At 33.6% G+C, this 51,350-nt stretch overlaps 3 protein-coding genes and 1 long non-coding RNA gene across 4 annotated transcripts; 2 read left to right on the top strand and 2 right to left on the bottom strand.

The window, feature by feature from the left end:
• The first annotated feature begins 15,345 nt into the window (after positions 1-15,345).
• Positions 15,346-18,896, top strand: LOC121266567 (protein RGF1 INDUCIBLE TRANSCRIPTION FACTOR 1-like). The gene is made up of 4 exons (XM_041170436.1): positions 15,346-16,016; positions 17,460-17,534; positions 17,650-17,790; positions 18,233-18,896. Exons 1-4 carry the CDS (start codon positions 15,798-15,800, stop codon positions 18,563-18,565), a joined length of 768 nt encoding a protein of 255 aa, XP_041026370.1. The 5' UTR covers positions 15,346-15,797; the 3' UTR covers positions 18,566-18,896.
• Positions 18,897-36,050: 17,154 nt separating this feature from the next.
• LOC121265574 (phenylalanine--tRNA ligase, chloroplastic/mitochondrial) lies at positions 36,051-42,591 on the bottom strand. The gene is made up of 10 exons (XM_041169252.1): positions 42,303-42,591; positions 41,518-41,708; positions 40,927-41,133; positions 40,721-40,838; positions 40,148-40,224; positions 37,514-37,693; positions 37,301-37,345; positions 36,921-37,025; positions 36,437-36,550; positions 36,051-36,324 (listed from the first exon to the last, which is right to left on the bottom strand). The coding sequence occupies exons 1-10, from the start codon at positions 42,502-42,504 to the stop codon at positions 36,274-36,276; spliced, it is 1,290 nt and encodes a 429-aa protein (XP_041025186.1). The 5' UTR covers positions 42,505-42,591; the 3' UTR covers positions 36,051-36,273.
• LOC121265575 lies at positions 38,975-39,149 on the top strand. Its single transcript, XR_005940696.1, has 2 exons — positions 38,975-39,055; positions 39,091-39,149. It is a non-coding gene; the product is annotated as an uncharacterized LOC121265575 (long non-coding RNA).
• A 735-nt stretch (positions 42,592-43,326) lies between the features above and the next one.
• LOC121264829 (thioredoxin O2, mitochondrial-like) lies at positions 43,327-48,490 on the bottom strand. Its single transcript, XM_041168133.1, has 8 exons — positions 48,397-48,490; positions 48,227-48,325; positions 46,906-46,971; positions 46,670-46,720; positions 46,445-46,524; positions 45,362-45,406; positions 44,076-44,170; positions 43,327-43,553 (listed from the first exon to the last, which is right to left on the bottom strand). Exons 1-8 carry the CDS (start codon positions 48,488-48,490, stop codon positions 43,544-43,546), a joined length of 540 nt encoding a protein of 179 aa, XP_041024067.1. The 3' UTR covers positions 43,327-43,543.
• Between the last annotated feature and the right edge of the window lie 2,860 nt (positions 48,491-51,350).

The raw sequence follows: 51,350 nt of genomic DNA, 5'->3' as shown, positions 1-51,350 counted from the left end.
AGTACAACTGGTATTCTTATTGTCTCTCTTTTTGTTGATGATTTGGTGTTTACCAGTAGTGATGAAAAAATTATTAATGATTTTAAATTGGAAATGATGAAAAAATATGAAATGAGTGATTTGGGTTTATTACATTACTTATTGGGCATTGAAATTTATCAAAAAGAAGAAGGTGTTTTTATATGCAAAAACTCTACTTTTTTTTCTTAAGAAAATGACGGTACTCCAAGTTTATTGATAGCTCTCACTTGTGGTGGAAGAAAACCGTGATTACATACAGATGCCTGGGGGATACAAATAAGCAAAAAAACCCAAAAGCGAGGCCTCAAAAATCGTAAAGCAACTAGACAAAGTACAAGAAAAACTAGAAGGCAAAGCAAGTGACATAAGCAATATAAGAACCCGCAAAAAGGACACAAGCAAGTGAGATTATCAAAACAAAAAGGAGCACGAACAACCTACCAGGAACGACATTCAGAGATCCGTAGATAAGTAAGGCCAATTTTGTCCATGCGAAGAAGGCCTCTTAAACTGGTAGGTAACATGCAGCTATCTACAGACCGGTCCATTTCTGAACCCTCAACTCCACTCTTGGCAAGGGAATCAGCTACGGCGTTTCCTTCCGTAAAAGTATGTTTTACGCTCTACTTCGTAGACTCCAAATAAACAATTAGCTCATCCCAGAAATCCTCTAAATACCAAATATTACATTCACCCCTAGTGACCCAATCCATAAGAACTTGGGAATCAGTCTCAATTTCAACCCTGTGAAAGCCAAGTTAATAGCACCTCTGAACCCATACTAATAAACTCCTCATTTCATCAAAATTATTAGAGTCCTGATCCAAGAAGACAAAATAAGCCGCACACAAATTTCCATTTTCGTCCCGAATAACACCCCTGCCCCTGACAGCCCAGGGTTACTAAAACTACTCTCATCCGTGTTAAGTTTTACCCAACCCTATTGGGGCTTATGTCATCTTACCACACGAACCTTCTTAGGTTTGGGAATTAAAATCGAGATCTCTAACTAATTTAAAATAGCCACATCCTGTTGGGTAGCCTCAACACTTTCATGATCATTTGCATAATCTGGCAAAGCCACAATTTTATAATATGCCAAACAGACTCAATCGTGTCAACCTTATCTTCAAACCTGGCTTTGCAGCGCCTCTGCCAAAGCTTCCAAGATACTAGTTTATAATTGAGAATACTTACCAGCATGACAAAACCAAAAATTTATTTGCTCCTGCCAATTTCGAAAAATACCCATATGCACCCTTAAATGAGTCGCAGCCAGACACCAAATTTGTCGAGCAAAGTCACCGGTGCAAAGAATATGATTAAGATCTTCAATGTGACCTGTGGCACAATAGTTACATTTAGAGGTAATGGGAGTATCCACCATTTTAATCTTCTCATCAACACTCAAACAGTTTTTAGAGGCCTTCCACATCATGATGGAGATTTTCTTAGGAAAGTTATTGTGCCAAATCCACTAAGCCAAGGTAAATGCGGAGCTCGGACAGTGATGCAATCCCAGGCACTTTTCGTGGTAAACTTACCATGAGAATCCTTCAACCAAACTAACACATTCTGCCCTCCCTTTCGACTAGCCAAGAAATTAACCAGGTTAGGAGCTTTGTGGTGACCCACTAGGCATTCCAAAATAGGAATATCCCACCCATTTTCAATGTAACACTCTTTAATCTAAAGCAAAGGGTTCTCAATCTTCGGGTAATGACCATGCAGAGGGCCCCCCTCCTCCCAATTGTCAAACCAGAAAGAAATATCACTCTCTCTCACAATTCACTTTGAACTATTCAAAACAATAGGAATGCTACGAGCAATAGACTTCTAAACCCAAGTACCTTTTTAAGCACCAAGAGGGATAAATGATTACCCTTAACATACTTAGCTCTAAAGAAATTCGCCCATGAGGAGTGACCCTTAATGAGACGCCAAGCAAGCTTTAAATGCGAAGCTCGTTGGATGTCTCCAAAATCTCGAATCCCCAGCCCCCCGTTCATCAGTGGGTCGATGTATATGTTTTCAAGCCACTCATATTCTCTTACATTTTCCATCAGACTCATCCCAAAAAAAAGAACTCAAGATCTTATTAAGAGTAGTGAGCACAACCTTAGGAACATGTAAAATAGCCAGGAGATGAATGGCCATACTGGACAATATGTGCCTTAACAAAATAATTCTATCACTAGCAGAAAGCATTTTCATTTTCCATCCCGCTATTTTCTTTTTAACTTTTCCGAGTAGCTCACAAAAGTCAGAGGCCTTAAGTCTCCCAACCACAATAGGCACGCCCAAATATTTAAAAGGAAAATGACCTTCAGTAACTCCTTGGCAACTTTACAAACAATATGGCACGCCAGTTAATTGCAAATCGGTTGCAACTCATTTGGTTGTGAATGAAAAATTGATAAAAGAAGATGGAAGTAAAGAAGTTGATGTATCTATTTATAAAAGCTTGGTTGGAAGCCTATTGTATTTGACGGCTACAAGACGAGATATTATGTATGCTACAAGCTTATTGTCTCGATTCATGCACAAGCCAAGCCAAATGCATCTTGGGGCAGCCAAGAGGGTGTTGAGATATATTCAAGGTACACTAGATTTTGGTATTTTTTTTATGAGAGGACTATTGATGCAAAGTTGATTGGGTTTTGTGATAATGATTAGGCCAGGTGTATTGATGATATGAGAAGCACTTCCAGATATGCATTTTCATTTCGTTCCGATGTATTTTCATGGGCGTCTAAGAATCAACAAAGCGTGGCACAATCTTCCGCCGAGGCCGAATATATTTCAGCATCATTGGCAACTTTACAACCAATATGGCTAAGGAGAATTTTGGAAGATATTGATGAGAAGCAAAGAGAAGCTAGTCCACTTTTGTGTGATAACAAATCCGCTATTACTATGACAAAGAATCCCGTCTACCATAGTCGAACAAAGTATATTGCAATCAAGCATCATTTTATTAGAGAGGCTATAAAAGATGAAGAGATTCAACTCAAGTATTGCAAGACCGATGACCAAGTTGCGAATATTTTCACTAAGACTCTTCCAAAAGATAAATTTCATTATTTAAGAGAAAGGTTGGGTGTCACACAAGGCAATAAGGGGAAGTGTTAAAAATAGATTAATGTCATTGTGAGATGCACAAAGACTTTTGTGCATTCTACGAAGAAGTCTTTTCCGTTTTTCAAGAGTGTCTTTTAGTTTTTGAAAGTTATCTTTTAGTTTCTCAAGAGTAATTCTATGGTCATCAAGTACCATGAGTCTTATGTGCCTATATATAGGTTGATGCGTTGTAATTTATTTTCAAGACAGTGATAAACAAAATTTTCCTTAGACAAAAATCTCTCTACCTCATTTAATATGCCAAACACATCTTCTTCTATACTTCCAAAAGAAGGAATATGTGCATAATTGAAATTCTTGGTGCCTTTGTGATGGACATGTGTGTTCGGATCATGACCTGACATCTTCAATGGTACAGCATATTGTGGAGTTGCAGATGAATCAGCAGATTTTAATAATTACCATCTTTCTATACATTTGGGTAGATTGAATGACATATTCGATGTTGCAGCATATTGTGTAGTTGCAGATGAATCAGCATGGGCAACGGGTACCCATGGCTTTTCTGGAACGCATCAAGGTGGATTTTTTGTCAACATATAATGGAGGTGGAAAGGGTGCTACAGCTCCTGCCAATAGCCCTAACAAGGAATTTGGGTATTCTATTGCGATTATGATCATCGGAATACATGCTGGAAGTTCTATTTTCTTGTTTTAGTAGCTGATATAACATACTATTTAATGCAGGCCAAAATTGAAGGAACATATGCAGTACTGTGTTGATCACCCTGAAGAGGTAATCAAGCTTGCAACTTAAGTGAAGGCTCAGGTTTCAGAAGTTAAAGGTTTAATGATGGAGAATATTGAAAAGCTAGAGATTTTTTTTATATATATAATAAAAGGTACAGATTCTAGAGATGCATTGTTTTACGAGAAATGATAGTTACAGTCGTGAGTGTGCAAACGCCGCTCAATCACTTAGAAAAAAGTGAATAAATACAGGATCTATATGAAAAAAAAATTAATTTTTTAATAGTTGACTACACTTTTTTTCAAAGCCATTGCACAGCACTTATGCATTCTACGACTGTACGCAACATTACTCTTATTTTATTAAGCGGCATCAGTTTATTTGACCAACAATTTCCAATGACATTTAAATGGCACCTCCTCCCTGTTCGCGTGTGCTTAATTAGAATGGCATTAAACAGGTTCGATATTCTGGTATATAATGGCATGAAAATGACGCATCCCCTGCTACCATGCATAAGTTGCTATATAGTAACGAATTTTGTAATAAAAATGAAACATTCATGTTTGTTTGTTTTTTAAAGTAGCTAGAACACTTGCTCCACAAAACATTCCTGAATCTCAACTTGATTCAATTGTTGAAGATTAATCAGATGTTGCAAAAGTTGCCGCAGCCCCAGATGTTGAAGATCGATCAGAGGTGGCAAAACATTTCCCGGCCCCAGTTGTGGAAGAACGATCAGATGTCGCAAATCTATCCATAGAGAACGTAGGTGCTAATGGCCGAGGAATGTTATCGATTTGCTTGCAAGCAGGAGAGGGACCAATGTGAACACAAAGCAATGCGATTTGTATCGATCTCAGAGCCTCGTTTTCAGAACACGTGTCGACCAAGATCTGATTCATCAACTCCATTCCCCTGCCTTCACTCCGTAGTCGCCATGCCTGTTTTGTATTTGTTTGGTAAGTTATCTCACTACGGTAAGTAAAAACTTCATATTTGAGCGGATGATACAGATAGGAAAGAGACCTACGTACATGGGGCCGAAGGCTTTTGTGCACACTCTTAAATAATAGAAGCCACTGCTCTTTTTCCCCCTTAAGATTTCTAGCATTAGATCTCCAAAGCTGTGAACATGTGTCTTGAATGAAAATAGTCCTTCCATTGCATATTCTGTCGGCAGTGAGAGAGAGGGAGAGAGAGAGAGATCAGCTCCGATGGGGATCATATGTCTATATCGGGCCAAATTATGTAGACCGAAGCCCACAATACTTGGGCATATTAACTAGTTGCAGTTTTGCAGAAACTCCAAACGTTGTTCTAACTTCTAACACTTCTATCTGCACCCAAAACTCGCTTTAAAAAATCATCTTTAGTTCCCATGACAGATGGTTTTCTAATGATTAATGTTAGTACAGATTCTTTATAAAACGTGGGTTCTACCAAAACATAATAGGTTTTATTTAACACTTTTTTTATGATAGGGCATATTTTTTTACAAAGCAAGTGTGCTTGACTTTGTACGAATGATTACTCTTTCCAAAAACATAATGATCTCAAGGTGGCCAAACTGATCTTCCTCCAATATTATTACCCTGCGTTATACTTTTAAGAACGGAACGATACCACATCTCTAATTCATGAGACTGATCTAGTTAGGAGCTTTTTACCTTGAGTGGTGCTACTTTACATCCGGTAGGTGGCCACTCTGTATGTCACTTAATGCAAATTGTATTTTTTTATTTCAAATAATTTTTAAACATATTTAAATATTTAAAAAAAAATACAAATACACTAATAGTCATTTTTTTAATTATTAAAAAAATTTTAAAAAAATTTAATGCATGAGCGATTAAAATAAAAAGGCAAATTGAAAAATAGTAGCATTATTCTTTTACCTTAGGTGGTTAGCATGTATGACCACTATTTCTATATATACACACATACACACATATATATATTGCCTGTGTTTTATTGTTGCGTGCTGCATCAGTCGAAGATTGCACAAACGAAATCAAGGATCGTGGATTTTAACTACTTTGGCTTTAATTAGCATTATACACACATGCACACATGACATACGAGTCTCATGGAGTTCGAGCAAAAAAGTCTTGCTGTAATCATGCGCGCAAGTGTGTCTCATGGTTTTTCCTAATTAATTAGATTTTCCATGAAAAAAATAAAATCTTTGTGTCCCTTTTTTTATTGTTTGGTTTTTAGTCGGACTGGCACTTCCTCTAAATTCTTGTTACTGATCCATTTAAAACAGATTTTTGCATCCTTCCTTCGGTCAATTTCATAAGCGAATAACAGCCCTAAAAGGTTTTTTTTTCTCTCTCTTTTTAATTTATGACTATGTTGAATGAGTAAGTTTAACATGTTAACATAAATATAAATGATTAAATATATATTTTTCTATTATCTTAAAGTTTTGAAATATGTGGTAATATCAAATGACATCAACATATATAGGGATGTAATCAGTCCAATTCGGTTTTGGGAGAGTCACAGACCAAAAATTTTGGACCATCATTTTTGCCAACCAAACCTTTAGCCATCGGTCTATTCGGTCCGAGAACAATTTTTTCATTGTATATATATGGTTAATGAAATTAAGTGATCTCTTTAACATTTTATATATGGTTAATGAATATTAAATAATTTTATTGTATATATGGTCAATGGTGATCCCTTAGATGAAAATTACACAACTAATTTCTACAATTACTATATAAAATATTTGAAAACATATATATACATTTGGTCGGTCTCAGTCCGATCCAGTCCAAAAAAACCACACCCCAAGACCAACCAATAAAACTATCAGTCAGTATCGATCAGGCCCGATCGGTTTTTTTCTGTTTGGTCCAGTCCTCTTACAGCCCTAAGCATCAAAGTAGAGGTTCTGAATTTTAAGATAAATGTAAATAATTAAATCAACCCTCATTTATTATTATTTTTTTAATAGAATAGACTTTCATTCATAACTCATGCATTACAAAGTTTTTCAAAACTAATACATTGCATAATCACTTTAGGTCCCTCTTCAATCCACACAAGCTCATTTTCACAAGATAATGCAAATTTGGCTGCTTGATTAGCTGTTTTATTATCATCTCTAAACACATGTTAAAGTCTTCATGTACTTCTACCCTACATATAATCTGACCATACCATGAACAATCCTCCTCTTTGCCTTTTACAGCTTTTACTATTGCTAGAGCATCCTCCTCAAAAATGACATTCTCTATCCTTAGCTCAGTACATAGTTTCATAACTCTCTCCAGTGCAAACAACTCAGCCTGCAATGGGTTATCTACAAAAAAATTTGACATGCAAACAGCAACCATTAAATCACCCTCCCAATTCCTAACCACAATACCTTCACCCATCTTGGATTTGTTAGTATCTAAGGCCCCATCCCAATTAACCGTATACCAATTCATCTCTAGTTCTTCCATCTAGCAGGTATTGATCTGGTCTTCTGGTTTACTTCTTCAAAAACTTTGTTATTAATAACTTGTGCTTGTTGAAACTCTTCTTTTTCCTCCCTGGCCTTCTGCCACACTGAGCAGAGACTTCCAAACTTCTCTTCAAAAACAAACATTTTCATTTGCAACTAGATTCTTCTCATAACACTTCATTTACTAAATCAACAATCCAGCAGCCCTTACCATCGATCAATTTCTTAACACAGGCATCTTGATGCAGCAATATAGATGGTAGGAGTAGGTAACCACTTATCACCCCATATTCTTATCTTATCTCCATTTCTCACCCTCCATCTCATTCCTCCTTTTATCAAGATACTAGACCCCCAAATACTCCTCCATATTTATGATGACCCACAACCCACTTTTGAATACAGAATGTCCCCATGTCTATCATACTTCTCATTCATAATCATAGCAACCAAGAATCAGGTTTTGTAAGCAACCTCTAGTATTGTTTTGCTAACATAGCCTCATTAAAACTTTCAAGATCCCTAAAACCCAAACCTCCTTGACTTTTTGGCAACCTTATCTTGCTCTACTTTTTCCACTGAATTCTTCTATCTTTATTCATATATCCCCACCAAAATCTTGCCATCATATTTGATATTTCCTTACACAACTATTTTGAAAACTTAAATACACTCATTGCATAAGTATTGATTGCTCATATAGCTGATTTTATTAGTATTTCTTTCCCTGCTTAGATGAGACAATGATTTTTTTAATTATTGATTTTCTTTCACATCCTCTCCTTAATTCCTCTAAAAGTTTTATATTTTGATCTTCCCACCATGGTAGGCAACCACAAATCATCACCGCACACTTTTGCACCAATAATATTAACTAATTCAGTACATACCTCCTTGCTTGTATTGGAACTAAAAAAGAGTGAAGTTTTCTGCAAATTGAGTTTTTGTCTAGCTGTCATCTCATACTTTGACAAAACATGTTGCACAGCACTCCATTGTTGATTATTAGCCCTACAAGAATATAAACAATCATCTGCAAACAGTAGATGGTTAATATTGGTACCCCCTTTACTCCATACTACACCTTTAATAGCCTCATCTCTCTCAGCCTTATGTAACATTAAACTTAGTCCTTCTGCACACAAAAGGAAAAGGTAATGAAACAATGGGTCACATTGCCTTAGTCCTCTTATTGGATATATTACACCAGTAGACTGACCATTCACCAGAACAAAATATTTCACAGTGCAAATATACTTCATAATCAGATCTGTCCACCTCCTACCAAAATCCATTTTCTCCATCACTACCCTCATATACCTCCATTCCACCCTATCATACACTTTCGACATATCCAGTTTTAGGGCCATGCGCCCCACTCTCCCTTTGAGTCTATATTTCATAGAGTGCAAAGTTTCATATCCTATCATAATATTATCCGAAAATAAGTCTACCAGGTATGGAGGCACTCTAATTAAAAGAAATAATAGCAGGTACCACTCTCTTCAGCCTATTTGCAAGAGTCTTTGCAATAAGTTTATACAAAATTACATAAACTTATTGATCTAAAATCAGTCACTACATTAGAATTCTCTACCTTTGGAATTAAAGCAATGTGGGTATTTTTTATTCATTCATCAAAAACTCCATAGTTAACGAATCTGAGAACTACAGTAGTGACTTCTTCTCACATAACGTGCTAGAATTCTTGATAAAAACAAGCTCCAAAACCATCTGGTCCTGGAGTCTTTAATGGCCTCATCTGACTTAAAGCCTCTTCCACTTCCTCTTTAGTAAAGACTCTCTCCAACTGTTTATTCATTCTCTCAGTAACTCTAGGCTTTACATTCTTCAAACAGCTCTCAATGACCTCCTGAGAAGGGTAGGTGAAGCAATACACATCCCTATAATGCTCTTCAAAGGCCCTCTGAATATCCCATTGATTTGTCTTTAAAACAAATTAAGAATCTCTCACCTTCGTGATCTGATTCCTCCTCATTCTCTGAGTTGCACACAAATGAAAAAACTTTGTTTTCTTATCTTCCAACTGGTACCAATTAAACTTAACCCTCTGCCTCCACCTTATATCTTATTGTTCTAACAAAAGACCCATTTCCTTTTGTAAGCATTTAATCTAAGTGACATTATGTGGCCCTTCGTCGCTTTGTTATCTTTTTAATACTTCTGTCTTTTGCTTTATAACTTTCTCACCCCCAGTACATCTTGTCTTACTCCATTCTGTAATTCTCTACTGCAGTGAGATAGTGTTGATTGCAGGTTCTCCATGGAGTATATTTGCTCATTCTTCCATACATCCTCAATGATTTTACCACATTCTTTATCTTTAGTCCAACAAGCTTTAAATTTAAAAGCCCTCCTGATTCTGCCCCTTCTTCTATCTACAGCTAGAATTGACATCAACACAGGCTTATGATCTGAGCTTCGAGTAGCCAAACATTCAACCACCATATTTGGATATAAAACCTTCCATTGTATGTTTGCCATGACTCTATCCAGTCTCTGCTTAGTGAAACTATCATCAACATGTTTATTGCTCCAAGTATAAGAATCACCCTTACATCCCAAATCAAACAATCTATTCTCCTCCACAGCAAACCTAAAGCTCCTCATTTGGTGCTCAGGCCAAGATCTGCCTCCCACCTTCTCTGATTGGAACATAACCTCATTAAAGTCACCCATCACACACCAATGGGACATCACCAAGATTAATCTGTTTCAATAATTCCCATGATAAATACCTTTTACTGACATCTAGATGGCAATAGAATCCAATTAATAACCATCGTTTTGACTGATAATGCTTTATAATCCACCCACTTATATGCCTCAAAGAAAAATTAGCAATCTAGAAATCAATTTCTTGCTTCTACAAAATTGTTAATCCGCCACTTATCCCAATTGGGTCCACCATAAAGCACCCATAAAAGCTCTATTTTCTTGCAACAACTTCAAGACTATGTTTTTCAATTAGTGTTTCCATCAAAAACTCTATTTTGGGAAACTTTTGTTTTACCATTTGGTAAAGATCATGAACTATCCGGGTGTTCTCAAGCCTCTGGCAGTTTCAACTTAACATAATCATAATCCTCGACGAGGTTGACTAACAGCCTGCGCCAATCTCGCATCCACACCATTACTACTAAATTTGACCTCAAGTTTTTTTCCCCTTCATTCATTACTACATCTTCATCAAGGTCCTCTTCCTTTCAAAAGACATAACTGAAAATTGACCATTATTTCCCAACTGGCCTTCATGCCCTTGCTGGTGAGCCCTTCTTTTCCAACGCCTCTTCCCACTAGTCCCATATCTTTGTTCTCCCGCAGCCATGTCAACTACCAAAGGAAAAATCAATTTTTCAATTGAAAATTGATGCTGACTAGCTGGATCACTTATCATCATAGGCCTCATCTACCCTTTTATACCACCCATACTAGTTTGAAACCCAACAGGCCCAAGGCCCATAATGAAAAAACCCTTATCCCCCTTAACTTCCCATTTTCATACTACACTCTTATCCACTACTTGTTCCACCTTATCCATATTCTCCCCTTCAAACCCCTGAACATTAATAGATTGACTCATCATACTTGCATTCACAACAGCTCCCTTATTTTCTGCCACACAACTCCCTCCTCATTTGAAATAGTGAGATTTTCTCTAACCGCTTTAGAGAATCCATTGGCTTCCCGAGTCTCTCCATCCCCCTCACTGTTCTCACCCACCACTGCACCAGCTTGATTCACCACTGAGCATGATGGCCAGAAACCATGTTCCATATGATTGTCATTCATCCTTGAGTTTGATTGAGGCCCACCCTTCTCCACCCTCCACTATCTGCCCTTAACCATTGCCCAAATTGTTTATCCCTATCCATACCCTTTTTTTCTACCAATCCTACCCTCACAACATGACACACCATGAGCAATTCTGCCATAGTTGAAGAAGATCTTGGGAAATTTTTTGTACTTGATCAACCCCCACATGCTTCTCGAGTTTAAAGTGATAGTTCTACCTCGTGCAATTGGTTTCCTCACATCAACCTCCACCTGAATTATGAGATAACCTCCCCACCCCACATCATCTTCTAGGACATCAACATCCACCACCCTACCAATGGAGTTCCCTATCTACTCACCAACCCTCATATTCATGCAAGCCATAGGCAAATTGTGTAGCTGAATCCAAAACATCTCAAAATTAAAATCTATCTGATCAGGTTGTAGAGTCACATCAAACGGCTTCACTACAAATAAGTTGTTATAAAAAAATTAAGGTCTTCCAGTCAGTACTAGATCACAGTTCTTACCAGTTGCAAAAATCATAGCAAACATATTATTTCAAATCACCTTAAAATTCACATTCTTATCGACTCTCCACACCTTTAGCATGGTGGAACGAAGCACCTTTTTTCCAATACGCCAATCAGCAAAAACTCTACCAACCAAACTCCTCTTCTCACAGGTTTTCAAATCCTCCAATTGTACCTCTATTTCTGCTCTCTCCTCCTCATTGAGGCTCAAACGCTCTCATTCCATCCTCAAATTCTCCATCACAGGAGGAAAAAACGCCACACACCGTGAAACTATTTCTCTTTACTCAGTGGGAGTAAGGAGTCAAAATCCTTCTCCTCTTTCACCAAAAGATGACCGAGAGAAGACTTGAATGAGTTAAGTTAATATATAATTTCTATTAATTTAAACTTTTGAAATAAGTAGTAATTTTTTATAAGATTCATTTTTATGTTCTAAAGATAAGATTCATTTTTATATTCTAAAGGCATAGAACAGTGTAGAGTCTTGGGGTTTAGTCAAATTACAAACCGACTCTCTCTAGTATATATTATAAAAACTAATGGAGTGGTTTGTAATTAAAATATTTTACCACATGGGCTGGTTTTGTAATTACGAAGGAATCCCATGAATCTACTCAATAATTCTCTTTAATATAATCATGAATGTAGTCATTTGCATATTCTTGAAAGACGTTGTTAAATGACTGAATGTTAAAATTTAAGGCCATTAAAATCAAGGGATATTGTCGATGAACAAGAAGCATCTTATTATAAACATGTTATTGCCAAAAATAAAAACAAATTATTATATTAATATGTATTTTTTATTTATAAAAATAAAAACTAATTATTATATTAATATGTCTTTTTATTTTAGAATTATTCCAAATCTTTCTAAGAGAATATTTTGGAAAGCTAATTCCACGTGCAACTCCCTCTAATCGTACACAAATAATTCTTTTACAAAGTCGGTGAAGTTGCGAGCATTCCATTGTAATCAAAGTAGTAATTGACCATCAAATCTCCACACATATATAATAGTCTTCAAAATATGGATCTTTAAACGACACCTGATCTTTGTCTTTCTTACCGTTTTCCAAAACCAACGTGATTAACACAATAATCAAACATTTGAAAATTTGTTCCTGCTTTTTGCAAAAGTTGTGGGATGGAACACTAATTGCATTCAGCTTTATGAACACATGCACGCATCCTAATATCACGGACTGAAATTCTATAAATATTTCATTTAATTAAAAATGAGATAGATATTAAAAATAAAAATAAAAAATAAAAAAAAATTCTTTAAATTGTAAAAAAGGATTTAAATCTAGAAAATTCACATCTATCTTTATTTAAAGAGTAATATTAGATACAATTTTAATTATGTAATTTAAAAAAAAATCTCCCTTAAAAAAAATAATTTTTTCACATAAATCCTAAATTTATCGATTTTTTTTTAAAATAATACGCAAACTTACATATCTTATAAATATTATTTCTCTTATTTATTCTAATTATAAAGAGGCAGGATTGAGACCTCTTTTGAATGATGCTAACCCTTGGACTAACGAAACGATGTTGTCCCATAAACAGAATCCTCAAAACTCAAAAGTGGCAGGATTTAAGAGCTCTTTGGTCATTCCAAATCCGGCACACCTCCCAAGATTATTAGTAGACAGCATGACTACAATTAGGTATTTTGATTCATCCAATACATACAATAATGTTTATTTTAGTAATTCGATGAATTTTTTTATGGATTAAAAAAAGAGTGGTCAAGTACGTATCCTTTGCCTGAAATAAATATAAAAGAACAAAAATACTAAGAAAGTGGACAGACAAGTATGCAAACATACAAATAAAAGGACCTTTAGCCATATTCAAAGCTTTCTAACCGAGGTAGTGCTGATGCTTATGCCATTGTACCTGTACCTACAATACAAGAGACAAACCGAACATTAAGGCTTAGTTTGGATTTTTAATTTCTTTTAATTTATCTCAACTCATCATTATAATTTTTTTAAATTCTAATACAAAATATAATAAATAATTTAATTTTTTTAAATTTTAAAATAATAATAATATTAAAAAATAATATTCTAATAATATTTTATCATCTCAACTCAACTCACTTCAACATCTAAACATATCCTAATTGTTCACAACATTATTTTTTTGAGTAATATTACTGTACTTTCTCAATTTGCTCACTTAGTATACCTCTTAGTGCAAATTATAATTTTTTTTTTTGCTTTTCATTTCAAACATTTTTTAAAAAACTATTAATATATTAATAATTATTTTTTTAATCATTAAAAAAATTTTAAAAAAATAAATACATGAAGTATCAAAATAAAAAAATAAATTAAAAAGATATAATAGCATTATTTTTATTTTTTTAAGTTAAAATTCTCAAAAATCATAATTTGGGGGCACTCCTAGCCTCCAACTTCTCGAGTGTCAATAAAAGAGGCTAATTATTTCCTTTGGAAAAAACAAACAATCAAATAAAGACAGTCAGAAATATGAATGGCATTCTGACTTCCATGCTCAATAATTTTATTTGACAAGACATGAAAACCTCAGATGCTTTCTAATTTATTATTGAAATTGGGTAATTCAATTAAAAAATTTAATTATTCAGATAATTAGATAGAAATTCTATTCAAAACTTTCTTCGTATTCAAAAAGTGCAAGTAATGAAGCTTTTATTATGAACAGAAAAAATATGAAATCTCTCGTGTTTACAATATTTGACTTTTGTCACGATGATAACTTAACCCCAAGAAGTCTACAAATAAAGTGCACATTATCTCATAATCACTCATATAAGATAAATCTTTTAAGTATAAAGAGATTTTACAAATTTACGCCAATTTATCAAATATTAATCCCTAATCTGTAAAACTAAATGTAAAGCAATATAATAAATAGTATGAGAATTTTCCTAAAATAACTAGAAGCCAATTACTATATTAATATGAATGACAAAGTTGAAATCTTATTACCATTAATTAATGATATAAAATGATTAAATAAGACTCCACAAAGTCACAATTTTTATATTTATTTGAATTTTGTTATTCATCATCTCCATGCACAACACACAATACTTTTTTTTATTTTTTATTTTTTTATTTTATTCTTCTTAAATTAATTGAATTTTTCTACTCGTCATCCATATATTATATATTTAATAAGAGAAAATAAAATAAAAAATAAAAAAATAATATGTAGTGTGTGGTATAAAAATAATGAGTAGAATTTCTCTATTATAATTTATAGAAAGAAGAGTTTATAATCCGATGAATTATAGGATCAAAGAATAGTAATTAATATTTATAGGGATCATGCTAGTCGGCCGGCCAGTGGCTAGTTATAAATTTTTTGTTTTTTTATTTATTTTTATTTAAATATTTTTTTAACATTCTTAATTATTAAGTAAAAAATACAAAAATAAATTTTTAATAATTACTTCTTTAATTATTAATTATTAATTAAATTCATTAATTAAAGTACATAAACTTTTGAGGGGCTAGTATTTTCCCTTTGACAAATAGCCAACTGGTTTCCATAATACTTTTGTTGATGATGGGACCAAACTCGAGAGAGAGAGAGAGAGAGAGAGAGAGACCGGGGGGGGCATATTGGTCAAAAAGGGATAAGCTTGGATGCTCCTCGGTCCTCAGAGAGAGAGAGAGAGAGGGTGCTCGAATCATTAGGCAGAAAAGTGAAATGGTAGTATGCAGAAACGTACAGATTGGTGGGCTGTCTCCCCGCCATTAACACCATTCCCCATTCTCCACCACACCACACCACACCTCAGCTCCACACCCAATCCTCTTTCTCTCTCTTTCTTTCTCTGCATTGGGTTCTCTTGATTTTCTCTGGAAAAGAAGGAAAAAGAAAAACGTTCAAAATACCCTCTCCTTTTCTCTCCCTTTAGGTCTTGAAACGACAAGAAATCTCGAACTTCCTCGGCTATAAAAAATTGTAGCAGAAAAGAGTCTTTTGAGTGTTGTAGGTTTTTACATACAGGGGGCACTTGAGAGGATACAAAACCGAAAAAAAGGGTCATAAATATAGCGCGAGGCCACCACCCTCTCTGGGCTTTTACAAGATTGAATTCAATTCTTGGGGACTGAAAAAAGAGTGAGAGAAACAGATGGTGAGAGATTCATACTCTTCAGGTATGGAAGTTGGGGTGAACAACATGAGCATGAAGCCTGCATGGCTAGAGGGTTTGATGGCTGAGACATTCTTTCGTGGCTGTGGGGTCCACGAGAATCGCAGGAAGAACGAGAAGAACGTTTTTTGCTTGCACTGTTGCGTTAGTATTTGCCCGCACTGCCTCCCTTCTCACCGCTCCCATCCCCTCCTCCAGGTATGTATGCATTCACCCATCATGAATATTAGCTACTGCACCAAGATCTTCACTTCCTTCCAAAATCTTTTAATTTCCACCCATGCGCGATTGTGTTTTAGGTCTTTCTGAACATTTTTTGTTCTACTCTTTCACTTTTTCTGCTCTTTTAAGTGCTTTTCAGTTCAGTCGGCCTCAATTCTTTCGTGGGTACTTTGGAATTCTTTAATTTCACAGCACAAGTTTTGTTTCCCCTTCAGTTCTATTGCTCTTGACTTCATTTGAAATGAAATTCAGGTGCAGTTTTCTACCGGGTATATATATCCAGAATCTGTTTTGATTCTTTTGAATTTCTCAGAAAAATCACTCTCCATAAGTTGATATTGACCCGCACATACTTTGGTGTGGCTTTCTTACCTTAACTTTGTCCTTGGTATGTGGTGATTTTGTTCCAAGAATTGGCGGAAAATTTTCCGTATTTACTCACTTCTCCTGAATTTTCCCCGTGTTTGCCTTTATTTTCACTCACTTCACCAAGAATTCTTATGCTGTCTCTTCTTCTCTGACCTTTTCTCTTAGCTCTTCATGGTTCTCTATTAGAAGTTCAAAATCAATTCCCAAAAACTTTGCCAAACAATTTTCAGTTTTTGCATAGAAGCAGAAAAGGGGAAAAAAATTCACAATTTCATCAGATTTTCTGTTGTTGTAATGAACTTAAAATTTTACCCGTTTCCCAATTTTTGCTGAATTTATAATTATCACACAATTCTTGCACATTCTATTTTTTGAGATCAGAATAATTCTTGCCTGTTTTATTTTTTTATTTTATCTTCTGAATTTGTTCTGAATACATCCAAACCAAGATTCCAAACCAAGATTGTCTTATTTATGTCATTTTACTCAAGTTTTTGTATTTGTTATGTGGAAAGCTAGTTCTGCGTAAATGGTTCACCATGTCTTCCTTGATTCCCACTTTTTGTATTTGGTTTCTTTCCCATTTGTGGAAGATTTCTTATTTATTCCAATTTCCTGCAAAGGTTCCTCAGCTGTTGCTTTCAGTGAAAGCGAAAGTTTGACCCAATTCTATACATTTTGTTTTGTTGTTTGTCATTTAAAGAACTGATCTCTTAGGTAGATTTTAAATATCTCTACTCGATCGATTCATTTATATTCCTTGGCTAAAGGTAATTAGTTGCCCCACTTTTTCACCCGATATATGTTTAAATTACCACCAAGATGCTGTAATTCTTATATATATATATATATTTGTACATATAAAAGTTAAAACAATATAAGACATGAATTTTGTACCGTTTTCCTTTAGATTATTTTTTTACCTAATTCAGGAAAAATTATGCCTCACTCTCAGCAATAATTGACCTAGTACTGGACATTTATTAACTACCATATTGGGGACAAATTTAGCTGGGATGATCCTATTGTTGTTATGATCCCACGTGACAGGTGAGACGATATGTTTATCACGACGTGGTTCGATTGGGCGATCTTGAAAAGCTCATTGACTGCTCATACATTCAGGTTTTTCTGATATGACTTTTATATATAATAATGTTCAAGAATTTGGTATCAAATCGTAATAACTTTTATTACTTGTTTTGTGCATCGAGTAATGATGTGATTCCTTGTTTGGCAGCCCTACACTATAAACAGTGCGAAAGTGATATTCTTGAATCAGAGGCCACAGTCAAGGTCTTGCAAGGGCTCTGCCAACATATGCTTGACTTGTGACAGGATTCTCCAAGAGCCATTCCACTTCTGTTCACTCTCATGCAAGGTCCATTTTGGTTTCCCCATTCCCTTACTTGTTTGCCCATTTCAAGTGTATAATATTTTGATTCAGTGCTTTTGAAAGGACACAGTCAAGGACCCATCATAGGATGCCACATCATAGGATGATAGGATGATAAGAATTGGGATGATGAGTAGCATTATTCGGGTTGGTGGGCAAGAAAAACTCTCATAAGGGTTTTGCTTTTGATAAAAATTTAGTGTCTAAACTATTATAATATTGATTGAATTATTAAATTTATGATCTCTTAGTTTATATCAATTAGCCTTGAGTTTGAATCTTGACTTCACTCTTTACCAGCCATTTATTGTGATTTAACATAATAATCTGTTTTTCTTTTTGTTATGAAATTAACTCACCTTGAAAGTGCACATGAAATGTAAACTTTTTTTTAACTTATTTTCACTCCATAAACCTAAAAATGCAGGTTGATCACAAGGTGTACCAGGGAGAAGATCTATCTAGCATTCTGTACAGGTTTGATGAATCGGATTTTGCAATTTCCCAGTTCGAGGGATTACAGATGGACGGATCAGAGATCATTGATGATGACGGCCAAATTACCACAAGCTCCATCCTAGAGGAACCATTGCAATACAGAAGCTCATCATGTTCCAACGAGGCCACGAGCAATTCTGTAATTTCTCGCGAACCTGAAATGGTGAAGAAGAAGAAAAAAGGACACGGCTTGCTCCCTGGGATTGTTCTCTCTCTCAGCAGCAGGAGAAAGGGAGCTCCTCAGAGGGCTCCTCTTTCTTAGGATTTGGAAATTCCAAAAATAGAGATCATCTGAATTTGGCTATTAGTATTATTCTATATTAACTACATGCTATCAGGTAAAATTAAGCTGGCTGGTTATGGTTGATATTTATCCTAATTAGTCTTTATTTTCATTGTGTTTTTTTCTCTTTGGATTTTTCATCTTTTTATCGGAAGGGGCACGGCGCAAGGTTTTCATTACTAAACTCAGGTGGGTGAAGATGGACTGCATTAGGCTAGCTTGCCTCTCGACTCCACCAATTTTGTATCGATGTAATGGAACTTGCTGGTATATATAATATATATATATATATATGCTATTAATTATCTTACGTAATGACTTTCTATGTGTCTAGTTTTTCTTTGTTGATAATTATTTTTTCTCAGAACAGTACAAGAATACAACGCACGTACGTATGTACGTATATGATTTTGTGGTGATTGTAGTTTGTATGATGCAGTGAAAGAGGAACGCTAAAATCACAAAGAAATTATACAATAGTAATCTCCAATAAACCTTCGAAGTATTCACCCAATCTTCGAAGTTCAAAAGGGTATTTTGAGAAGTGAACATAACAAAAGGCATAGAATCACTTCTCAAAATACCTGGATCAGGAAGAACCATCTCCTTGAGTGCCAGAACCCCTCAAAAAGGTTTTGTTCTTCTTTTAAAAAAGGTTTGTGCGTGCTTAGATATTTTATATATATATATATATATATATAAGCCTTGTTATTTTGAAAAAAATGGAATCCATTTAAAAATATTTTTTCTTAAGATGGAATATCTGGTTTTTTTAAAGAATTTATACAGGTTAATTTGCACCGTTACTCTCTTTTTTTCATTTTTGTTAGAAATATTGATCAATATTACCTTTTTACTCTTTTCAACCCTATATTTTTTAACTACTCCTAAGAGCATTCCTTATCTAATTTTTTTTTTTTAAATAACTAACAAAAACCCGCATTTTCTAATTTAGCTAATTAAAGACTTTTGCAATGCACCATATATCAACTTCTCTATATCATTTTAATATTCTATATTCAATTTAATTATACGTTTACTGTTAAATTTGTAATATTCTAAGATATTTTAATATTTCTTATGAACGCAATATCTCTCTGTTACCAAAACTACATTAATAACCTAATAAAAATTTAAAAAGAAAATAAAGATGGAAAAAACACATTCATCTTATTTTTTGTGAATATTTTATCTTTTATCATGTTCTGCAAATTTTCTGAGTATGTTCTCTTTTTATTAAAATAAATATTCTAATAATATTGTAATCTTTAACGTTTTATATATAAAAATGTAAATGCTAGAAATATAAAAAAAGATTAAGAAAAAGAAATAAATAACAAAAAAAATGTTTATATAGATTAATAGTGCATGTTAAATGTAGAGAATGAACATTTAATTTGAGAAATGATATATACAATCGTGGAATGCACAATCGTCGCACAATCTCTTTTAAAAAAATGAGTAAATACAGGACTCACATAAATTAAAAAAAAAAAACAAATTTTATATGTATTTTACATTAGTTTAATTTACATAATTGAAAGGAAGCTTTATTTTGACATATTGTTAATCATTTTAGATAAAATTGCAAATAAAAAAGCCATTAAGAATACTCTTATTGGTGGAGGAATATCTTGGTCTTGAATATCAAGTAAAAATAAAATAAGAAATTGCTAGAAATATATTTATGCAATTTTGAGACTTTTACGGCAATTTTGGTCGCGGCAAGTAGTCTATGTTCTTGTTGTGTATAACTAACCAAACAGGAAGTCGTACTAGTGCATAAAGATTGATAGTCCAGATTTGTCAAGGTGAAAATGTCCAATCAGGTCCTAAGGAGAAAAAAATAAAGAAGAAAGAAAAATTATACTATTATTCTCACATTACACATTATATATAATTTTTTTATTTTTTTTCTTATCAAATATATGATGTATGAATGATATGTAGAATAACTTAATTAGTTTAAGAAAATTAAAATAAATAAATAAAAATAAGTATGATATGTGACGGGAATGATAAGTAGCAAAACTCAAGAAGAAATATCAATACACCTAAGTTTGTCGGTCCATCAGAATTGGGCATAGCTTGTGGAAGAGTAACGATACATACTATACATTTTTACAATATATTTTATACCAATATTGTAAGGTAACGGTATTTTTAATATTATTTATTGTGTATAAATCTTTTTTTTTTATGGAATGGAATTATATATTGGAGCTCATGAAATCCGTAACGTACGCGAAAAAAGAACTTAGGTGGTCACGACCTCATGATCACTGCCTCGATATTATTGAATATATAGCTATTTATAATAATTTCATTAATATGCACGTATATACATACATATATATATATATAAATAGACTTTACCTGTCTATCTCTATCGCTATATATATTCGGTTTAAGATATTAGTTTATGATCAAACATGTACAGTTAATTGACATGATAACCTTGGGAGGGGACGAGGTGTTCACGGGAAAGCTAAAAGGCTATATATTAGCTAATTAGGGCAAAGAATTTCATTTTGTAATTGCCATCTTGGGAAATGCTTTGAAGTTCGATCCCCCACATATTAAAAACCTAGATCTGGTACGGTGCTACCCAACACACTACTCTTTACACTACAAAGATTAGGCGGTGAGAAAGCTTAACATTTCTAATATTATATCACGTAGGCCAGCAGCGTGCACTGTGCAGTGAGATGCGTACGGCAGCGCAAAACCCTGCAGTAGCTGGTCATAACCTTGTTGTACGCCAAACGCCAAAAATGTCTGTCGGACAAACAAGTGTAAGCGGACACGACACACCATTCTATACGTACGTACATACATATACCATGATCCGTAGTACGTACGTAACTCTCTTCATGTTGGAGTCGTTTTTTTTTTTTTTTTTTTTTCCCTTTTTAGATTTTCGAAGTTCTTGTCTGCTTAATTATTTGACTGCCAATTTATAGAAGCAAGGTTTTGATGTATATATAGCAGCAGCAGTAGTGCAGTATATACATAGACAGCTGAAGGTTTGACTTCCGTACTTTTTGATGTTTCCGTTGAACACAGATCATGGAAAGGTTTACAGATCGTCAAGTTTTGATGATTCTGCACCATTAATGAGCATGATGAACGAACTCGAAATTTATTAGTTTCCTAAACCAAGAGAGATCAAACAGTCATGACGTTGGATTTTAACAAGTGTGAGAACCCAATTTTAATCATAAGATTCGATGTTTAGTAAACCGAGGTTCTTGGCCAAAAGCTTCTGAGCAATTGTTTGGAAATAATATTTATTTTAACATGTAAGATTGATTGAGATTAAAATTAAAAATTAAATAAAATATTATTAAAATATTTATTTTTATTTTTATTTTTATTTTAAAATTTAAAAAATTAAATTTTTTATTTTATTTTATGTAAAAACTGAAAAAAAATTATAAAAATAAACGAGAACTTAGTCGGTTGCTTAGTACTTTTCTTTTATTAATGAGGCGAAAGGAATTATTTCAAAGCATACAGAAAAACTGTGATGTTTTTGCAAATCGACAAGTCAGGATGCTTCATTTAATCTTTTCCTCCAATTTATCAGTTTTATTTTTCTGCTGAAAATTAATTGGATTTCATTTTCTATTTCATCTGTATCAAAGTAATGAATTAAGGACGGTGAAATTTTAATTATTTTAATGAAGTTGGCCGACAGGTTTTTATTATAAACCATATTGTATGTTGCAATAAAACTTCGCATTTTCATATATACTATTTAATTGATTCAATTTATATCACTCAAGACATGAATCTCATGGGTAGAAAAACTTCTCAGGATATTCATTCAATAATCAGAGACATCCTCTATATTCAACAAAGCAAAACCGTAAAAATCATCCCGAGTCTTTCATTTTTTTCTCTCTATTTCTGAAATTCTTTAGGATATCCGATATATACCGTAATTAGTAACAGTTTTCTGGCTGTATCACTATCATCGAGTTAGTTCTTGAGGAAATATCTAAGCTGACTGACTCCGCGTCCTGATTCGTAAGGGCTAACGGCCGGTAGAACAGCTGGTGGCCGGTAGCTAGGGTTACTAAAGAATGAGGCGCTAATTGCTGGAGTCAAAGAGTGCGTTTCAACTTTCGACACTATGATTCTGTTACCGGGAAAAAGCAGCAGGAGTACTGGGGAAAACTAAAGGCAGGTAGGAAAAACAAAGGGTGGTTAGAATATGAAGTCGTCTCGCGCTTTTTTTTTTTTTTTTTTTTTACAGAACTACAGTATCCTGCGATGTGGTTAGCACTTGGGTGCACTAAATGACAGTGGTAAACCCGAGGCTTTGCTGTGTTTCGTACCACATGCTGCTGCACTGCGATTTGCCTTTGGATTTTCGAATCTTGTGACGAAAAGAAAAACTTAATTTGTCACGCTAACGTATGCTTGTTTAAGTTAACGTTAACCACACCTGTATTATATTGGTTTTGCCAGTTTCTTTCTTTCTTTATTATTTTTTTGGTTTTTTCGCCGAGTCCCTCCTTTTTTTATTTTTTTTCTTGGTTACCATGAAGTGCACTAAACACTATCCAGTAGCCAAGCCAAGACCTAATGGTAGATTTTTTCTGCAAAATCTCTCTCTCTCTATCTCTCCGGGGATACTCACGAACGGTTGAGCTAACCTCACTCATAGAGCTGCTGAGTATTATGAGGCTCCCCGTCGCCCTCAAAACAATGGATTTTACTGGCTCACATTCAACGCCCAGCAGATCAAGGCTGAAGCTTGTGTTTTAGTACTGCCTTTAATACTCATGTTAATTCTTCAATTCGAAACGAACTAATTACAGTACTAGTCTTTTGCTAGCCTAATTGATGTATCTATGCATTACCCATATCACCACAAGACCATACCCACTGGTACTACTTGAACCTTTTGTGTCCTAATTGAGAATTTGGCGCAAAACTACCAACCACAGGCTAGTTTACTAGTAACAAGAAAAACAGCAAACACATGATATAATTAATATGATCCATTATATATATATATATATATATATATTTATAATGGAAACTCGTTTATTTTCTCAGATGAGATAAAATGAATTGAGATTAAAATTAAAAGTTGAATAAAATATTATTAGAATATTTTTTTTTAATATTATTTTTATTTTAGATTTGAAAAAGTTGAATTGTTTATTTTATTTTGTGTAAAAATTTAAAAAAAAATTGTAATAATTAAATAAGATAAGATGAATTGAAAATAATTGTGAAAACAAACAAGATCTTGGAGTCCTAGTCCTAGTGCCGTTAGGAACCTTAGTTTCCACGAATGGAATTAGACAGATCGATATATATGCATGATACATGTTGATTTAATGGTGTCTTAATTTGCTGGCTGCTGCCGGTTGGACCTCCATTGTTTTTGCATGGTTTTTAAAAAGAGTAATGACATGTATACAATTAATTATATAACAATATTATGAAATAAAAATATTTTTATAAAATGATGTTATTTTTATAAGATATTTTATAAAATATTTTTTATTTAAAATATAATTATATAAAATATTATAAAAAATATTATATATAAATCATTTTCCTTTTAAAAATACTAATACTAGATAAGTACTCAATCATCGGCTAATAAATTAACAATTAGATTACAATACTGTAAGGTTGCTATCAAGTGTTTCAGTTGGGTATCTGTCAATTAATTTCGTAGGATCCACAGCTTGATCTGTATTGCAGTCTTGCAGATATGAAAATAGTGAGAAAGCAGTACTACAGGGTGAAAGGGTGCTTTCATCATTAAATACACAAAGAGATACTTGAATTAGACGTGGCAACAAACAATATAAGAAATCAAAATAATTGTACTCGAACACTTGTATTGCGGGGTTCGTGTCCTGGCCCCTTGGGGCAAGATCTATAGAAATTGCAAAGACCTGCTTTCCGAAAAGAAAAAAAGAAATGCTGCTCCTTCCGGCGCCTGCAAAAATACTGTGTTTATTTGTACGTGATAAGTTATTTTTAATGAAAATAATTATTTTATATTAAAATAAATATATTTTTATCATAAATAAATATTATCATCAGAAACAATATGTTGTAAATAATATTATTATTTTTGAATTTAAAAATTTTGAATTATAATAATATTTTATGTGAGAGTTTAAAAAAATTATAATAATTATATAAGTTAAAATGAAATAATTTGATTTTATATAATCAAATCACCTCTGAAGAATAAAAAAAATTAAATAATTTTGATTTATATCGTGAGAAGATAATAAATAACAAACTCTTCCAACAAAATACTCTGCTTTTGCCATATTTGTAGTATGAAAAATGAGTCGTATTTTACAACATTTTATATAATATTAATATTTTAAAAGGGGAGATTTTTATAAAATATATTATCATTTATAAAAGTATTTTTATTTTATAATATAAGTTGTGAAATATACACTTTAATATCATCTCTCTTGTTATTGAAAAAGGAAAATGATAAGTTTATAATTAGTCTATAACTAATTTATTATTCTACTTAAAATGAAGGTTGTTAAATAAAATTAAAATTACTTTTTAATAAAGTGTCACAATTATATTGGTTGATTTAAAAGGAATTATAAATTAATTATAGGTGTATTATTATCAATTGAAAAAATCTATTCTCACCGGGAGTGGGTCCGATTGTATTCGGATAATTTTTTATTTATTTAGTGTTTAAAATATATTTTTTTAATGATGTTGTAAATTATTTTAAAAAAATATTTAAAAATATAAAAAATATGAATGAAAAAAAAATACCTTATCTAACCAATTTTGTGCTGAGCTTTGATATTTATAAGTACATCACATTTTTTTTTATTTTTTATTTTTATTTTATGAGGGGGTCGCAACATGTGATCATTAGAGCCAACCTAGCCAGCTATTAGATAGGCAAGCATGGAACTATCAGATCATGGCCTCACAATATTTTATATATTCTGCAGCTAATAATTCCAATGTGGGTACAAGAGCCTATTAACCAGCTAGCTAGGCAAATTCCCTTGTAGCTCGTCATAGGTGGGATGCTTGGGGAAATTACACGTGGCAAAAAGCCAGCATGCAGACCATTATGTTGACACCTAATAAAGCCCTGAGACTCAAGAGTACCTTCTTCTTTTTTTTTTTTTTTTTTTTTTCTGAGTTATAAGACTTTAAAAAAAAGAGAAAAATAGCGATTTAAAATGAATCTTGGCTGGCTAATTAGTAAAAGGTTTATTGACATTAAAAATGATAGAATTATTATTTATTTATTATTTATTTATTATTTATTTTATTTAATAGTTAAGGAAGTGATTATTAATAAAATTATATATTTTTTTAACTTTTTTTTAATAATTAAAGATGTTAAAAAAATATTTAAAATAAAATGATAAAAAAATAAAAAATTTAAAATAAATTATAAATAATTAGTAATAGAGTAACATACGTACGATCGAGTTCTTCCAATCAACTAATTAATTGTTGCAGGTCTCGATTTAATCGTTGAGTTGTGACTTGTCTCCGTCACCATGACCTGACTTGGTACTACAAATCAAAATGAATCTCGAAAGTGTAGTTGGAGAAGTTTTTTTTTTTCCTTCTTCTTTTCGTCATATTATCCGTCACTGTCAATATTCTCATTCTCAACTTTTCTACTCTTCATCTTTATATATTATATTTATATTTATTTTAATTTATTTATAATTTGTTTATTTTAATTTTTTAAAAACTAATTAATTAATTCTATTTTTTATTAATATACATACAAAATAAATAAATAAATAAAATTATATATAATGTATAATGTAAGGATGATTAATAAAAATTTTCTTTCATCTTTTACCTTTCATTGCCACTTACCTCTCTCACTTATTTCTTTTATCTACCTCTTCTTTCAGTACTGCTCTTAACTATTGCCATTGATCAGCCTCCGAATTTCCTATTTCCACGACTCTCCAAATCCAACCTCTTCAGGTACTTTTACTTCGGTAGAATCCAAGCCTCTCTCTCTCTCTATGGAAATGTGTAAATAAAAAGAAGTTTATGGATGCTTTTGCTTATAGCGATGGTGTAAGGTTATTTATCGTTGTTTCAGTCTAGTCAAGGTTAACACATGAACACTTTTTTAGCATCAGAGTTTGCTAAATGCTGCGTAATTATAAAGTCCACGTACAGATAGACTGCATTGTGATCAAAATGCGTTTTTTCTTTTCAGTAATGAAAGCAATCCCAAAGCCGAGAATTAAAGCTTGGGATTAAGATCGCCACTCCTACGTTATCACACTTCCCTCCTTTGTTCTTTATTTTTTTTTGGTTATGTATTATTTTGACTGCGTGAACCGTTGGGTTTTGATCTGCACCTTTAAGGACTGGTTTGAATTTAGAGAAGAGATGATATGATTTTAGATGAAAATTAAAAATTAAAAAAAAATATGGTTAAAATATTATTTTTTAATATTATTATTGTTTTGAGATTTGAAAAAATTGAATTGAGATTTGAAAATGTTGAATTATTTATTATACTTTATGTGAAAATTTAAGAAAATTATAATGACGAGATAAGATAATATGAGATGAGATGAAACACTTTCTGAATCAAAATAAGATAAATATTCTTTCATACCTTATTGATGTACACTGAAAATATATATGTATACTTATTAATTAGTTTCTATATATAATATTGCTATTTAGAGACGAGATTCGGCCTCTCTCTATTTTTTTTTATAAAAGAGAACGGAATCTTAAATTTTATTGATTATTCTCACTTGTAATGGAAGAAAACTGTGGTTACATGGATACAATTAAAATAAAAGCTAAAAACCCAAGCATCAAAATCAAAAACTGCTTAAACCAACCAAAATATCCAAAAATTACAATCATATCAAACCGATAAAGTCTCTCCAATTACTTTGGGTAAACCCTTGTGTCTGTTGTTGATCTCTGTCAACTCAAGAAAAGTTTTCGTTGTAGGCATTTTAAGTGAACAGATAAAATGTTTCCGAAATTCTATATTCCATCTCATTAATACTAGGTTGACCCAAATACTCTTAGCTTTGGTATTAAAAAAAAAAAAAAATTAATCTCAAGGTACGTAAATTATGTTAGATGTACAGTCCTTAAGGTCGATTCATAACTATTTGCAGATCCTTTTCAAATTGAATTATTATTATTATTATCCCTAACACGCACATGAATCTAAATAAACCCTTGTAAAATGCATCAGGTTCCATCTGATTAATTTTCCGATAAATTTTATTGTTCACATACTAATTATAAATGCCATGCATCACTCAAATACAATATATATTATTAATTAAGTTTTTAGCAATTTCTGAGCCTAATTCCTAGCTTCTCTGACCAACGATACGTCGATACAGTACTGTCTTTCTCGTCGATAATCTCGTTCTCATCTCTCACGTACTCTCTGATCATTATCTAATGACCCGCGGCATAGAGTACCACCAAACTCTATCTAACTCGTGACTTAAGATACACATTAATCGAATAAAAAGGAGTTTTCGTTAATGAAGATAAACGGCTTAATGACAAGGAACGAGTCAATTTCTACTTTGACCGTGCAGCTCAAAGACTAGTAACAATAATATTTAAAGGAAACTGAAAATCGGAGATCACGTGTTAATTAATATAATATATATACTCAGCTGATATATATTAAGAACAATAAGTTATTAAGGATCTTATTATCTGATATATATTGTCGTTTGTTTTTCTCTTTCATGAAAGGTCTGTTCTCGAATCTCCACACTTTTTAAGATTCCAACTCCTAATTAATAAGAGAAAAATAGTAAACACAGAAGGTATAATACAACATTTAATACGATACTGAAAGTTCACAAAACTGATACAATTATGCATGCAACGTTTCGACTTTTGAACCAGAACGTCGACTTGTGCAATTTCCACAGTGAATGGTTAATCTAGCAGCCTGCAGAAACGGGATATTGATATGGTGCACATATAATACACGTCCTTTCAACCCCTAGCTCCTACGTAAGGTACGTAAATCGAGGATGGGATAATAAACCCTAATAAACAAACCTGTCATGAAAGGAAACAAACTCCCATGGGCAAGGGCCGGCCTATATCGATTATGGGCTACCATGCAGCACTTGCAGAAGGCATATTGGGGATGGTCTGAGCATTCCAAGGTACCAAAAATCATAACAAATCAATATATTACGTAAAAACAACCAAAGTTGTGAACTTATTATCAACTTTCACAGAGAGAGAATAATGTGTGTGTTTTTTTAGAGTCTCAAGGTGGAATAATGTTCGAGGAAATCTTAAAAATGGAGGGTCATAAAATGATAGCAGTACTGCTGTGACTGATGTGATTAGGTTTGTTGTTTGGTTATGTATGACCTTATGGTTTTGTCATCCACTTGAACTATTAAAAACCGACCAAACAGCAATGAGACTCGTGATCACCGTACCCAATCAAAGTAGGGCCCCGATTCGTGTTTTACTCTAATTTTTATCGGCCTAGCTAGTCCTCCGTCGCATATATGGGGGGCCCCTTGCTTTTGGAGTGCTAGATCAGTTTAAGATCCTTTTACTTTGAAACTATCACCTGTCTTTTGATTAGTTGAAAGGGATCCACATTCAATAAAGGAGGGGTCTTTTCAATTGGTCACAGTTAATTTTTCCCAGATGGGCATACTGTCCCCAAACCTATCAAAATTGGACCCCAATATTAACTTTTCACCACCTGACATCAACACCGAATTTGTTGATCAATGTAATTTACTGTTCTGCATGTCCTATTTTCCTCTGTTGAGAGCATGGTAGTGAATTCAATTTAGTCAAATTGAAATTTAGTTAGGTTGTATAAAAATTTATTATAATAGATTTAATAAATAAACAATAATTTTAGTTCAAAATTTATTTATTGGCCAAATCTAGTCAACTTTAAATATTATTTTTATCATAAACAATTCTCTTTCCATTGTTTATTGTTCCTCCCAAACAAAAAGAAAAAATAAAGAAAAATTCATTAGTATTTTTTTTTTCTTTGTTATTGGCGGCGTGCGATCATAGGGGTTGCATTTTTTTAGAAAACAATTCGGTACATTATTGAATAAATAATAGAAGTATGAAAAATTATATTAGTAAACGGTTGTTAAAATACAGCTTCCATTTAGTTTATATAGTTAAATTTGTTTTGGTAAACTACACCTTACAAGATGAAGAAGAATTCATAATTTGTCAATTAAGAATAATATGAACGTTAGAAAATTAATGTGTATTTTTAAATAACAAAAAAATATTTAAATTATAATTAAAATTAAAATAAATAAAAAGGTCAAAATCAATATTTTATTAAAATAGTGATAAATTTAAAAAATCTGTTATTTGATATTATTGAAAAGTGACTAACTATATTTAAAAAAAAAGATTATTTAATCAAATTTTATTGAATTCACTATTAATGTTCTTAGGTAGAGTTTTGAATCTTCATGGCTAGCGTATTAAATCTGTTTGGTTAAAAATAAAGTGAGAATAATTAGATACTGAGGTGCATGCAAATGTTCGGCCACATTTAGTACCGTTTTCTAGTGCTGCTGAAATCAAAGGAAAAAAACAAAACTTTTGTCAATGATTATCCAAACGATAATGCTACCAACTGTACCAATTAGAAGAGAGGATTTTGAATGAAAATAGATAATTAAAACAACAATAATATTCTGATCATAGAGAGTTAGGAGCTCTCTCATCATATATATATATATATATATATAATAATTTTATATATAATTGTGAAGTGTATAAATAATACGTAATTATTTTAAAATAAAATAAAATTTATTATTAAAAATTTAATTTTTTTTATATAAATCTCATATTATATTATTTTTTTCATAATCACTCCGCGGCAGTTGCACAATAAATATATTTTTTCATATATATATATATAATCATAATTACGCAGCTAGCTAGCAGTTGGATCGAACATGTAGATCGAATTCAATACCTGACACCAGCTCAGTAGTATTTTTTTCTATAAATAAATATTAATAAACTTACATATTATAAAAGTCCATAAATTAACGATTCATACGTTCGTCACATGATTTCAATGACCAGACAAACTTGTGTCGTTGGTTCTTCCATCGATCTCTTCCACAAAAACGACCGAAACAAACACCTCAATGTCCTAAAGTCCTTCCCACTCCAACTTCATGACTGGCCATGATGGCCTGCATGATTTTATTACTACCATTAATGATTAAACTGATCTATATGCATGGCAGGCCAGATCGTTCCCTACAAAAGAGTCAACAATAGCGTCTTTATGGATTTAATACGTACGTACTTGTTCGGTGGTCATAGAACAAGCGATGTGCATGGAATAATCCCAAACAGTAGTTACAGTACTATGGTTTGTTTTTTATCTATCAATCAATCCTTCAGTAACATTTTACTTTCCTGCGAAACTTACCTAACAATGATACCTTTAATCGATCGAGACTTGAATGGCCCTAAATTTTGTAAACTCCATAAATGAGCTTGCCGGGTAAATGTTGTTTGGTGGCCCCTAAAGTACTGATCATGCATGCTATTTACCCAGCTGCACTAGTATTCATCGCTTTTACCATATATATTGGTCTATATGGACCTGCAATTTTAGTATATATATATGTAACAGGATTGTAACAGGAGGTAGAGGTGAATCAGGTGATCTTTTACCCTTTCCCTTTCCCTTTCCGTACCAATTAATTAACCTGGTTTTAACCTGAGGCGAAAATCCCTTTGATCTTTGACCTTTTTTTGTCCTCGTTGGGTGAAAATACCTTATTTTGCCCTATGTAGCAATTACTTGCTTCCGAGGAATTTGTTCATTACAAATATCACTATTAATTGATCATCGTACAACGATGTTATTCTTATAATCACAATAAAAGTTATTAATATCTGAAGTATATAATTTTTTCATGTATCTGTAAAAAAAGTTAGAGAAAAAATATTTATAATAGTGTATAAATTGTACAATCGTGACGTAATCATTTTAAAAAATAAAAAAAAAATATAAAGTCTACATAAAAAAATTAATTTTTTAATAATAGACTTCACTCTTTTTTAAAACAATTACGCGACATTTATGCACTTCACGATTGTACGTAGAATTATATATATATATATATATATACGTGTGTGTATTTAGTGTCTTTTCTTCTCCATAACTCTTGCATATATAGATTACTCTTAAATTCGTACCCCGTCGGATTAGAAAACTTTATCTATTCTCACACTTCTCACAGATCTGTGACTAGTGACGATGTAAAGCAAGCAATTATTAGTTGAATAATATTTTGAGAATACTTTATTTATTCAAATATCGAAGGTTACCTGGCGCTATTTTACATTAATCAAGAGATCGGTCATGTACAAATAAACATACATATATAGTAAAGTACCAGATCAGAGGAAATTAAAAATGAAGGCATGCAGCGGGAAAGGTTAATTGTAAAGGCGACAGTACTTGAAAATTCAACAGTATTCTAATTAATATTCTCTAATATTTTTGGGCATTACTAAGTACATCATGTTCTCTTCGGATGAATGTTCCCTAATATTCTTTTTTTTTCCCCTTAAAATTGGTCTCTTTTAATTATTACTAGCATGTTCCTCTTCAACGTCGTGATAATTGTGCTTAATTGGTGAAGTTAGCTAGTTTGTAAATAAAAACATGATGCATGAATATATGTGCGCGCGTGTACGTAGATTTATGAAACTGGGTAGCTAGGTAGTATGAATTGGGTAACCCTAGTTTTTGCACGAATTTGTCACGTCCCATTCTTCAAACCAACCCCACACCAGCACACCTAATACTTAAATAAAACGAAGAAGAAAAGAACATATTCTGAACTTTTACTTTTTTTAATCTGTGCGAGACATGAGGGTGGAAGGAAAGTACCTGACAATCACCGGCCATTGCATCCCTGGCCTGATGAATAAATCATCGTGATAAGGTTAACTCTCATAAATTTGTACGAGAAAGAACTTAACAAGTTCTGCAACGGGTGGGTCTTCGCTTCATTTTGATGACTAAAAGATAATTACGTACAGAGAAACAAAGGATTTTGTTTCGGTTATCCTTTGTTTCGGTTAGGGACATGAGTATTAATGAGAAACCAAGGCAAAATGGGGGATGATGAAGCGTGTTTTTAAGGTAGATTCAGCAACAAGAAAAAGAAAAAGGAAGAAGAAAGATTATTCAATTTCCTACTTAATGATTAATGATATGCTGTGCGTAAAAGCGATAATAAAAAGCGAGCAGTCCCATATATAGCCATCAATGCCCCGCAATCTGAGTTGGATTGGGGACATAGATGGGACGGACTTGGAGCATGTCTGCAATCGAGAGAGAGAGAGAAAGAGAGCTAGTCTTCTTGCGTTAAAGAGCAGAGACATCCATCCCTATCAGACTCCCAACCACCTCCATCTAGCCTTTTCCAACTTGGAACGGCTGGATTGGCCTACCTCTCTCAACTCTCTATGTCTCTCTCTCTCCCTCTTTCTCTCGGCGGCTAGTGTCACCTTCTTTCTGACCTTTGGTAACTCAATCTCTTTCTCTTTGTCAACATCATAATTTTTCTTTTTTCATGTTCGGTCACTATCATGAGCATAGCTTAGATAGTGAGTTATTTGTAATACAAATTTCTCATTATCTAAATAATTAATTCATATTCTTTCCCCACCTTGTTAAAAAAAAAAAAGGAGCTTTCCTACCAGCAAAAAACTCGTACTGATCGTATTGTTGGCAATATTTTGAACATACCACCCGGTTACTATACTGCCCTTGAACCAGTCACTAATTTCCAATGTTGAAGACAATTGTTCTGATTATCAGAAGAATTAGCCAAAAATTATATATATATATATATATTTTCAATGACAAAATGGGAAGCTCGAAAACACGAGCTTGGAATTGGCAGAAGATATTTAAAATGCAGATATAGTTTCATTGTTTCCTTGCAGTAACTGGACAATTTTCTGGTGCTATTACACTGTTGAACTTCACATGAACGTATTATTTTATAGAAAATGATATACTTACGATATTTTGTATAATATATTGTATAACAATATGTTAAATATGAGATATTTTTATAAATTATTTTATAAAAATAATATAATTTTATAAAAATATACCTTATTTAATATATTGTTATATAATATATTATATAAAATATTGTGAATATATAATTACGTTTATTTTATTCAGATATGCGTCAGTGAGTAATGGAAGACATGAGGGGGCGCCATTAAGTATCACAGCCTGCCTTCTTTTTCCCAACAGGCCGAAGGAGGAGGTGGAAATGGACCCAGTTTCAGATATTACAGATCCTATCATTGTCCCAATCCCTTGACCCAACGGTCTTCGGCTTCTGTGCTTCTATCCTTCTCCTTTGACCCTATACGCCACTGCTAGCTACTCCTAGCAGGGCTATAGGCCTGTTGGCATCTTTTAACTTTCACATTTTGGCTGGAGAATATCGTGCCAACCAAGAACAACATTAATGATAGCAACAAATTACAATGATATTGAGGGCAATATTATAATTTATGTCCCTTCTTTAAAAAATTCTATACACCATATTATTATTATATTTTCATCTTATTAAATAAGATATAACACATTTATTATTATTAAATAATTATTTATTACATATTTTTTTATCATCTAATAATAATAAATGTGCTATATATTACTTGATATGATTAAAATAAGATAAAAGTATGATGTATAACATTACTTTTTTCACAATACAATTCCCCCCGAGTACCGATACTTAAAACATATTCGTTATTGGTGTCACGATCACAAGGGATGATCACCACTTACAAATAGCAGTCCAATCTTTAGATGCCAGAAAGTTCAAAGAAAGCACTTTGATGGTATGGTGGAAGTATAAAATTTCTTGTTGCACAAAAGAACCGCAATCGATCGAATTCCATTTGACAGTAGGAAAATGCTAGTAGAATCTCTCAAAGTTACCGCTCAATTGTTTAATTTTTTTATTTAATATTTAAGAAAATAACTATTAGTGAAATTGTGTATTTTTTTCTTAATAATTAAGGATATTAAAAAATTATTGAAAAATAAATAAATAGCACTGTCCTTGACCCCCGCCGGGGGGGGGTTGGGGGGTTGGGGGATTATGTCACTGTGTAGCCGAAGTCAATGGGCCTTAAACTAACAAAAAAAAAAAAAAAAGAGGATGTATTTCCATTTTCTACCAACAAAGTGGGGCATATGCTTAAGTCAGCTACCATCGAATAGAATTTTTTTTCCTTTCTTATGATCGTGGCAAGAACAACATTGTCCAAGGAATCATTGGTCACAACTTCGACATTCATACAGACTGCTAACTCAAATGTGTGCATTCGCGGAAAAATGTAGTCAGATCCAGTCGAAAAAACAGGAAATTAGAAACCCCAAAAGCAATACCATCAGGCCCAAAATCACTCCAATCTGAACTACGTATTAGTTTTTTTTTTTTTTTTGGTTCTTCTTTTCTATGAGCAAATCATATCAACCATAAAAAAAACAAAAAAAAGGGGAATTAGGCTCTATCCATTCATAAATATAATTGGACAATTCCTGTTAAGCATCCATGAAGATTGAAGGATAGGTGAGCCACTCATTATTAAGAAGTGCAAGTAAAGATGGCTTGGCCTTCCAAATCTAGCAGGAAATGTCCAGTTATATTTTATAATCGGACAGGAGCCAGATCCAAATAAAAAAGAGGGAGTGAGATCCGACAAACACTCTAGAACAAGCAATGCATTGCATACAATCTGATTAAAAAAAAAAAAAAAGGGAGTTGCGGGGGGGGGGGGGGGGGGGGGGGGGGGGGGGGGGGGGGGGGGGGGGGGGGGGGGGGGGGGGATGGAGTGGGCCGGATTTTATATTTAGGTCAAGAAAGAAGTCATCTTGAAGGTTGTTTTGACTACTGGAAGAATATCCAACAGCAATAAAATGTGCACTAAGGTTGTCTGAAATAAGGCAGTTGATGAGAATTCCGGATAGATGTGCATACGTCAATGGTGGCTCCCGCTTAAAGAGATCCAATCTCCTTCAAATGAAGGAAAAGGTAAGAAATAGACGTCAAAAGAAGCGAAGAACCCAAATGATGCAATGACGTGTGCATGTGTGGCGCGGACTTGAGGGCCTTGAGGCTGCTGAATTACAGATTACTCAGCCCCAGATTTGATCTGGTCGAAAGAAAAGCTTTTACTCGCATTAGAGAACTGGGAAAAATGGGCAGAGAAGTGGAAAACACTGCAATTACAGAGTTGTAATGGTCCATTATAAAAGTTTCGTCAACTTGCCCCACAGTTAATAGAGAGGCCACACGTGAAATCACAAAATGGTTCCAAATAAGCGCTTTTGTCTCGAAAAAGGTGATTGCAACCAAACTCATGAGATAATGGCTCTTAGAAATTTAAAAATACTAAAACAAAATTGTTGATTGTGGAATTTCAGGTCCCCTTCACTCTATGGGGGTGCTTTGCTTGTCATTATTGACTCAAAATTGTGTATTGCAAAGCAAAATCACGACTAAAGAATACAGTAAAAGCTGTAAATTAGCAATGTGGTATGAGGAAATATACATGATATAAGCTGCACAATGCATCAGGAACGCTCATCTGATAACAACATTCAGCTTGCTCTGCACCTGGTCCCTCACATTCCACTGCATCCAAAATTACATATAGTTTGAGGTTTTTTTTTTGGTAAGATTATTAGTCATCTTCACTATAAACATACCAAACAAGAGGAAATGTCTGCAAACTATATCATAATACCTGCAACTCATTAATTTCCTCATCTGTGAGTGAACGTTCCATGGATCGATATGCAATCCTATAACAATGACTGGTCATTCCTTTCTTGTTGGTGAAATTGTCTATCAAAAGCACCTGAGAGTCAAAAATGTGGTTTGATGACAAGCTTCGGGGCCAAATTTCAATTTTGGCTGAGAAGAAATTTATCCGAGTATAAGATCCATTCCTCCCTCAAGACACCAATATTAAGCTATGCTCTGGAGTCCTTTGGGGAACAAGGTTAAAGGACTAATGAAAGCATTACATTTACTAATTTCAAAGAGTATAGAGATGGACATAAAATAATTCCCAACTTGCCCATGGTATCTAATGGCTTGGTAGGTCTTAAGAGAATATATTAAATTTCACATTTAGCTTGATTTCACATCCATTCCAGCCCCTGCAATTGCTAACTAGGTCTAGAGTCGTAGAAAGTTTTTGCTAGGAATGACATCTAAAGACATACCTCCTCAGCAAGATCTCCAGCAACTCCTCTGACAATCTCACATAAATTGTTTTCGGTGAACGATTCATTGATCCAAAAGCTCATATCTTTGTAACAAGGAGGAAACTGCAAAAGAATACAATAATTTCAAAATGTGTTTACAAGTAGCATTAGATGTATAGAACCCCCTTTTCTGACAAGTAGTAAGATGCCTAGAACCTAGTTAGAAAGTAAACAAAAGAATCACATGTAAATTTTGTTTACTGAAAGAACTCCATGCACATGATGCACAAAGCAATATAAAAACAAAAACAATATTGTAGCACCTTTCCTCATAAACAAGGACACTTCTGTCAAAAAGTTTTCAATTAGATACCGAAGGAAAAAAAAGTCAATAATACCTTTGAAAATGGCTTGAATTTGATTCCCAGCTGGCCCTTGGAAAACTGTAAGCTAAAAGCTCTAAATTAGGTACTCAAGTCTTATGGATACCAAGTATGCAATCAGGGATTCCGATATTTAAATTCTAAAGAAGACTTTAATTCACAAACTAACAGAGCATCAGGGGAGAGGAAAACCATAAAACATTTTCATTTGATGGATTCAGGAAAGACCTGCGAGGTAAATCGTTCATCATTTGACCAGAAAAGTCGGATATCTGGTATGTCAAATAGAACCATTGCCAATCGCTCCAAGCCAAGGCCAAAAGCCCAGGCAACATTATTCACTCTGCCAGCTCTCTTTAAGATTTCTTGTTCCATCACACCACAACCCAAAACCTCCAGCCATTTCTCCTGAACATAATATTGGGCATGGGATGCTTAATTATATGCAGTGCATAAAGAAAAAATAAAACAGTAGCGATAGAGTATACATTCAATGATATGGCAAAATCTATACAAATAATAGCCATTACTTTCAAAATACATTATGTGGCCACAAAATTATTTTCCAACTCAACAAGTTAGCTTAGACATAGAGCTGACCCATATTTAGTTCGGATTTGGGATTAAACCACAGTTGAGTTTAGCTAAAAAATATATATTGCTTAAAATGCTCAATAAATTAAGCAGAAACCAAGCTAAGTATAAGACATTGTAATTCAGTAACTGCAAGACTTTAATCCTTTATTTAGGTCAGGTGCCAATTTGTTAATGCTTCAAAGGTCTTTTTTTCCAAGTAAGAGAATGAATATAAGTCTTAGCAACAGTAAAAAGAATAAGAAAAGGCAATCACCAATGGTTCAAATGGAACCATTTAAAGAAACTTGACTTCTACAACTGCCCCCAAAGATCTCCCGTGGCCTGACCTTTCAGAAGAAGCAACAATGCCTCGCGACTATTTCCTATTTTTCATGAAATAGATGAACAGTTCTGTCCAAATAGTATGTGACAATACAGCTGGTACCAGCTCAAGCAATCACTTCAACAGTGGACCCAAGCAAATTATAGAGTAAATAGATTTATGGTCCCTGGTCAGCTAGCAAATGCCCATAAGCCTTAGTGCCTAGAAATGGCGATTCTTCAAAATTACTGCAAAAATACACCTTCCTAAATGCCCCAAAAAATAAACATGCACGTGTGGCGCCGATAATGTTTTATTGCTCTATGAGGAACTTCTTGATAAGATCTAATCAAGACCTGTAACTAAAGCTCTTGGCCTTCAAGAAATGAAAATGAAATATTCATTGATACAAAATAATTATATCAAAGCCTCTAAAATCAAGATAGAAATTACAAAGTTATCTTAATTGTCGCAATAATGCTTTCCTTAGAACTTATAGGCAACAGTTAGCTCGAATTGGACTGCTTAAAAAAAATAGCCAAGCTAGAATTATAGAGCCTATGACCTTATCACAATAGAATGGCAAAACAGATACATTTTAACACCACAGTTAGCAGAAAAGAGGATGCATATAGCTGACTGCAATTTAGTTGGAATCAAGATTTAGTTCATTTGAGATTTCTTTACACCAGGTTATCACATAGACTAATGTAATCACTTAGCACTCTGAAGCACCAATGTATACGGTTGAACTATCAAACATCCTCCTACAGTTACTTATAAAAAAAAAAAAACATCCTCCTACAGCTTATTTGTTCCCACAGATATAAGGGGATGTACGGATCCAAGCAGCACCAGGTGCACCAATGCAGGTTGTACTTTATTTTTATTTTTTTTATAAGTAAAGGTTGTACTTTATTCAATACAACATATTGCGGCTGGCTACTTTAGTCAAAAGCCAGGAAAGATTAGTGATCTCACATTAATAACCCTATTGTGCCACATCAAGACATGAGCAGGCTGATTTTTTACTAGCAGGAAAAGGAAAAGAAAATTTTCTGAAATCATGAGTATCAGGCTAAGCTGCAGAAATTGACATTTGTGCCCCAACCTGTGGTACAAGTTTTCTGAATCCCCAAGCTAGAAAGAAGGGCATGGCTTTATATCCGTTCTAAATTACAGTGTACAACACAAATGTGCACTAACACGTCTATGTCTGAGTTCGCATGCATCTGCCTTTAGCTGGAACCCACAAGCATCCAACATTATTAGAAATATACATTATAACAATAAATGCAATACTCTTTTGTTTGTGTACAATATGGTAAATTAACCCATGGGAAAGGGGTGTAATACATGTATGTTCAACTGAAAAAGGACATAAATGGGGTTGGAACCCATCGGAGACTGTTACTGTATATCAAATCTGGAGAAACAGAACTCATATCATTTTTTTTTTTTTTTATTGGCACCAGATATCCGAGAAAAAAGTTCCGACTAATCCCGAGGGTGCACAGGCCCTAGTCAAGAAGTTTTCCGCAAGTGCACCTCAGGTAATTCAAGGAAATGTTTTCCCAGTCTGATGGCCCCTAAAAATTATTTGCACCCAAGAGGATTTGAACTTTAGACCTGAAGGGAACATACCACCAAGACTAAGACCATATCATTTAAGCTACTTAATCTTCTGCTGTTTATGTTACTGTCATATTTTTCATCTTTTATATCATTTATTGGCATAACCACATGTCAGATGTCATATCAGTACTTGATTATTAAATTTTTGCAACACAAGAAAATCAGAAAGACCCTTGGATAAAAGAAGAGTTTATACTACTTTTTTATTTTCTGGCATTTTCAGATTGAAAAGAAAATATTTTAATGAAATGGCCATAACGGAAGGAACAGTACAGAAGAAACGAGCAGAGTTCTTCAGAAAGGCAGTATAAGGTTATAGAACGGCATACCTTAAAGTATATCTCAAGTTCAAATGACGGATTGGTGAATGGGAAATAAGCATCAATCCAGCGCATTTCCACAGCACCTGATAATTTTAGCAAATTTTAAATCACAGGGTCCAAACGCATTCTACAAAATAAACATCAAGCCTAAGAACAGAAATTATAAAGAATTATTAGAGTTTTAAGGAAGTATAAAGAATTATTAGAAGATCAAGGAATTAAACACTTAAAAATAGTTTTCCTGCATTGATTTAATTTTTCTCCCAAAAAAAACTTTTGCTGGCTTTTCTCACCTAAAATAAACTCAAATTCCGTCCAAATTATTTCGTTTTTTTCAAACTTCAATTATTTTATAGTACTAAGAGCGTACACCATGGAGGCAACTGATTTTTTAGAAGTAATAATGCTTGATTAAAGGTGCAAAAGGCGCAATCCAAGTACAGAGGGAGTGTACAAAAGAACACCTTTCTAGATGGGGAAGAAGATACAAGGAAAGCATGAGAATAAAGCCAAGGAAACCATGGTGGCAACTGATATTATACTGTAAGCATTTGCTCAGAAAGGTACTCTTAAGTTTACCAAATAGATGACGTGCTAAGCCCTCAAGACACTTCTTCAAGTCCTCGGCTGCATAAGATGTGGCATCTATGCCAGATGCCTCCCACTCATCCGGTTGAAACACACGAACACCTTCCATCTATATATCCACAAAACAGATTCATCAAACACAATGAAGAAGAAACTTTGATATATAATTCTAATTGTTAGAACCAAAGATTAGAAACCTGATGAAACACGGGGTAATGAGTTGAGTCGATGGAATCCCTACGGTACACATCTCCTGTTACAAGAAAATGAGTGTGTCCTTTTCTCAATAGTTCTGCCTGATGTGCACTTGTATGACACCTCAAAACAGTTTGAGAGTCAATATAGTATGTGTCGTTATAACTCCTGCTTACATGATCAGCAGGAACCAAGACATCATCAAAGTTCTGCAAGAAGTACACTTACCATCACAAAAATAGAAAATAGAAAACCAGAGAGAGAGAGAGAGAGAGAGAGAATAATTCAAAACATGTCACAATAAAATAGGAGTATGAAATCATTGTAAAGTTCAGGAGATTCCGATTAGCACATGAAAGCCATGCATTTGAAGCAATCTGGGGGAGGGGGAGTCCAATCTTGCAGGAAACCAGAAGTTTTATGAATATATATTTCATCATTTTCCAAAACAAATAAGTGGAATACAAGCCGTAAAATCTACGTGATGATTCTTAGTTGCAAATCTTGTCATCATATGAGCAGCACCAGCTAAAGAGAGAGCCATCATAAACATGCAATTTGTGATGAAACATTATAACGATTTGCATAAATACCTGTTTTACAGATACAATTGGGCAGAGATTATCAAACTTATCAAACGTATTTGAATAACTGGTATCAAAATACTCATATATTGCATTCTTCAGAATCCCAATCGGATGCTGATCCCTTCTATGAAGTTGCATTCCGAGTCTTGAAAAAATTGAATCCGGGACATTGTTTGTGGGATCATCCCTTACCACATCTGCACATCCATTATCCCAAGATATCAACCCAAGGTGAATTTATGCGTAGATAACCAAAACAGTACACTGGCCGTATAAATCCAACAGGTATGGAAGTTGTTTGCACACTGGTAATGGTTTTCAGACTCACCCACAATCCTCAGAAATGGAAGTTCAGCAGTATAGCAGCCAAAACGACATAAAGTTGAGGTCTACTTCTTGAAGAAATTGCATTTTCAAATTGTGACCAGGGCAATCAACTCAGAAATTCGTCCTAACAAAATCCGAGACTAACATAACGTTTGACACAGGAGTACATCCAACAGAATAAGAAAAAATAAATCGCCCCGTACTGCACGCAATCTCGTAACAGGATAACAAGGAAAACTACACCAACTCAAATGGTAAAAATGCTCACGGAATACAGAAACTACAACCGTACAGCCTTAGCACAGAATTTACAGATAAGGAAAATAAAGTAACAATAAACCAGTTCAGACAGTGCAGAATTTGAAAATGCGCAGGATACCCAATATAGATTAAGCGAAAAGGTTCATAATTTTGGACCAACCCCGACCGAAAAATTATAAACTTTCTGAAAGAGGATAAGTTACCTTCTCGACCGATCTTGACTCCACCAAATTCGAGCACCGAGGCCACTGGTTGCCTCCATTTCTTGCGGTGAAGCTCAGAGGAAGAATAAGAGGAAGAAGAGGATGAGGGAGGAATGCAAGAGGTGAAGCTTCTGAGGGCATTTTTGGAGAGAAGGAGTGAAGTTCTGAACAAGAGAGTAGTCTGAGCAAGTGGCACGGCCATTGACGCTCTTCACACGAGAAAAGGGTCTCTGATAATACTCTCTTCGGATTTGCGGTTCAGCATTCTCTTAGCAGCGTTTAAGGTCGCGTACAGATTGAGCGGGTCGGCCAATCCAGATTGAGCGGGTCAAGTTTTTCTCTTTGGGCGGGTTTAATTGCAAGTGCTACTACGTACACAAGAGTACACAATAAATAAATTTGTATGTAAATTTGTAAACTGTTAAATCTATTTTATAATAAAAATAATTTTATAATTTAACGTACTATATTAAATAATATTAATTTATTAATTTACTTTTATATAAATTTTTTATGACTAAAATATTTCTCTTTCGTAAATACGAATTTCCATTGATAAATCTATTTGGCAAACAAGATTTCAGTGAAAATTCCTGTTATTAAACTTGACAAATATTTTGTGTATTTATTTATAGTCATTAATATGGTTCCACCATCCCAGATTCCCAGCTCAACCTTTTTTTTTTTTTTTTTCCTTGACGCTCTTATTTTCCCGATTCAATTACGAAGTTGACATTGATCTACAGACTTATAAGTTATAACTGCCCAAAAAGGTTTTCAAGAAAAAAGATCATATAATAAGGATAAAAAGAAGATTAACTGACCGATATTTCTGTCTCTTACAAGACATAAAGTTCTTTTAACAAGATCTAAGATAGGAGTACCTGATGCAGATAGTCCAGCTTCAAAGGGTGCGTTACGAGACAGAAATCCATAAATATACATAAACGAAAATGAGGCAAAGTTAGTTAGTTTTTCCTCTGCCATCAGCTCTTTTTTCATATATTCCTTCTGTTCTCTGCTCAGACGAAATTCTTATGCAACATTCTACTGATAAAACGATTACTACACGAACTTGCCTCATTGGCCAAAAACACAAGTGAACCTGACCGACCAAGTACATTTTTTTTTTTCTTTTATAATATTACCCCGAGCGATCTCATTAATTTCTTGAATTTACTTTAAAAGGTTATTAAGACATCAAATTATACATCCTCTGCCATCCATTCCCTCTGGTATCCTCAGTCAGTCCTGCCAAAAATAAGACAAACTAATCACTCAGCCAAAATTCCAAAATTTACAATTAGAACTAAGACAGCATGGACAATACCTCTAATTGAAAAAGCATCTCATTCAATTCATGCTCTTACCACTTATACATCAAGTGGCAAGCAAATTTTAAATTTCAAACATCGCATAACTCTTAAATTTGAATAGGTGTCAAATTTTACAGTGGTCAAAGCTTTGATGCAAAACACAGGAGATTCAACATGTTCTATGATTAACCCAACAACAATCTAAGTTATCTGATTCTTTGGGAAAAATAAGAGTTAAAACCACATTTGATGCCACCTTTATTATCAAACACATCTAAACAGAACCTTTTATTTTCCTTTTTCTTAAACATGCAGTTAAAAGCACTTGAGTAGACCATTTTAGGTCCATATGAGAACCATGCAAGACCCAATTTAAAAAAGCACCAAATATGTTTACCCTATTACCAAAAACACAAAAGGCATAAAGATGATGTCAAGTAGATCGGCAATGAATTACTTGTAGAGTTTCTCCATCGTATCCTTCAAGCGAGCCACATCAGCGCCAATTACTTCAGCAGCCTTTATCCCCTTTTTAAAAAAATGGAGCGTTGGCTGTAGCAAAAGTATAAAAAATAAATATCTCAGCTTTGTAACACACATGTTTACATGAATACACGAACATTTTGATGATGAGGGATCTCAGATACTATGCAAAGGAGCATGCCTTCCACCCGGTTAAACCCATATGACACATCCACATCACACAGATTCGATATAACATCAATACACAAACACGTTCCAAGTATAAACACTCAAAATTTCATACAAATTATATTGGACCACAACTTTTTAAGCCCACAATTAGATTATATGTCCTCCCCATTCTTGTCGTCAGGAAAAACTTCATCTTAATCATATAGAATTTGGCCAACAAACCCTAATCTCTCGTCTTTAGTTAATTTTTTTTATATAAAGAGAGTCATTTTCAACATTTTAGAGATGTAGATGCCAGTGTGTTTGGCATGCTCATGGGCAGCACAGCACATTGAGCCATGGGTGGACAGGCCAAATCAGTCGCTCAATTATGGATGCCATACAAGCTGGACTGCTTTTGCTTGAGGGCTTGGGGCTCCAAAGTTGGTGACGGGGTATTGTGGACTACGATTGACAAGACAACGGCGGATCAAAACAGAGTAATTTTTACTTGTTAGCCAATCCCCAAAACTCAATATTTCCAAAAGTTCTAACGGTGTCTATAATTCCTGCCATAACCATAAAAACGGAGTATTTCCTTTTTTGGGGTGAGCAATTACATTGAGAATTGTTTTCTAAAGGTGCCTATAATTCTTGCTGGAACCATAAAAACAATTGCATAGTGTATTTATTTATATTTTTAGTGATAAATTACATAGGGGATTGTTCTATTACATGTACAAGAACTTTCTCACATTTTAGAAAATGATATCACATAAAAAACAGAAAAAAAAAAAAAAAACAAAACAAAGTTTTTATTGTGAATAAGCATCATGTTGCACTATTTGCTCTCCCCAAAAAAAAAAAACTCTCCACTCCATGCACTAATTCAAAATAATTTAAATAACAGAAAACCATTTATTGAGGACATACTCAGTTACTGAGTCTTTTGATAAGATGGAACTTAGGGCACAGGAAGTACAATTTCACAGAAAGAGAATGTTGTCCATAATAAAATTAAAGAACATAAGGCACACGGCATAAATTTGACTGTGGAGTCACATAAAGGCATAAGGACACAAAGCAGAAATGAAAGATCAAGTCGTTTACCACAGAGGTAATTTGTAACTTGCTCAATACGCTTCCAAGTCCTTCCTGCAAATTAAATAAGATTTCTTACTTATTAAAAAAACAAAGAATTAGTCTGCCTCTTTTATGCATGAGAAGGTATGATAAAGAATTTTCACTCCTAAGTGAGGAAGTTGCACATAGCACTCCAATACAATACAGCCATGCAAATTGCAAAGCATGGTGTAATACAATCGCTTTGTCAGATATTCTAGTGGAAGGTAAATGGAAGTTCCAATACAAAGCTCGGTTGAAAATGATCCAATTCATTTTGTGAGCAACTCTCTGTCCAGCAACGGAATCTTGTTCAAAACAAGTGTTGACTAGTCTCAATGACATTATTTCCACATGTTCATTTTAAGTTTCGACAGTATTAAAAGAAATTTTCAGGACAAAAAATGTTTAGTGCTGTAACATTTCTTTTTCTTTTTCCTTTTGGCTAGAGGGAGGAGAGTTGATACAGGGTAAGACCTTGTATTACCCAGCCCGACAAAGTATTTACCATTGTATAATTTGTTTTAGGAGAACTTTACATCTAGAAATACTTCATTTCTTGGCAGCATGATAGATTAAAAACTATTTGAGCTTGCACTTCAAGTTTAAGACATTGAAGCTTTTGCTGAGCTTGTGATGGATATCTACAGATCCTTCCTTTTTTATAAGTACGATATCTATAGATACTCAAATTCTTTTTCCACTCAAAATGATATGAAAGAACCACAAAAGCTTTACCTTACGATGGAATGATTAGTTACAAAAAAGAAAAATAAGAAGAAAGGGATAGAGTGAACTTTCTTATAAAAAATAAAATATAGTAAAAAGGTAAAATATTGAAAAAAAAAATGAAACCAACAATTGCTTAACTAATGTTTCCAAAATTGCTATAATAACAAGGTTTCAATCATGACATCAAAACCAAAATACCTGCATTTCAGACTTGAAATTATTTTTTGTCAACATAAGACTTTATACAAACATTGTATGATGAACACGACGATTCCAACTTCCAAGCAAATTAACCAAAAATGGAAAAGAAAACATCCCAGTACCAAAACCCCTTCCTACCTGGTCAATGTCAATCTTATATGTCTTCACGTGAGGGTATTTCTCACTAAACTCTTCAATGAGAGGAGATATGAACCTGCCTGCACAATAAGGATATCCCATCATTCAATTCAATGAAAGAGGAATTAAAAAAAGAAAAAAGAAAGAGCTAGGAGTGCAATCAGATAATAAAGCACCTTTTAATTCAAATTATTTACTAATCAACCTAAATAATTAGAAACTTACAAGGTCCACACCAGACTGCAGTGAAATAGAAAACCGCCGGCAAAGATTCATCTGCCACAAAAATTATAGCAAAAAATTGCATAAGCTTTCTAGGAACTAAGCAACACAATTTTTTCAAACAAAGAATACATATGCAAAAGGATTTTTGTCTCTGTTTTATCTAATTTTTGTATAAAACTTTTTTACAAGTGAGAAATCTGTTGTGTGGAAAAAATATACAAGAGGAATGTATATACCTTGAACCTTGCCAAGCATACTATTGAATTCATTTTCCGACTTAATAAGAAGAATGTTGGATGGACCTGAAATCAAATCATTGATTTGGCATATGATATAAAGATGATGTCGGATTATTATTGGATAAAAAATATTTCTCGGTAAAACACACAGCTATATCAAGAGAAATGCTCTTTCCACTCCCATCATGGTTGATTCCACACCATTCACTCACACGATGGGTCCCAAGTGTGTGAGAGAAGGAAATGTGGAAGAAACCACTACTGAAGCAAAATTAGCGGTTCCAAACATCAATAAAACAACAACAAAAAATCAATTCATGGGAATAAAAAAATATCAAACACATTGACATATATAGGAATTTGAGCAAAACATCTATTATGTAATACGGCTACCATTGTTTCTGTATCCACAGTATCTCTTTACACTAGCCATCTCTTCACACCTTCCTCTGCACTGACACCAAGCCATTCCCCCTCCATTCCCACTCACCCGCACTGCAACCAATATCACCTCCCTTCTCCCAGGCGCAACCACCCCCCCCCCCGCCCCCCCCGCGCCCAAAAAAAAAATCCCCACCAACTCCTTTTTTTTTTATAAGTAATCAAAGATATTGTATTCATAGAACTAGGCAAGGCCCAGGTAAAGTATACATGAAAAATGCCTAGCTAGAGGTTACAATAGAAAGGAGAAGAACATGGATACTAGATCCGTTACAAACTATAGCCCCCGCCCATAGGAACAATGACTTAAAAAAGAAAGCTTTAAGCTCAGCCAAAGTTCTCTCATGATCATCAAAACATCTAGCAAAATCCCCACCAACTCCTACCACAACTTTGGTCAGACCACCCACCAATGCCACTTCCGGTACAACCAACACTTTTTATTTCTCTAATCTCAACCGAATGATAGAAAATACTAAGTATTAACAGCTGAATCCCCTTTGTATGTACTATGTATGGTTTGCATTAAAGTTATAACCGGTGTTACACTTGTCATCATATTAATATTTGTCAACTCCAATATGATCAAACGCCTTTGGCACATTTATAATGCATGCCAAATATTACATATATTGAGTTTATTTTACTGTTCAATACGATCATCTTCTTCGGGAGCAGGATGAGAACCTGTAATTCAACAATGGGTCTAGCAAAGTATAACTTGAGCCGGATCATATAAAAGGGGGTGTTAGTGTGCGGGCGGGCGGGCATAGGAACGAATAAATACAGATTTGGTAAAAGCAAAAGAATATGTGCATATAAACACAAGCTAACCAATTAAGAAGAAAAACAGAACGCATTGTACAAACGCAGGTACCTGAGGAAGACGAAAAGGGTCGGGATAGCAGGAATGGAAGCTTCGAAAAGCGAAATCCTGTGGCGGTGGGGGATTGGACAAGATGGAGGAGAAGGGTTTAGAAGGACTCGGATGCGAGAGTGATGGGGTTGGATTCGGTGATAGTAGGGCTTCGTAGGAACTAGAATTACCAGAACTAAGATTACAAGATACTGCTGGGCTAAGCTTGTTGCTGCCAAGTGCTTGGCGCAGAACTTGGGAGCGAAGAATTGAACTTCTCGCCATTTTCCTCTACTCTCTCCCTCTCAACTGTCTCTGGTCTTTCAGAGTCAGAAATTTGTGACTATTGATTAGGGTTTTAGCGAGAGGGAGCATTTTCTTTCGATTTTATTTTTGCCGGAGACAAACGGGCCGTAAAAAGATATCGGGCTGCTCGTTGGTTGTCCCAATTCTTTCGGCTATAAAATCAAGGCCCATTCTCGTGGTGAAAAGAAAAACCGTTGGAAATGTAATTTTTAGTCCCAACTGATAGGAAAATAGTAATTCACTATCTTTAAATTAATATCTCTTTAAATTAATATCTTATTACAATATATAAATACTATAATTTATTTTTCAAAATATTGAAAATTTTTAATTTAAGAAAATTAAAAAATTCGGATAAAAATAAAAAATAGTTTTTATCGACCTTGTATATTAGGTATATACATAGAGCGGGGAGGGGAGGGAGGTGTTCAAATTAGATCAATGATTTATAAGATGGTTTATGAATTTTTGGCTTAGTAGTGAAATGGTTTAAATTAAGATGTTTTATTAGGTTTTAGAAAATGAGAGAGAAAAAATTGAATAAAAATATTATAAATTTAAAATATTTTTATAATATAACTTTATAATATTATTTTTTGTTTGGGGATGTGAAAAAATTAAATTATTTTTTATGTTTTGTTTGAAAGTTTATAAAGCTGTAATGATTGGGTAATGATTAAATGAAAAAAATTAAAGATTTAAAATTGAAAGGTATTTATGTTTGAATGATGTTTAGGAAAGAAATGAGATGAGAAATTTTAAAATGGGATGAGATGAGATAAAATCATATGAGTAATACTGGATACAGTCATGAGTTGTGCAAACGACGCGCATTCCTTTAAAAAAAAAAAGTTAATTATTAAAATATTAATTTTTTTTATATAAATTCTATATTTACTAATTTTTTTTAAATGAGTGTACAATAGTATTCGTATATTTTATAATTGAAAATATTATTTATCAATATAAAAAAAAAGCCCAATGTAGACTTTGAAGTGAATTCCCACGTGGCTGCCACATCCTTCTATCTTCCCTGCAAGATTGGGTGGGAGGATTGCTTCAGTCAGTGGAACACTATTTTTTCCCCCGTTGCTTGCGAGTGGAAAATGTGTCATCTTCCAACTAATTTTTTTCTCACAAAAAGTATTGCTTTCCAGAGAATTTCGTCCATTTTCCATGCTCCTTTTTAACGGATACCAAAATCAATGCCAAGGTAAAAGGCGATGGCAACCTCCAACTTTCTCGCCAATTTAATCACTTTAGTTCTCGTAGCTATATTATTAGTAAGGGATTTATTATTTATCAATAACTATTCGCTCTCACACCTCATATCTATAACTTTTTAATAGATGTGAGGATGTTTTTCATAAGATATGTGAATACTTTTCATAAGATATGAGGTATTTTTCATAGAATATAGAGTGTAAAGTAGTGAATAGTGACTAATAAAAATAATTTTTCTATTCATAATTTGATTTCTCCTATGATTATAAAAGTGTTCTCCGGTTACATGTTGATTTTGTCTTTTCTCTAGACAATTCGTAATCATGTTTAGAATTGTTAAGTTGATTAAAAAGATTTTATAAAAATAAAACTCACAAATTGATATGCTTTTAGATATATTTTTGTAACACACCATACCTGGATGGATCGATAAGTTACTATATGTCACTTAAACTCATATCTCACCATAACGATATAAGTTCTAAATTCTCAATTACATATAGATCTTATTGTTTTAAACCAAATGCTCCAAAATAATTAACTAAGAGCACCACAAAGTCTTAATATAAATGTCAACCTCTTGAGAGCATGACAAATTTACTAAATAACATTCTCCAATAACCATGACATCCTTTTGTGCTTAATCCACTATACTTAAATAATCTCGTCTATACTCTCTAATCTTGATTCTTAACTGAAACATTCAAATTATTTGAAAAATATTGTGGAAATAAGAGGTGAGTTATTAACAAATCAGTAAACAGAGAACTTATACTAGTATGTAAAAATGAACAATTACAGAGTTCATAATGCAGAACAAAATATTTCTAGTTTAAGAATGCATAACCAAAACATGCTATCAAAATATCAGAGAGACAATTCAAAACATTCATATTCAAAAGTCCATGGATATAGCATAACTGAACATCATCATTATATTATATCATATCAAAGCGTCATATCATAACATAAGCCATGTTTTATCCCCTTAGTAGGGTTGTGCATGTTTGCGGTTAACCAAGTAGAACCTATCACTATTCATCACAAAGGTGATGCACTCAGAACAGATACCACTATTATTTCCTATGACGGGGTTGTAGGCCACTATTGTATCTCGTAGCAAGGCCGAAGACCACTATTAAGCCCCGTGAAGGAGCCAGAGGCTATTATTATGTCCTGTGCCGAGACTAGGGGCTACTATTGTATCCCGTGGCAAGACCACAAATCATAACAAAACAGAAATGTTGATACCAACACATTAACAAAATAAGCAATATCGGAATCAGAAACAAAATTAGAATGTCATGCCAAAGGTTTTAAGATGCCACATCATATTATCTTCAAATAATAAAAAACAGATTCAAAGTATCTTCACTTAATAATGCATAAATTTTTATATTTCATATTCACTCTTTTTATACAGTTCAAAAACATGATACCAAAAACTTGCTAATGTCTACACTAGTCATGACAGAAAATACTTTTATTTTTTATACAGATTTCATGAGTAATGTAGATAAAATGATCAAGGTTGTTTTCAAGTTTTTTTTTTCCATAACAAAACATGCATATTTTCATGAAATCAACTTCAGTCCACTCATTTTATGCAAAGTCT

Source organism: Juglans microcarpa x Juglans regia, chromosome 5D (assembly GCF_004785595.1).
Source record: "Juglans microcarpa x Juglans regia isolate MS1-56 chromosome 5D, Jm3101_v1.0, whole genome shotgun sequence".
Taxonomy (NCBI): domain Eukaryota; kingdom Viridiplantae; phylum Streptophyta; class Magnoliopsida; order Fagales; family Juglandaceae; genus Juglans; species Juglans microcarpa x Juglans regia.
Note: the sequence above shows the minus strand (reverse complement) of the source record. Positions and strands in the feature narration are given on the sequence as shown.

Bases quoted from the DNA above. Each gene is read 5' to 3' on its own strand.
- LOC121264829 (XM_041168133.1), bottom strand. From the start codon at position 48,490: ATGGCGAGAAGTTCAATTCTTCGCTCCCAAGTTCTGCGCCAAGCACTT. The intron at 46,721-46,905 runs GTATATACATTC...TTTTTGTGGCAG, and splicing joins TATGCTTGGCAAGGTTCAAG to ATGAATCTTTGCCGGCGGTT. The intron at 44,171-45,361 runs GTAAACGACTTG...CTTTTGCTACAG, and splicing joins AGTTACAAATTACCTCTGTG to CCAACGCTCCATTTTTTTAA.
- LOC121266567 (XM_041170436.1), top strand. From the start codon at position 15,798: ATGGTGAGAGATTCATACTCTTCAGGTATGGAAGTTGGGGTGAACAAC. The intron at 16,017-17,459 runs GTATGTATGCAT...CCCACGTGACAG, and splicing joins GCTCCCATCCCCTCCTCCAG to GTGAGACGATATGTTTATCA. The intron at 17,791-18,232 runs GTCCATTTTGGT...CTAAAAATGCAG, and splicing joins TCTGTTCACTCTCATGCAAG to GTTGATCACAAGGTGTACCA.
- LOC121265574 (XM_041169252.1), bottom strand. From the start codon at position 42,504: ATGGCCGTGCCACTTGCTCAGACTACTCTCTTGTTCAGAACTTCACTC. The intron at 41,709-42,302 runs GTAACTTATCCT...ATGGATGTGCAG, and splicing joins AGTCAAGATCGGTCGAGAAG to ATGTGGTAAGGGATGATCCC. The intron at 40,839-40,926 runs GTTTCTAATCTT...GTGGATATATAG, and splicing joins ATTACCCCGTGTTTCATCAG to ATGGAAGGTGTTCGTGTGTT.